Raw genomic sequence first — 72,089 nt, forward strand, 5'->3', positions numbered from 1 at the left:
AATCAGCATTCAGTGGAACTCCAAGAATCAACCACCGCCACGTTCACTGACTCCCTCGTCACTGAGCAAATCTGGCAGCAGAGGACTTCATTCGGAAAATGGGGCATTGAGTTAAAAAAGATCGACCCCCCCAAGTTACCACAGTCCTTTACACATGCCCAAACAACCAGCGGGCCTGTTAAAAGGCGCCAAAGGCCCGGACAACCAAAGTCTTTTTCCAGGCATAGACTCCACAGTAAGGTCAATCACAATCACCTTCGTTCACCCTGAAGTCAGTCAGCCCATTGGACTCAGGCAATTCAACAAGCCTGGAATTCTCCAAACCAGGGCATGAAAAAATCCTAAAGCCGCCACAAATTCATCCAAAGGCTACCAAATTTGCTCCTGTAACGTGTTCGGCCTTGGGACGGAACTAGCAGATCCTGACTTTGTGGAGTTTATTCTACAATACAAAATCCTCCTCTTCCAGGAAACCTGGTTAACAAAATCCACTCCCCTAGTAGGATACAAGGAATTCCAGAATCCGGCCTCAAAGGGGACCAATCGAGGGAGAGCAAAAGGGGGCCTTTCCACCTTTATCTCAACTGAGATTCCCGGATCCGCTGTGTCCATAGATCTTGATTCCCCCTGGCTGTTATGCGTCAAACTTGACACCCCTCCTTCCAACAGCTTATTGATCATAAACACTTATATTCACCCTGCATCGCAACAAAAACGGGCAAGCATCGATCATCTATTAGCTTCTCTTGCCACCTTAAAACTTGCTTACCCCGACGCAAATATCATTTTGTCAGGTGATTTTAACATGTCTTTATTGCAAGAAACAAATGCCACAAGGCGGCATACTCTAGCTAAATCTCGACATGACACTCTCGGCAAACAATGCGCAGCTCACTTGTATGACCTTTCTCTGAGTATGCTTAACGGGCACGGTCCATCTGACATCCCAGCGGCATACACAAGGGTCACTCAAAAGTCAGCTTCTATCATCGACTACTCCTTCATAGACCACAATCTTGTTTCTCAGATAAATAATTTCCAAATTTTGGATAGAGCAGAGAGTGACCATCAACCGCAATCCTTCACACTTCTAAGTAATAACATTAATCCAACTCCCACTAACGCAAAGTCTCAAGAACTCCAATGCTACAACCTCAAACGCCTCATCTGGAAAAAGGACAATATCAGTGACTTTATGGCTACATGCATGAGCATCTTGGAGAAACACAATCTCGAACCATCCAGCATCCGGGCCTGGGAGACATTCACCATTGAACTAAATCAAAATTGGTCCAAATTAGCTATTGGCAAAAAACAGGTAAATCGTTGGGGGCAGCATGGTTCACCAAAAGCCTGAGAATTCAAAAACAACAACTGAACAAAAACCTACGGAAATTAAGAACACAGGGCTCACCTCCGACTAAAGATCAACTGCTTTTAATCTCTAACTCTAATAAAGATCTTAAAAAAGATATTAAGGTGGCCAAGAAAGCATTTCTGGAAAATCTTTGGGCGAAACTCCACTACTCTTGCAAACAAAGAGACTCCAAGCTTTTTTGGAAAAACATCAACCAGCTAACTAATGGCAGGCATCGCCATCACAATTCGGACATCATGGAGGACACATGGAGAGCCCACATTGAATCACTATACAATGAAATCTTCTTCCCAGGCTCCACTGACAGCGGCTCCCAACTCAGCAACAGAGTCACCATAAGAGACCCAATGAAAAACAACTTCTCCTCTGATTCCGATTTTCCTTTGCGGATCCCTAAAGAACAAGTACTGAAAACAATTAAAAAACTTAGATCTGAGGGTGCCCCTGGGCCCAATGGCCTACCGAATGCCTTGTTCCGGCACAATCCATCATTCTGGGAAGATAATCTGTCCCCCTCTTTTCGGACATTCTAACCTTTATTATGATCCCTGAATCCTGGAGGGGAAGCATTCTGAGCCCAATATACAAATCGGGTTCTCGTTCCGATCCTGCAAACTATAGACTGATTGCGCTAATTGATGTGGAGGCTAAAATTTACGCATCAAACCTGCTGGTAGATCTAGAGGACTGGGTGGCGCGAACAAGCCTTATTCCCCCAACACAAACTGGTTTCAGGGCCGGGATGGGCACCTTGACAAACATTTCCGCAGTAACCCTCATGGCCAATCAAGCCCTTAGCACCTCAAGGCCACTCTACGCTTGTTTCATCGACCTCAAAGCGGCCTTTGACAAGGTCTCAAGAGTCAGGCTATGGACAAAAATGCGTAACTGGGGCGTCCCAGCAAAGTTGCTGGAGGCCATAATCAACCTGCACTTCGAAACGTGGGTCCGGATTAGGATAGGAGACGGACTCAGCATCACCAAGAAAATTCACACACTTAACGGGCTAAAACAAGGGTGCGTGTTGGCACCATGCCTTTTTAACATCTATACCGCTGATTTGGACGAGCATCTTCGGTCAATCCAATGTGATCCTCCAAAACTTGGTACAACACCTATATCCAGCCTTCAATATGCGGATGACATCGTTTTACTGGCGCAAACACCAATTGGTTTGCAACGATTAATTATTGAACTCGGAGCCTATACCACCTTGGTCCATCTGACCATCAACCACAAAAAAACTAAGGTGATGAGCTTTTAATAAACATCATAACGCTAACCGTAAATTCACCTGGATTTTGGACAAACGACCTCTGACTGAGGTAGACTCATACAAATATCTCGGCTTCCAAATTGATCGCAGACTCACTTTTAAGACCCACATGTCTCAAGGTCACACGAAATCTAAACAGCTGCAGTTCGCTTTCAAAACCTTAAAAAACAAACTTGCAGGGGGCTCCACTGGGCACTTATTAAAGGTTATCAGCAAAATTCCTGCCCTCCATCTCATATGGCACAGAAATCTTGAATGGCAAGGATGCTATAGGCTTGAATTTGGAACAGTCAATCCTCTTTAAGAAGCTGTTCGCAATTCCCCGACACATTCCGCAAGCTCAAATTCGCCTCGAGTATGGTTTAAAAAATCAGATCCCTGACAAACAAGGCACCCTAGTCAAGTATTACTGGAGGATGCGCGACGCAGAGGAAAACACACTCGCACATTACTGTTGGGCGGAAATTGAAAAGCAAGCAAGCTTCACAAATTCAATTTTCAAAGTTCTGAAGGCTTCCCTCTCAGCTCTGAAGTTGGAGGAGGCATGGCTTACAGCCTCCACCTACTCCTGCTTCAAACTATTGGTCAATAAAGCCACAAAACGGCTTTCCATATCACTAGACAAAATTGCCTTAGCAAAAAACAAACATGCCTGGGCCGTGATTCAGTCATATCAGAGGCTGCAACCCCAACCCTACTTGCAGGATCACTTCTCTGCCGAGAAAAAACATTTTCTCACTTTACTAAGGCTAGGGTCATACCCCTCAAAGGACCTGACCCCAAAATGGAAACAAGCATGGCAATCAATGGAATGTCGCCTGTGTGGAGCTTGGGATGAGTCGTTACTGCATCTACTATGCATCTGCCCTGCCCTGGCAGAAAAGCGCAAAAAGGACCTCCGGGAGATCTTTAGGACGGAACAAATAAGAACTTGTAGAGCAGCAGTGATTCACTGTCTTACGGGCTCATCCATCCCACTGTCCTGCAGAGTCATAAACTTCCTAAAAAATGCAGCAAAAGATTTGGCCAACACAGAATCCGCTAACTAACTTACGCTGTATTAGACCAACTGGTTTCAAAATCATTCGAAATTCTTGTTCAAATGTTAATTTTTTATACTTTTTATATTATTAATCACAATGTACATTCTTGAAAGTTTTATTCATGGTGGTATTCTCCACCCTTTTAAGGTTTTTATGAAATCAAATAAAAGTATATTTCTTTCTTTCTGTGGATTATGGACACTTTAAGTTTGGACACTGCTCATTGGGCAAAGAAAGAGGAAGTGCTCACGGGGCAAGACACATATATAGGGCTAGTCTCTATGGTTGTTATGGAACATTCGCTAAGCATTCTGGGAACGTTAGTTTTAATGTAAAAAAAAATCTTATTGGCTGCTGTTTGTTTTACAGTAAAGAAAGTGATAGCATAATCCTCGCCTCCGTGTTCTTAATAGAATTAAAAATTCTTGGCGCGAATGCTAGCAAATTTTTTATTCGCTCGCCTTAGGTCTCTCAGTGTTGAAAGGAGAGTTTATGTTATGGGAACTCTGACTGGAATTATGCATGGGCACGATGCTGCTTCGATGTCAGCATCAGAAGTAATTATACAAGAGCATCCCCAGCCCTTTAACACTATTAGTACCCAATCGGTTTGCCTAATTTCTTTTGCTTTCTTCTTGCAGCATGGTCAAGTCTTCTTCAAGGTTATTAATTATTTATGGGAGTTGTGATTATTTCTTATATATGGTGGTTTAGATTGTTATTTATCATTAAACTGGGATCGAGAACCTTTATCGCGAATACACGTAGCGCCAACTCGACATGAAGGGCCTGAAGCGCTTTGCATGTGCACCGTTTACATTACACGGGACACTTAGCAAGCATTCCAATAAACGTGCCTCTGCAGCCGTCTTTACTACATGTTAATCCACCACCCCCTCACCTCTACATGCAAGAAAGCTTTCAATCCGCATATACAACAGTTGTTGTTTGTGTCTTACTGGCGCAAGTAAAGCATTTTTGCTTGCCAAAATACAAAATTATTGCCGTTGTCAAGGCTTGTTTTATGGGGCCCAAAACTCCATAAGTTAACAGAAGCTATACCTGTGCCTCTGATTGAGATTTTTTATGTTTTTAATTTTATTTTATAAATTACCCAATACATCATTTAAACTTGAAAAGTCAAACGCATATAAAAAAAATTAATAAAACAATTAAAAATTTGCGAACATTCGTGACAAGAATTTTCAATTCTATTAAGGACTACGGAGGCGAGGATTATGCTTCTCAATCTTTACTAGAAGCTCACAGCAGCCAATGAAAACACAGAAATAAACCATGTGACAACCATAGAGTCTCTGCTATATAAGGTCCCTGCCAGTCCATAGAGTCCTCTTTCTTTGGAACGGTAGTTAAGTCCATGCACGACCTGCTCTCGAGGATCACCGATAGCCAGGGCCTTCTCCAACCAAGGAACTGTAAGCCCAACGGGGCCGAACTTCTTCCTGGATCCCGATCCAGACAAACTCGCACGTGAGCGGAGCACCGAACGGTAGTCATCCAGTCACCGATAAACCATAGTCCAGCTTACTTGCTGTCTGTTCCAGAAAGAAAGGAAAGGAAACACCCCATAAAAGTTGTTCCGGAGTGCTCAGTAAAGCCACATTACAGCATGAGAAAAGGGGGGGGGGAAAACAGTACACAGAGAAATGCAAATCCATAGCATAAGCAACAACATCACATGATGAAATCTAAGCATCATACCATGTGCAAAGCATGATGAATAAAAATCATTATATCAAACAATGTATATCTCTGGGTGGGATAATCCTCGCCTCCGTAGTCCTTAAAAGAATTGAAAATTCTTGTCACGAATGTTCGCAAATTTTTAATTCTATGTCAGGACCGGAGGCTCCGATTATGCTTGTTCAAAGCTGATCCACCACCATTGACGCAATATTCACAATGGGTTTATAGTAAAATGTTTTGAAGGTACTCTCATTAGACCAGTCAGCTGTATTCATGATATCTACCAGGCTGACACCTGACGAATATGCTTTCGTAGCCATGGCTCCGCGTGCAGAATGCGCTCCAAATTTGGAGATGTCAATTCCCGCTTCGCCCATGAGCCAACGCATCCATCTAGATAAAGTAGCTGGAGTCACTGGGCGAAATGGCTTCTGCAGAGCAATAAGCAACTGTCCTTGCATATTAGTACGAAATTCTTCAGTACTTACCTCGTAATCCTTAATACATTGCACTACGCACAATTTAGGATTAGTAGGAAAACTTGGATATGTGACTGAAGTGGTGTTGCATTTGGTTCTTCTGGATAGAATGAAATGCACACCGTCCTGGGTAAATCTACGCCCCGCCAAATCCAGTGCCCGTACATCAGACACCCGTTTGCAGGAAACCAAACATAGGAGCATAGTTAACTTGGCCGAAAGCTGCTTCCGAGATAAGAATCTGTTGGAAGGCCAGGCTTCAAGAAATCTAAGGACCACCGAGACATCCCAGAGATGAGAATACTTTGGGCAAGGAGGGTTCACCATCCTGACCCCTCTAAGCAATTTACATACCAGAGGGTGTTCCCCTATGGGTTTACCGTCTAAAGGTAGATGTCCCGCCGAGATCGCGGACCGGAAGTTGTTGACCGTCCTGTACGCTAAACCGGAGGAAGCCATGGAGGCTAGGAAGTTGAACACTAAAGAGACATGTGCCTTAGCGGGATCCACGTCCCGTTGAGCGCACCAATCACACCATCTCCTCCAAGATGAGGAATATCTCTTATGGGTGTTGGCCGACCAGGCCTCTTTGATGAAGTTGCTAGCTTCGCGTGAAAGGTCCGGGACACTCCATCTGTCCCTGAAACCCGCCAAGCAACGAGTGGGAGCTGGCCCGATGCCACCAAGGGATGAGGATTCTGAAGAGGGTCCAGCAATAGGTTCTGCACCCGTGGAAGAAGGATCGGAATCGCACAACTCATGGCTAACAATACTGGAAACCATGCCTGAGCCCTCCACAAAGGGGTGATCAATATGAGCTCCGCGCGAAAAGTCCTGACTCGCGCCAGGACCCTGGGGATCATGAGAAACGGAGGGAATGCATAGCACAGAGATGTCGGCCAATCCTGCAGGAAGGCATCCGTGGCTATCGCCTCTGGATCCGGCCTCCAACTGAAGAATTGGAGAACTTGCTTGTTCAGTCGAGATGCAAATAAGTCTATCAGGCAAGGACCCCAAACTTGTGTCAGGCGTCGAAACACCGTGGGTAACAACCTCCAATCGCTGGAGTCCTGCAGATGGCGGGAATTCCAATCTGCTACCTGGTTGCTTGAGCCGGGAAGGTATTCTGCAACCACCGAAATTCTGTTCTGTAGACAGAAATGCCAGAAATCTTTGGCGATCTCCGCCAACATCTTCGACTTGGTACCACCCAACTTGTTGACGTAGCGTACCGCCGATATATTGTCCATCCGGAGGAGGATGCAACAATCCGCCTTCTGCGGCGAAAGGCATCTGATCGCAAAGGAACCGGCCAATAGTTCTAGGCAATTGATATGTAAGCGCAATTCCTCCGAAGACCAGCGACCACCCGTGGTCAATGTGTCGCAACGGGCTCCCCAACCCCATCGGCTGGCATCCGATTCGATTATCACATCCGGTGCCGCTCCAAAAAGCGCTCGGCCGTTCCAGGCCTCCATGTGATTTAACCACCATTCCATCTCCAGCCTCGCCTCTTCTGAGAGAGGGATCTGTTCTGAGTAGCTGAGACCTTTTCGGAGATGTCGGATCTTGAGCCGCTGGAGGGCCCGGTAGTGAAGGGGGCCCGGGAAGATCGCTTGGATGGAGGAAGACAGTAGGCCCACCACGCGGGCCAACGATCTCAGGGAAGTTGTTTGCTTGCGAAGGACAATTCGCAGTTCCCTCTTGATTGACTTTATCTTTGCCATTGGCAGCAAGAGCTGGCATGATAGAGAAGTTATCAAGAACCCTAGAAACTCGATGGATTGCGAGGGAACCAACATCGACTTTTGTGGGTTGACGATGAACCCCAAACTCTGCAGCAGATGTATCGCCCAGTTGAGGTGTGTTTGGACTGTCTGAGGGGAGGACGCCAAAATTATTATGTCGTCCAGATATATTATGAGGCGGACTCCTCGAGCCCTGAGAGACTCCACCACCGGTCTCAGAAGCTTCGTGAAGCACCACGGTGCTGACGAGAGGCCGAATGGAAGGACTTTGTACTCGTAACAAACTGTCTCCCAGATAAACTGAAGAAACCTCCTGTGGGGGGGGAAAATGGGGATGGATAGATACGCGTCCTTGAGGTCCAACCGGACCATCCAATCTCCCTCCTGAAGGAGATCGCGTAATAGATGGATGCCTTCCATCTTGAAATGCCTGTAAACAATCCAGGAGTTGAACTCTTTGAGGTTCAGCACTAACCTGGATCCGCCTCCTTTCTTGTCCACCAGAAAAACTGTGCTCAGGAAGCCATGCGGGTGCACCACGGAAGGCGCAATCGCGCCTTTCCGTAACAAGCAGTTGATTTCTTCCGTGATGAAAGCGCGATCTTGTTGGGAAAAAGACAGCGGGGGCGGGCGGAACTCTTGCGAAGGGGAGTTGTACATCTCTAACCTGTAACCCTGTACAGTCTGCAACACCCATGCATCTTGCGAAATTTCGCGCCATTTGTCTAGAAAAGATGCCACCCTGCCCCCCAAAAGCACCTCCGAAAAAGGAACCAGGCTCACCTGAGTTTGCGGCATCATGCTGGTTGTTGGAGTTCCCTCCAAATCTGCCACCTTTGCGGAATCTATTCCTTGAACGGCGGGAAGGGTAGAAATTGGAGGTATTGGCAGAATTGTCCTGGTAACCTCCTCTTTGCTGACCACGCTGGGCGCCTTGATTGTAGCCCCGGCCGAACGAGCGCCCACGAAAGCGTCCGGCCCTGCCGAAAACCGGGCGGAAAGCCCGCTTCAAAGAACCTTGGGCCTTGTCCAGCCCACTGAAGGTGGCCACGAACTTTGTGAGTTCCTTTAAAAAAGGTTGGCCAAACAAAAGACCTTGGGCCAGCGGACCTGATTCTGATGTGGCCAATTCAGCTAACCTGGGATCTAATTTCAGGAGGATGGACCGGCGCCGCTCCGTCGATAGCGCACAATTAGCGTTGCCCAGTTGGCACACTGCCCGCTGTGCCCAGCCAATCAGCTCGTCCGGATTAATCAAGAGGGCCAACTCTTTGGCCCGAAAACCCATCTCTAAAATCTTCGTCAGGGGACCAATGACGTCCAGCAGTTTATCCTGGCAGGACCGCCAGGACCTATCTAGGCCTTTCTTGGGATCTTTAGAATATTTTTTCAAATATGTCAACATTGACGGGTCCACTTCCGGGGTAGCCGCCACTTTGTCCGCCAGGTCTGGCCTAGGGCATTCCGACCTCAGCCGAGTTCGCACATCGGTATCAAATGCCTGGCGCAAATGAGACTGGACATAGTCCGCCACTTCCTGTGACGGCAACCAGGATGTAGAGTTAGGGTGGATAATATCCGCCGGTTCAAAGGTGAGAACCTTGGGTGACGTGGACGGACCGGCATGTTTTTCCTTCCGTGCCTTCGTGGCCGGTCGAGGGGATTCTTCTTCGTCAGAAGTAGGATCCGGGGAAGTATCGTGGCCATCATCCTCCTGGGAAATTTCAGTAATCGTAGCTTCCCTAGAAGCTGAGCGCTCTTGCTCCGCCATTGACTTGGCCAATTTAGCGAAATCCGCGGCGTGTGGGTTCGCCCTTCCTTTACCCCCAGATTTAATGCGGGAGCCAGACGCCGGCAGCCAACCCTGTTGCTGTGCATAGGAGCAAAGGTGGCGTTTTAGGGGCGCAATCGCCCTCACCAAAGCCGAGTTCACTGACTGCTGGACACCCGCGTCCAATGCCTCAACGAGGTCATATTCCATCGACCCAGAGGGGTCCTCATCATAGTAATAGTATTCCTCCTCATAGTACTCAGACATGATTTCAGCACGAGTGCAGTAAATGACCCTGGAGGAAAATGAGTGACTTTATTCACCACCAATAATCAGGTAGTCCAATATGAGGTCATGCGGAGTGGTAACCCCAAGCAAGCCCTAATCAGACACCCACAGGTGACCTCTGTATAAGTTTAGAATGTGGAGGGAGGGAGGGCTTGCAACAAAACCCCACTCTAGGCAAAGCCTATGCACAATTTTACAGCCCCTGAGAATGAATACACATCAAGGGCGTCAGAGGAGCAAAAACGAGCCTTTTGGGAGTCAAAACGCTACAATCCCGGGTCAGAAGCATGGAAAAACGCTGCTCCGGCGTTCATTGAAGTCCAAATGTGGACAAATATGGCCGCCGCGCATGCGCGCTGGCCGAGGCTCGTAGAAGCTGAAAGGGGACCGCGCGTCAAACCGATGCGCATCCCCGCTCCTCAACCTCCCGCTCCACTATTACCGGCGATGCGAGGGGAAACCCCGCTGACACACACACGCGCGCGAAGGCAATATGTAAAAACAGTGAGAAAAGGATAAGCCGGTAGGCGCGTGCAGCGCGACGCGCAGAAACCGAATGACAGTCTCACTAGAGGACAACGTCCAGATCGCAGTAGCGCGTAAAGACAGCACAATGCTAACAATAACGCTTAGCAATAAAGGCAACTTGCGATCAAACAGTTATCAAGAGAAAAGTTTAAATGCACTTAACTGGCTGCGGAGCAGCAAAGAAAGAGGACTCTATGGACTGGCAGGGACCTTATATAGCAGAGACTCTATGGTTGTCACATGGTTTATTTCTGTGTTTTCATTGGCTGCTGTGAGCTTCTAGTAAAGATTGAGAAGCATAATCGGAGCCTCCGGTCCTGACATAGAATTTGGCAACACTCTTCATTTAAAATATGGCTAAACTCTTTCCCAACAAAATACATTCATTAAATTAACACACAATGAGGGAGACTAAAAATATATGAAATGAACATGAAATATGAGCATTTGTAAAGCAAGCAGCTACCTCAGGAAAGGTGTCCCGGCGCTGGGGGCCGTGGGGAAGATTAAGCGAGCTATTGCCCAGAGTCACAAGGTGCTGGCATGACCGGACTGGGAACCACAACCGGCCCTGGCAAAGTGCTCGCTCACCACCTACCCCGATAACCCCCTCCCCCCCTTTCGCCCAAAACCGGCCCCCACCCGTGCGGCACACCGGGGGCCCTGGGTGCTGGGCTAACCTGCTGCCGGCGCCGGGGATCGAAATGAAAAATATATGCACTGAATGTAGAATTGGATGAGTGACAGAGGGCAAAAACAGCCACAATCCAAATTTAAAGGAACGCTCCAGTAGACAAAATTGTATTTTGCTGTTGCACCACCAATGTATACACCAATTTACACCAGTGTACATTAAAATAGGCAGAAACCAGAAAGACCATGTCAGGTATTAGCGAAGTGGATCAGAGGAATCAACATTTTTTTATTATAACTTTTCAATATGATAGACAGCAGCCACACTGCTCTACCACATAACCTTAACACATTGGCATAGCCAATAGCTCTAGTTATACACTTAAAAGGTCCTAACGGCCAGACCTTTTGGCTACGCCAATGCTTGTTTATTTTGGGGGGAGGAAGGGTTTGGGGACAGGTTGGGGTTCAAAAGTGCCTCATAGGTACTTCTTTGAAGGAGGCCCCGCCCCTTCAAGGCCCCGCCCCCTCTCCACAGGGAAAGATTGTTCAACAGCTTGGCTAGTATGCCATAGCTGCTTGTACGGAAATAAGCAAGGTGCTCGATAATATGCATACCCACAATCCCTTGCAAATCCACAGCATACTTTTATTCATGGTATTTATTTAGAGGGACGCTACGGAGGTGTATCTAGGAGAATACCATCTAGAGAAGAAATAAGTGCGCTGTGGTAACTGATGCGAAAAATGTTTATTTTAAAGTCGCACTAATATGTTTAGGTGATTAATTCCTTATGTACGCAAGCAGATTTACAAAATTATGGATTGTATACGAGCGAGTTATTAGCTAGCTGCTTCATGTGCACCTTGTGTGGCAATGATTGGCTCAGCCTTGCTCTAATTTTTGGTGATCTTCACGATAAGTGGAGATCTTTTGCCTTGTAAAAAAAGGGTTCTGAGTATCGGAAGAATTTGCTAAATATTGAATTCTGTTTTTCATAAATGCCTATAATGTACATGTCATGTTCGCTCTCATTCTCTGGAGAGAAATGCTATCTCCATCTTATCTTGAAGTGCCTCCAGTGAGTTGATGCGCTAATTAAGATCCATAATTTGTGTTAAAATATAACGTTAATATCTGTAGATGTGTGGAAGCCTTTACGAACAATTATGGTGAAATGCAGACTACTGGACTTTTTATGGAACAGTCAGGAGACGCAGGACAGACCTGCCTGGGTAATCTGCATACCCACAATCCTACACAAAGCCCACAACATTTCTCCTTTATTGTACGTGAGGCTACAGATTATTATGTAGCAGAATACAGGGAAGACCGAAGAAACATAAGTGTACTTTGACATGTGATGTGGAAAAGTTTACTGTAGAAGTCGCTATAATAAAGCAAGGTGAGAGAGTCCTTATTAACGATGCTGATCTTATTTGACCCATTACTGACGATGCAAAATGTAATTTTAATTTAGTGGGGTGTAATGGGGTGTAGGGGGTGTAATGGGGTGTAATGGGGTGTAGGGTTGTCAGCAGCACTTCGGTTATGTTTTTTTGGTTGCTGGGTGGCTCCCTGTGAAGCTAGCTGACCTGGAATGAGAGGCAGGCCTGAACTGTCTGATTGGTCATGGGTCAGACTGGCTTAGCAGAGCCCCCCCCCCACATAGTCAACCCACCTGAATCCCAATAAATTCAGACCACACCAAATTTGTGTTTTATGGAAGAATTGAGGCTGCTGTTTATTATGCATTTTCAACTTACAAGTAAGGGTGGGTGTAGTGGGCGTAGTGGGGCTACGTAAAGCAGGACGTAGTGTGCCCAAATCTACGCACACTACGCGCTTCGCGTAGCCCCACTACGCACCACCCGCCTCCTGCCCGCCCTCCTTTTAAAAGATAACATTAATTTATAATAAAGAAAATTAAAAGGCACTTACCTGAAGCGCGGCGTCTCCGGGGCTCGCTCTTCCAGGAAGAGGGATCCCCGGAGACGCCACGCTTCAGGTAAGTGCCTTTTAATTTTCTTTATTATAAATTAATGTTATCTTTTAAAAGGAGGGCGGGCGGGAGGCGGGTGGTGGGCGGCAGGCAGCTACGCTTCGCCCAGGCGTGTGCGTAGGCGCTGCCTGCTTCGCCTACTTCGAAAAAACTGCGAAGCAGGCAGCGCTACGTACACTACGTGGGCGAAGCGTAGTTGTCAGCCCAGGGTTACTTACAAGCCATCCTTTACACACCATTAACTTATCAGGCGAGCCTATGCCTTACATTCAGTGCAGCTCTGGTGACCTATCCTCTGGGCAGTGGCTTAGCTAGGGTGGGCGGTGGGGGCGGTCCACCCCAGGCGGCACTATTTTTTGGGGAGGACAAAGGCATTCAGATAAGGCTCGACTTGCTTTCGTGGACGTTCGGGTACGGGCAGAGAAGGAATAGGACTCGGGCAATGTCCTCTTCTTTTTAGTGCTGGCAGCTGTCCCCCCCTCTCTTCCTATTATTCCCTCTCTTTCTGTCTTGCTCCTCACTTACTGAAAACCGTGACTTGAAGAAACGGTTCACAACCTCTCTTTCCTTCTTTCATTTAGTTGCTTCCCTGTGAAATGGATCCAAAAAAGAAAAACACTCTTGCGAGAAATGCTCTTTTTTCTGACATTTTTCTATTCCAAAGTGCAGCGGGATGGAGAAAAATAGAAGGTTTTAAATATGAAAAATAAATACATAACTAAATAAAGCAAGACAGAGGGGTTGCAAAGTGGCCAGATTGGTTTTATACACATCCAAATACATCAGCATAACTTTACAGGGTTTGCCAGGGAAGAGATACTTTTGTTTTCTTGTCTTTCTTTGAACTGCATTGTTGTTCCCAGGTGGGAAAGTGTACCATTCCTGGAGGTACTGCAATACCTGGTTGATGGGTGGATGGAAAACACAATGTGTACCATGGCTCTGTGTTTATGGATGTGGTCTTTTTAAACCATACTGCTTACGTTTTGTAAGGATCTAAGCAATGGACATTGAAACGGTTCCCTTCAGGGCCCTCTAGTCATGTCCATAACTTTTCAGGTAAAACCACTCGCTGATTTCTGAATAGTGAGTGAGAGATCGTTAAGGTAACCATGTTGTTTCTGCTTACATTTCACATGCTTTACTTACTCATTCCCTATGAGTGGTTGCTTTTGCTTTTTTTTTTAGGCAGCATATTACTCTTATCAAGTGCATACTTTGAATTGAGCCGCATCCAAGTGTTTATAGGGGGCACAATTAGGTTATACCTGAAGGCAGTGCGAGTTTCTCTCAGTGGGGAAGTATGGTGTGCAGTGGGGGAGAGGATGTGGCACTATGGCCAGAGCTGTCGAATTTGGAACTGGGGAACCGGGTTCAGCCTTCATGACCAGTCCACCAGACCACTCTACTGATGGACCACATTCCCATGCTGGACCTTAGAAGGCCCCACTAGACCTTAGAAGGCTTGATGTCTTAGCACAAGCAGGTGTACCCTAGTGGTGTCAATTGTGGGTTTACCTTGAAGGCCTGTCCACCACAATCCATACTGAAGTTCATCTCCAGTCTTGCGGGCAGGCCTACGAAGCAGCACACCCTAGAGCAACAGTGATCCAGTCGCTGTGACTCTGTCACTGAGGTCACATAAACCTTGAGTAGGTTAGGGCGATGTGAACGGTGTGACCGCACTGGGTACCTATTTCGGGTGGGTGCGTAGTGTTTACAAGTATATTATGGTTTGAAAAAAACTTGCTGCCTCCTTCCCGGCCTCCAGCAATTTTCAGAAACAATAAAAATGTCATGATAACTGTTAGAAATGGGGGTCTCTAGTTGGCACAGGTATACACTTGTGACAAGCAGGGACTCTCAATTCTAAGTCAGGATAAGGGGATCACCCTTTCAAATAACCCCTGCTCACCCTTTAGGTAGTGTGGCGCAAGCAGTCAAGACTATTCTCAGGGCGCGATAGGTTAAGCATTTATGAACACATACAGTAATACAATGACACACCACAAATGGACACCAGTCAAGGTTGTATCAAAAATAGTTCTCTTTATTTAAGGCTTAGCACAAGACCAGAATAACGTTTAGAAATGACCACAGTATTATTTCAAAGTTCAATGTTCTTGCAAAAAGGCTTAAAATGCAAAAATAGGCTTCTTTTACTCAATTCTGCATTAAAAACAAAGAAAGTACGAGTCAAACAATCGGTGCGGACTCCGGGGTCCGGGACATGCACACTGCGGTGCGAACAGGACAAAGTACCTTAAGTTCGAGGGGTCCGCGACGGACAGTGCGGGACAAGTTGATGGGTCCGGGTCGTAGTTCGGCAGCGTACTCGGTCTGGTCCGGTCGCGGCGTCGGGACGCGGCATTGGTACGGGACCTTCAGGGGTACGGGCGGATGATCCGGATCAGCTTGCAGAGTCCGTGGCATCGGCGTTCGGGCCGTACGTTCGGTGCGGATCGGCGGCGACACTTCTCGGCGCCATACAGCGTATGGGGAGGATCAGCGTACTGCGGCTTCTCGGCTCTGAGTACGGCACGGTGCAGTACGTTGGCAGCGTACGGACCGTACCTGCGGGACAGCGAAGCTTGAGTCCAGCGTACAGGGTTCGGCAGCCAGGGATGTACGTCTCGAATCGGCGGGGAAGGTTAGGTGCAATGCACCAGGGAGGGATACGGTGCGTACTAACGCTTTTTGGTTCAGCGTAGACACACGGTGCCGGGCGGCAAAGACACGGCTTCGCGGCGGATGTAGTACGAGGCGTACTGGGGCCAAATCCAGCGGGAAACAAGCAAGAATTGTCCAGGCAACTCAGTTTTTGAAGGCAGATGAGTCCAATGGTCCTGGGACTCAGTTCAGGGGGCAAGCTCTCTTCCAAGCCCTTGGAGATAGATGAAAAACAAAGTGCAAAGTCTCTTTCAGTCTTTTCCTCTCCTTTCTCAGCAAGGCACCAACTGCAGGCCAATCCCCCAGGTCAGGGAAAGTTACTCCTCCTTCAGCTTCTTCCAGGTCCTTCTGGTCAGGCAGAGTTTCTTCGTGGTTCAATCAGGATCTGATTTCTTAGGAGCAGGGCTCCTACATTTATACTCAGTTTCTTTTGTCTTTACAGGCCAGGGGGGCCTTTGCATAATCCCAGTCCAGTTCTTTTCAGTGAGGAGCACTTTGTTGTGGAGACTCTGGCTTCTTCTTTCAGCAGGCAGGGCAGAGACATCAGACGCTCCCCAGGGGGTGGAGCCAGCATTGTGGAGGCAGAGCACTGTCCCATTCAGAGTCAAGGTGCACTCCTCCCACCCATCCTGGTGTAATCTTTCTATTCACCACCTGGCAGCCCCAGCCTGTCTCCTGGAACTTCCCAGCCCTGTCACTCAAGCTACACACAAAGAGGATAGCCCTCCCCTCCAGAGGCGGACTGAAAGGGTTAAGCAAGCAAATGCTAACTTTCTAAAAGTAGCATTTGCAAACACAGGATATTAAAATAAACTTTACTAAAAGATGTATTTTATTATTCTGAGTTCAGGCATACTAAACACAAATTTCTACCATGCTTCCTGAGCCTTCTAGGATTATAGAGTGTTATAATCTAGCAGCCCATTCTGGCCTATGGAGAGCAGGTAGCCTTACAATAGTGAAAAACGAAAATGGCTGTAATTCACTATTAGGACATGCCACACACCTCAGGGCATGTCCTACCTTATCCTTACAATGCACCCTGCCCTAGGGCCTACCATAGGGGTGACTAATATGAAGGTAAGGGAAGGTTTAGGGACTGGCAAGTGGGGACACTTGCCCAGTCAGCATGACAGTACCAGACTGCATGCAGGTTCTGCAATGGCAGACCTTAGACACATTTTACCCGGCTACTTCTGTGGGTGGCACAACCAGTGCTGCAAGCCCACTAGCAGCATTTGGATATACAAGCCCTTGGCACCCCTGGTGCACTCTACTAGGGACTGATAGTAAACCAAATAGCCAAACATGGAAGTCAATTCACATAATAAATTTTACCATAGGGAGAGCATATGCACCTTAGCACTGGTTAGCCGTGGTGAGGTGCCCAGAGTCATAAAACAGCCAACACCAGGTCAGAAAAAATACAGGAGGAAGGCAAAAAGTTTAGGGATGACCCTGCAAGAAGGGCCAAGTCCAACACATCCCCCTTCCAGCCAAAACGCAGGGTAGACCAATCACCACCGTGATGGTCTTCCCTGCTTGGGGCGATAGAACAAGGACCTGGCCCACAAACTGCAGGGGCAGACTCCCATTCTACGCCAATCTAAACCTATTGGACTCCCTCTGTCCATACTCTCAGGGCCCACCAAGCCAATCCATGGGGACCCCTTCTCCTCACCTGTGGACACCACCTGTGCAACTCCTAACCTTAACTGGCCCACAGGTGTGTCCCAACAGACAGACAGCAAAAGGCTACCGTGGCCACTGACAGTAGTCAGGGATGAGACCCAGGCCGTATGCCTCTTAGGGCTCTCAAACCTCTGTGGCGCCAGGGAGCGGGGGGCAGTAGCCCCAGGTGCTTGGCACCCTTTGTCCCTTCTCCTCCTTGTCAGGTCAGGTATGACATCCTGGCACTGACCCACCAGCCCCAGGACTGTACCCGGCAGCTGGAATAAAGACTGGGGTGGCCTCTCCCACACCCGGTCCTCCCTCTTGGGGCTCTGTACCCTCCCACCTGGAGTGGTACCCCCTTCCAGAATTGCCAGGGCACCTGGGGCAGGTGTCCTGCGCAATTCACCCACCAGTTCAGGGGTTCTATCCTGCAACTGGTCGTCCAGGTCAGGGGGGACACCCTGATCCTGGCCCTCCAACCTAGGGTCTAAACCCTTCAGTTGAGCCGGGGTCAGAGGCGAGGACTACCTCCCTCTGCACCCCCTTCCAGAGTACTGCCCACTCCCAACTGGCGTGGTACCCCTAGAAGCAACATGGGTCAGGACACTGCTTACAGTGGTCCTACCCTCCAGGTCAGACAACACCTGAACCTTGCTTCCCAACCCTAGGTCCAACCCATGTGGTTGAACGCTCGCATGGCGCACCAGGACTTACCGGGGAGCACTCATGCCCCCCCTGAGGGTGACACATAACTTATGTGTCGTGTGACAGTCTGCCTGGCGCTGATCTCCCGACCCCTGTCCATCTGACAGTGCCTGAAGATCCCCCAGGACAGAAGTGGTGTCACCATGGTCATTCACTGGTGACGCAGCCCTTCTGGCTGGCCCCTGACCCACTGGTTCTTCCACTGGGGACTCTTTCCCCCTCTCACCCCTCACTCTGGACTTCTGCACCCTCCCAACTGGAGCGGTACTGCCAGACACCAGAACCGAGGGAGGCCTGCTTACAGACACTCCCCGTCCACTAGACTCTAGGGAATCCCCCTCAACGGGCGGACCATCAGGACAGCCTAGGCTCCCCGCCTGGTGTTCCCTTAAAGAACCATGCAGGCTCTGAGACTGGGTTTCGGGCACCTGGGGGCACGCAGCCCCACACTCACTCCTTCTCCACTGAGACAGGACGTGAGCCCCTACACCCCTCCCACTACCAGGGGACCTAGCTGGGCTACTCTGCACCACTTCCACCACTCTGGGTTGGAAGATACCCGAGCCACTCCCCACGGGGTCACTCCCCAATGCCTCTCCAGACCCTCTGAAATCCACCAAAAGGTCTGCCTTCAATGTGGGCTCTCTGCGGTCAGAGAACTCACCCTCACACAGGTGTTGGCATAGCTCTGGAAAACAGGGACTTACAATATGCTCTCCCACAATTGGATCACACAGCCCCCTAGCAGGGTTAACCAAACTATCCTTCACCTTACCATCCAGTGCCTCACACACGTACTCCACACCACTCTCCTGAGACTGGCTAGACAGTATCTGACGGTCTCTGTCACACAACCCACACTCTTCTGGGCAGTCTTCACACTCACCCACCAGGACTTCAATTTTGGGGGAACCCCTCTCCCTGTACCTCTCAGCTAGAGTCAGTAGAGTGTCCCTCCCTCCACTAGGACTATGAACCCCTGCGCCAGTTACCCTATTCCCTTCAGGGATACTGCGCACTACTGGAGCTACCTCATGCCCTTGAACCTCCTGGTGTATGTTAACCCCCTCCTTCAAATCAGGCGCCACATCTATGGGTGGGCGTACTACTCTCTCAGCACTATAAAATTCAATATTGCTGCCACAAGAGGGAAAGTTGTCTAAACTCTTGGCCTCGAGATCCAACTCCCTCATTCTTACTTCATGCTCCATGGCCAGCCTTTGTCTTTCCAGTTCCATTCGCAGTTTTGCTATCTCCACTTCATGTGCTCTTGCAGCCCTCCTGTCGGCCATCTCCTCTGGCGACAGGCCTCTGCCAGGCTTAGAAGCACCTTCTGGGGGTGTCACCTCCAGCACATTCTCTGGGAACTTGGATTCGTACCAGGCCCTCAGCGCCTTTGTATACTGCTCCTTGTTTTTCAATCCAGTTGGGTTAATTCTGCACTTGGAGAGGTATCCTTTCAAGACTTTATTTGTGCACTTCAGCAGTGCCCTCTCCTCCCAATCTATGTCATCAACTACAGAGAATATAGAGGACGCCCCGCCTCCATTGACTGAGCTAGGCATGGTTTCTTAAAGTGGAGATTCTTCAGCAAAATAAAAATCAATACTGTGTGGCTGCGTTATCGGTCTGAACTCACTACGTGGCGTTCACTCAATCACTGTACATGAATTACAAATGCAAATTCAAATCCTCACCGCTGACCACCAATGTTAGAAATGGGGGTCTCTAGTTGGCACAGGTATACACTTGTGACAAGCAGGGACTCTCAATTCTAAGTCAGGATAAGGGGATCACCCTTTCAAATAACCCCTGCTCACCCTTTAGGTAGTGTGGCGCAAGCAGTCAAGACTATTCTCAGGGCGCGATAGGTTAAGCATTTGTGAACACATACAGTAATACAATGACACACCACAAATGGACACCAGTCAAGGTTGTATCAAAAATAGTTCTCTTTATATAAGGCTTAGCACAAGACCAGAATAACGTTTAGAAATGACCACAGTATTATTTCAAAGTTCAATGTTCTTGCAAAAAGGCTTAAAATGCAAAAATATGCTTCTTTTACTCAATTCTGGCTTTGTACGGTTCGTACCTGGGTGTACGACTCGTCTGCATTAAAAACAAAGAAAGTACGAGTCAAACAATCGGTGCGGACTCCGGGGTCCGGGACATGCACACTGCGGTGCGAACAGGACAAAGTACCTTAAGTTCGTGGGGTCCGCGACGGACAGTGCGGGACAAGTTGATGGGTCCGGGTCGTAGTTCGGCAGCGTACTCGGTCTGGTCCGTTCGCGGCGTCGGGACGCGGCGTTGGTACGGGACCTTCAGGGGTATGGGCGGATGATCCGGATCAGCTTGCAGAGTCCGTGGTGTCGGCGTTCGGGCCGTACCTTCGGTGAGGATCGGCGGCGACACTTCTCGGCGGCGTACAGCGTACGGGGAGGATCAGCGTACTGTGGCTTCTCGGCTCTGAGTACGGCACGGTGCAGTACGTTGGCAGCGGTGCGTACTAACGCATTTTGGTTCAGCGTAGACACACGGTGCCGGGCGGCAAAGACACAGCTTCGCGGCGGATGTAGTACGAGGCGTACTGGGGACAAATCCAGCGGGAAACAAGCAAGAATTGTTCGGGCAACTCAGTTTTTGTAGGCAGATGAGTCCAATGGTCCTGGGACTCAGTTCAGGGGGCCAGCTCTCTTCCAAGCCCTTGGAGATAGATGAAAAACAAAGTGCAAAGTCTCTTTCAGTCTTTTCCTCTCCTTTCTCAGCAAGGCACCAACTGCAGGCCAATCCCCCAGGTCAGGGAAAGTTACTCCTCCTTCAGCTTCTTCCAGGTCCTTCTGGTCAGGCAGAGTTCCTTCGTGGTTCAATCAGGATCTGATTTCTTAGGAGCAGGGCTCCTACATTTATACTCAGTTTCTTTTGTCTTTACAGGCCAGGGGGGCCTTTGCATAATCCCAGTCCAGTTCTTTTCAGTGAGGAGCACTTTGTTGTGGAGACTCTGGCTTCTTCTTTCAGCAGGCAGGGCAGAGACATCAGACGCTCCCCAGGGGGTGGAGCCAGCATTGTGGAGGCAGAGCACTGTCCTATTCAGAGTCAAGGTGCACTCCTCCCACCCATCCTGGTGTAATTTTTCTATTCACCACCTGGCAGCCCCAGCCTGTCTCCTGGAACTTCCCAGCCCTGTCACTCAAGCTACACACAAAGAGGATAGCCCTCCCCTCCAGAGGCGGACTGAAAGGGTTAAGCAAGCAAATGCTAACTTTCTAAAAGTAGCATTTGCAAACACAGGATATTAAAATAAACTTTACTAAAAGATGTATTTTATTATTCTGAGTTCAGGCATACTAAACACGAATTTCTACCATGCTTCCTGAGCCTGCTAGGATTATAGAGTGTTATAATCTAGCAGCCCATTCTGGCCTATGGAGAGCAGGTAGCCTTACAATAGTGAAAAACGAAAATGGCTGTAATTCACTATTAGGACATGCCACACACCTCAGGGCATGTCCTACCTTATCCTTACAATGCACCCTGCCCTAGGGCCTACCATAGGGGTGACTAATATGAAGGTAAGGGAAGGTTTAGGGACCTGCAAGTGGGGACACTTGCCCAGTCAGCATGACAGTACCAGACTGCATGCAGGTTCTGCAATGGCAGAGTTTAGACACATTTTACCCGGCTGCTTCTGTGGGTGGCACAACCAGTGCTGCAAGCCCACTAGCAGCATTTGGATATACAAGCCCTTGGCACCCCTGGTGCACTCTACTAGGGACTGATAGTAAACCAAATAGCCAAACATGGAAGTCAATTCACATAATGCATTTTACCATAGGGAGAGCATATGCACCTTAGCACTGGTTAGCAGTGGTAAGGTGCCCAGAGTCATAAAACAGCCAACACCAGGTCAGAAAAAATACAGGAGGGAGGCAAAAAGTTTAGGGATGACCCTGCAAGAAGGGCCAGGTCCAACAATAACTTTGGGGATGAATGTTCTTCCTAGAGAGAGATCGGAGTTTTGTCTAGTGGAAGGGTTGACTCCTGGAAAGGTAGCACAGAGAGTTAATGTGCCTGCTGCAAATAACATGTACCATGCAGATCACAAAGTGCACTGCTTTAATGGGGGGACCATGATGAATGGTCATTTAATGTCAGCTGTAGATGATGGATCCCTGAACAGTGTCATGTATGTGCATGTTTGCATTGTGCTGAGGGGATTACCAGGTAATTATTCATGCAGCTCTCTGATGGATGTCACATGTGGTTTTTCTGAGTCCCCAGATAGATCATGCAGTCTGTGTGTTCTCTTTTGTACTGCCAGTCACCAGTGTATTCAACTGTGTAGCCTTGGACCTTGTCATGTATGTGCATGTAACTTGCATGATTGAGGTAACTATTAGCGGCGATACTACGTGTCTCTCGGATCTCTTTCAGGTGCTCGCCATCCTTTTCCACCAGCAACCCCCCCTCCCCAGGGGCGGCTATCTGAGAGATAGCCCCGGGCGCCACGAACTCTAGCTACGCCTCTGCACCTGGGGACGCAACCCTTCCCTTTCACTCCGGACAAGCTTCTGCTTCCAGTCCGACCGGGTAACCTTTTACTTCCGGTTGCCACACACTCCCTTGGGTAAGAGTCTGCTTCCAACCCAACCGGATGACCCTTTCACTTCCGGTGTCCACACATTTCCTTCCAGGTAAGCGTTCACTCCCACCCAACCAGCTGGTTCACTGAAGACTCCAGACCTCCAAGTAAACCTGCCGAAAGCTAGAGAAGAACTGGCACCGTGAACAAACACCCGACAGCTACGCAGCCCACAAGAACGCCACCCGCAGACACCATCACCTTATCAGATCCGCCAAAAGGGCCTCCTTCAAAGACCGCCTAGACAACAACGCACACAACAGCAAAGAGCTCTTCAACATCGTGAAGGAACTCTCCAACCCCAGCTCCAACACCAACGACATCCCACCTTCGCAAGACCTGTGCGACTCGCTTGCCACCTTCTTCCATCGCAGGGTCGCAGACATCCACGACAGCTTCAACGCCACGACCCCCCCGACAACCACTGAGACCGCCGCCTCCACGACCATCATCCTCACCGACTGCCTGCTCTCCTGGACCAACATAAACGACGACGACACCATCAAAATCATGAACACCATCCACTCCGGATCCCCGTCAGACCAATGCCCAGACCACATCTTCAACAAAGCCAGCACCACCATCGTACCCCATATCCGGAAAGCCATCAACATTTCCTTTGAGACAGCAACCTTCCCGAAAAGCTGGAAGCATGCCGAGATCAACGCCTTACTCAAGAAACCCAAGGCGGACCCAAAGGACCTCAAGAACTTCCGGCCCATCTCCCTGCTCCCGTTCCCGGCGAAGGTCATCGAGAAGACAGTCAACAAACAACTGACCCGCTACCTTGAGGAGAACAGCATCCTGGACCTGTCCCAGTCCGGGTTCCGCAGTAACCACAGCACTGAAACTGCCCTCATCTCCGCTATTGATGACATCAGTGCCCTGCTAGACAACGGAGAAACAGCGGCCCTCATCCTCCTGGACCTGTCAGCCGCCTTTGACACGATCTGCCACCGCACACTACGCAAATGCCTCCACGACACCGGGATCCAAGAGAAGGCCCTGGACTGGACCACCTCCTTTCTCTCCGGCAGAACTCAGAGCGTCTGCCTCCCCCCTTTCCGCTCTGAAGCCACCGAGATCATCTGCCGCGTACCCCAGGGCTCATCCCTCAGCCCAACGCTGTTTAACATCTACATGCCACCGCTCGCCCACGTCGCCCGACTGCACGACCTCAACATCATCTCCTACGCCGATGACACCCAGCTGATCCTCTCCCTCACCAAGGACCCCCACACCGCCAAAACCAACCTCCACAAAGGAATAAAAGCCGTCGCCGAGTAGATGAAGAGCAGCCGACTGAAGCTGAACTCGGACAAGACGGAAGTCCTGATCATCGGATCCACCCCCTCTGCCTGAGACGATTCCTGGTGGCCGACCGCACTGGGAACAGCTCCAGCACCCACAGACCACGCAGGCAACCTAGGAGTCATCCTCGACTCCACCCTCTCCATGACAAAGCAGGTCAACGCCGTCTCTTGCTCCCGCTTCAACACCCTCCGCATGTTCCGCAAGATCTACAAGTGGATCCCCACCGAGACGAGAAGAACGGTCAACAAGGCCCTCGTCAGCAGCAGGTTGGACTACGGAAACGCCCTCTACGCAGGAGCCTCAGCCAAACTCCTGAAACGACTTCAACGCATTCAGAACGCCTCTGCATGCCTGATCCTCGACATCCCTCGCCGCAGCCACATCACATCCCACCTGAGAGACCTGCACTGGCTCCCCGTGAAAAAGAGGATAACCATCAAGCTCCTCAACCATGCACACAAGGCACTCCACAATACCGGACCAGCATACCTCAACAGACGACTCAGCTTCTACACCCCCACCCGCCAGCTTCGCTCCGCCAACCTCGCCCTCGCCACAGTCCCCCGCATCTGAAGAGCGACCTCCGGCGGCAGATCGTTCTCCCACCTCGCCGCCAAGACCTGGAACACCCTCCCCATCCACCTACGGCAGACCGAAGACCTGCTGAGCTTCAGAAGTCGCCTCAAGACCTGGCTTTTTGAGCAGTAGCATCATTCCCCCCAAGCTCCTTGAGACCCTCACGGGTAAGTAGTGCGCTTTACAAATGCTATGATTGATTGATTGACTATTCACTTCCGGTGTGTCTAAACTTTTTTGTTACCTGGGCAAGCCTACGTGCTTCCCGTCCGCCAGACCGTGGTGGACTGTTCCTCCACCCATCTCTGTGAAGGTGACCCGGTAACTGGTACCCAACTTCTTCCATGCCACAGGCTCTGCCCTTATTTGGGTAATTAATTGTTTGCTTCCAGTTCATGTGAACAAAGGCCCTTGGGGAGCTTGCCTTTACCCCCTGGATCCTGACTGTCCCGTTTGCGGTCAGTGCGCCGCTTGGCAACCTGTTTTATTCCTGTTGGATCGCTTTGTAAGTACCGCCATGCCTCGATGGGAGCTATCGCTGCCAGTGAGGCCACCCGCCATACCTGCGGCCCCAATTCTTAGAACTACCAACAGCCCCTTGCATTCAATGCTGCTAGCATATTCCGTAGCAGGACATCTATTCCAGTATCCGATAGGTACACTCCATCTGCACTGTAATAGTGTGGCTGCCGCAAGTTAATCAGGGTGTGTCTGATGCCGCCTAAACCTACCCCCCATAGAAATTTGGCCATGAGGCTGTTTAGCCTCCTCCTTGACAACTCTATCCCCGTTTGGGAGCGTGCACCAGCCCATACCCTTCTGGGAATGATCTCGGACCATACAACTTCCATGTTATCTGGGTAAATTGGTGAGATCCTACTTTAACATGTGAAGTAGCTTACCCCGCCTCATCACTGGAAGATCATTTCCCCCTAGATGAATTACTAAAACGTCCGGGTCCTTTGAGTAGGTGCAGAACTCTTCAATGACGCGCCCCAATTCTCTCCAGTGCAACCCTGGCTTTCCAAACCATCGCACCCTTCTACGTTGAAACGGGAGTGCCGCATTCCACCCAATGTTGCGGGCTCTGTCAGCAGCCATGGAAACGTAAGAGTGCCAGATGACCCACATAGTTTTACACTCTGTGGAGTAGAACAGAAGCACATAAAGGTTGAGTATGAGTCTTCAATAAGCCTTTTATTATACATGTAACTTGGTGTACATAAGTGTAATAATGACCCCTACAACAAAATCCCCACCAAACCTGCCTCTTAATCGTTTATCTGTTGAGTGTTTGGGCGAATGTAAACCCGAAACCTGTCTGATTCCCATCTTCCTATTCGTTTTATTGCATTTGCCGACATTACCTCCTGGAAGGCTGTGGGAGCTGCCCCAATGCGAAAGGAATGTGTGATATAGTGATGCCCTTGGAGCCCTGCTATTTGCACAGTTGCCGCTAACACCCTTTTAAACTGATAAAGTGTTACCGGGGTCGTATCTTTGTGGGTGAGAAGGTAGTTGTCGCCATTGACCCCTTCCCGTTCCTGGATGTACCCTGCCAGCAGCTTAACTGGGCAATATGGGCTGTGCCCCTCCATCAGATTCAGTGTAATGTAGCGTCCCCTTCGCACTTGATCTGTCTTAGAGTGTCTCACCCATAATGATACATTGTGTGTCCCAAGGCATATGTCCTTAACCAACAGGGTCCTGCTGCTTTTATCCCCTTTTGCTCTGGCTACCAGTTCGCTAATGCGAAAGATCCCAAAGAAGGCCAGGGAAACGGTTACCCAAAACAGCGTACTTTCGAATTTGGAGTAGCAAACCAAATGGAGGTGGTCCATTAGAATTTTGTGTGTTAAAATCTATTGGGAACCTGTGATCCTGTTTTTTGCTTTCTCCTTTGGCCCAACCTTTCAAGGCTTCCCTTAGAACAAAGGGGTATATCATCAATGTGACGCAATAAAATTATTGCCGCTTTTGCGTCCGTTTTCGGCCAAAAAGCGGCAATAATTTTATCGCCTTATCAGCAAGGTCACGCTACCACGTGAATCCTTGCCTTAGCGCCCTTTCCATTAACGCCCAGCTTTGCATTTTTAATAAGATGCAAAGTGGGCGTACCTTGCCAAACTTACGTGGAGAAGGTCACTAAACGACATTTCTCCAATTAACAAGGAAATCGGTAACCTGCTTAGCGATAATAAAAGAAGCGCTAACCGCGCTTAACGCAGGTTTCTCTACGCTTGCTTTTAATCTGATTTAGCCATGTAATCCAATGGGAGGTGGATTACATGGCTAAGTAAACCCTGCCCTATCAGCAAGATATCGCCTGTCGCAGTGCGATTATCACTGGTTTTCCAGGGATAATCGCACTGTTTTGTATCTAACGCTTGGATTTCTATGGCTTTGGAGATATGCGTTGCTGATAGCACGCTATCTCCGCGATAGAATCCAGCGATAGCCGGCGATAATTATCCTAGCGCTGAGTGCGCTTAGCGATAATTATCGCCGGTTGTTGCTGATATGCCCCAAAACCTTTAGTGGGATCCTCAAAACCCTTTAGCTTTGAATGATATGCTGTTGCCGATAGGTGCTCTATCACCCATGACCTAGATTTACCGGCTCCCCTGGCCCACACCACAAACTGTTTGACCCGCATCACCAGTTGCTGAAAATTGTCTGGAAGCTCGGAAACATCAGCTGTAAAGTTCCGAAAAGTGTCCACACAACGCCGGTACCGTTGCCTTGTTCCCACAGCTAAAGCCTTTTCAGCCATATTTTGTAGTTGACCTTCTAATGCATTAGTTTCCAATATTCCTCTTTGAAGGGCGTCATTTCCTGCTGCACCTCCCGCCATTCCGCCCGGAACCTTTCCCACTGCAAGCGAGAAAGCGCATCAGCTGCCTTGTTCTGAACCCCTTGCACATGCTTTGCTGCTATCTGGATATTATACTGGAGAAACATGCTCACCATATGCCTTAATAAGCCTATTACTATGGGACATGACGCCACCTGATTATTAATTGCATGGACAGCTGCCATATTGTCTGACCGGATGACCAATTTCTTGTTAGCCAAGGTATCCGACCAGAGTGTCAATGCCACTAGAATGGGAAAGAGTTCTAATGCTGTGATATTGTTTGTGAGGCCACATTGCCGCCAAGCAGGTGGCCACTGTTTGGCACACCACACGGAACCCAATATTGCCCCAAAACCCCCTTCCCTGGAGGCATCTGTGTACAGTTGCGACCTCTCATTTGCTGTCTATAGCGATGGCCATATTCTAACTCCATTGAGATCTTTTACAAAATACAACCACATCTGCAAGTCTTGTTTTAGCCCCCTATTCAACCTTACAAAGTGATGTTTCTGAATAATGCCCGCTGTAGCCCCTGCCAGCCTTCTTGAAAAAACTCGCCCCACCCGAATGACCCTGGATGAAAAATTTAGCTTACCCATTAACTCTTGGATATCCTTTAATGTTGTCTTCTGTTATGCCAATACCTTTTCAATAGCTGCTGCAAAGTTCTGTACCTTTTCCACTGGGAGGCGTGACACTCCTTCCATGGAATCCAACTCTGGGGCATATCAACAAGGGCTTTATCTCTGCTTTTTTGGCTTTAAAAGCCAAAAAAGGAGAGATAAAACTAGCGCCCTATCAACAACAGGGTGCTAACATGCAAATTTGCATGTTAGCACCCTTTTACTCTGCGCTTCCCCTTGCATCTCTAATGAGATGCAAAGGGGGCGTTCCAGAGTAAAATAATAGGAGAAATGTCGCTAAGCGACATTTCTCCTATTATCAAGAATGTGGCTAACCCTGTTGGAGACAAAAAAAGCAGCGCTAACCGCGGTTAACGCTGCTTTTTTACATCTGGTATTTTTCTGACTTAGCCATGATATCCTATGGAAGGAGGATATCATGGCTAAGTTTGCCTGTCCCTATCAACAAGGTAACGTGAGATTATCGCTGGGTTTCCAGCGATAATCTCACGTTAGCCTGTTAGCGTGAGGATTTTTATCGCTATTGAGATAAGCGTTGCTAATAGCACGCTATCTCAGCGATAAAAATTCACGCTAGCCGGCGATAATTATCCTAGCGCTAAGTGCGCTTAGAGATAATTATCGCCGGTTGTTGTTGATATGCCCCCAAATTCCCAAAAAAGTTAGCTTAGTTGTGGGGCCTTCCGTTTTTTCTGCTGCCAATGGTACTCCCAAGCCCTGCTACCAATGCCTAGGCACACTCATGGGAGTTTGCCTTGCCTACAAACAAGATGTCATCCAGATAATGGAGCTTGCCACCTACTGGCTGTACCTTGTTTGTTGCCACTCCAAAAAGGAACTAAATGCCTCTAAGTAAGCACATGAAACTGAACATCCCATGGGCATGAATCTGTCGTAGTACAGCTTTCCTCTGAATTGGAACCCCAGCAAATGAAAGCTGACGGGATGCACTGGTAACAGTCTGAAAGCTGATTCAACATTCGCTTTCGCCATGAGGGCTCCTATCCCCGCCTGCCTGACTAACTCGATGGCTTCATCAAATGTAGCATAGGAGACTGTACAAATATCCTGGCTTAGCCAGTCATTTACTGAGTTGCCTTTGGGATAAGAGGGGTGGTGGATCATTCGGTATTTGCCTGATTCTTACTTAGGAACAATACAGAGTGGTGAGATAATAAAATTGCTTAAGGGGGGTGTCAAATGGGCCTGCTATTCTTCCTAGCTGCAGCTCTTTTTTGTATCTTTTCTGCAACTGTTTCTGGAAGTTCCTCCGCTGAGCAAAGGTTCCTAGATGACCTGCCTGCTAACGGACCCCTGTAAGGTATTTTAAACCCCCAAAAAGTAGTTCCCTCTCCTCTTCCTTTGGGTAATGATTCAAAAGTGTTGCTAGCAGTTCAAAGTTTATTAGGGATGGGCCTTTTGTTACCAGGCCCCGACTAAGGCTGACCCACAAAAGTGGCTCCCGGTGTAATTCTAGCGTGGGCTTTGCATGAAAAAATTGGATGGTCTCCACTGCACCGTGAGCACCCATGCCGAAATTTGCATTGCACCCCCCAGGTGCTGTTGCCTGCATTGAACAGGCGACAGGTATTATCCCTCAGTTTACGCTGCAGCAGCTGCTTGAATCCGTATGTCACTTTTTGTGCTCGAAATGCCTGCAGCTGCTCATGGAGCAGCTGCTGAGGACTCCCCATGATCTGTCCTTGGCCTGGAACTGATCCTGGGGTAGTTTGGGTTGTCACCATGCCACCCTGACCTTGCTCCCCTTGCTGCCCTGATGTAATCTGGACCAAGCCCGCTGGGAACCCCACTGCCGTCAAGGGCTGATGCCCCCCGCTGAATTGTGAACTTGATAGCCCATTGCTGCCCTGTGGTAGCTGCCCCCCAGCCTACACGGCGTAAATTGGAAAAACAGTGCCCGACTGCTGGCTATGCCCCACCTGTGTGAACTGTGTTCCTGCCATTCCCAATTGCTGTTGTAGTGGCTGTCCTCCACTTGTCTGTTGCTGCATGGGACCAAACCAAGTATGGTACTGCTCCCCACCCCCCAAAGTGGACTGCTGACCCGGCCCAATTTCTGCTCCTTGATGCTGGGACCCCCCCACCATTCCATTCCCTGCAAAGGTGATCCCGGGTTGAATCGGCACCTGTCCCACCTGCTATTGTGGGAAGCTTGCCAATAGTTGCTGACCCACTCCGGATTGAGCATTTGCCAAAGAATGTGTCTGTGTGTTGTTTGCCTCCCAACCCTGCCCTGATAGCGTTGTGCTCCACTGCTGTACACCACCACCTACCCCAGCTAACCCTAAACTGTAACCTGCTTTGGACCCCATCTGTTCCATCCATTCATTCGACTCTCTTTGATCCCAAGACATCAAGGGTGACTCCTCCATGCGTTGGCGAAAGCCAATATGGCCGACCCCTACCCCTATGGTCACTACAAGAGGCAGGCCGGCCCATCCCCAAAGCCTGTTTTTTGGTCATTGTTAAATGGTAGCGGCAGTTTCAGTCGATAACCTTTCAAGTATTTGCCCGGCGGTAATCGCCTCTTATACCACTCGATAATTTACCAATGAAAGAGGCAGGCGCCGGAGACTGGAAGTCAGGAAACAAAGTTTTATTCCGTCGGAGCAGAACACATCAGATCAGACAGCAAGGTATCGTCACGAGGTGCTCTAACCGCATCTCTGAGACCTGGTCTCTTATACACCGGTTTATTGCTTTATTACATATAGTACATTCTTGAGATTCTCTTGATGCCTGAAAGAACATCCCCTGAAGCCCCGGCTCAGATCCGATCCCACACATAGTTACAGTAGAGGTTCCCACCCTACCCGCAGTGGGAGATGGCTATCGCGCAGCAGGGAATTCCGCTAATTCCCGGGGGTGTGTGCAACCGGCCGGGTCTCAGGGGGTAGGGGCTTTGATCTACTGTAATCCCTTTGATGCGGGGTGTTTCCCTTACAGTAGGGGCAATAAACTGCATCCGCAGGGCTAGGTGATGGCCTGGGACCAGTTCGGACAATGGGGCGCAGAGGAAGGGGGTTATCAAAGGAGAGGCATGACCATGTATGGGATGTCGGTCGGATGTGGTTCCGTAGCAGGGTCGCGCAGAAGGAGAGGGTTTATGGCCTGTATGAGAGAGCGGGGGTGGCCGGCGCGCGGGGGATGCTCGCAGCGCTAGGGGAAAGCGTTGGTGATCGAAAATGAGCGGGGAGAGAGTGGGGTGCCTAAAATGGCGGCCGTGCATTCGCGGTGCGTGGTGCTGGGGAGAGGCAAGATGGCGCAGATAATGTTCAGTTTGCACGCTAAATTTCCACAGTCCTCCCTTTTAACATGTCTCGCCAGCTTGCCTGGCCGTCATTTATTCTTCGTTAACCTTCAGCTATAATATCGTTAATGTCTTTCGTACATTCCTTAAAGATACAGAGTTTTTAGGGCATGCAGGAGTAATCTGACATATTTGCTTATAGTTATTTACAGGTGATAAAGTAGGCGGGGAGGTAATACATACAGAGTTACAGTGTAGTCGTGTACATGGCTGGTGTTGTATGGATGTTACTATACAAAGTTACATTTCCTTAACCTCTCAGTGTACAGTCGGAAGTGATTGATGCAACACCATAAAAACTTGATAAGAAGATAGTTAGTATAAAAAGGTGGTTGGGAGAGGATTTTCGACTTTGACATGGGTTCTTCTTTCCAGTGTCCTTTTTATGAAGAGCTATCACTGGTAAGCTCTCATTGTTGTTCTTCTTTCGTTGGCACTGTTGAGCACCGGCGGTGGAGCTAAGGTCCAGCTCAAATCCAATTTCTCACGTTGCAGGGTGTGATCATTCATTGTTCTCCGATCACAGCCCTGTTCATTAACACAGTTCACCATAGGTACTTTGAGACAGGGTACCTGCCTTTTGTTCTTCTGTGGGTAGGTCAGATTCATAATCCATATAAAAGATGGTGAGAGAGAGAAGGGTGTGACGTGCTTCGGGACGCCGAGGGAAGAGGGGGTGGAGTGGGATCAGATCAAAAATGTGGACCAAGGGGAGCAGAATCTTCCAGCACTGGGCCCACCAATCGGGCCCGACGGGTTGAGACTTCAGGCACGCTGGTCGGTGAACAGGGGGTCTCGATGTAGCCCCTCGCGCTTATCATCCTGAAAATGGTGTCTCGTCCCACGCCCTTTTTGCTTCGTAGCCTCCCCCTTGGTCGATGTCATAGATGTTCCAAGGTCTGCAGCCAGGCTGTGCGTCACGTCCGACCCCTCCCTTCCGATGGCAGCACGTTATCTTTAAATGGGTACAAGAAACAAAAGTCTTAGAGAGTTGGCAGGGAAGACATTTACATACTTCATCCTCTCTCCCAACCACCGAGTAGTTGCGGACATGTTTTTATCGGTTGCTGCATGATTGGTGTCTTTTAACTCTGATGTTAGTGTGTGCGTTACTAATCTATTAATCATTGCTGTGGTGCAAGTTTCTGTGGGTGTCTCTGTCCATCGTCTAGCCCCCTAGGTGCCGATTCCTGCGCCCGATACTGGTTGCAGGAAGCCTGACATCTGTCAACCTTCTAGTCTATTAAAAATTCGAACCGGCTTCTCCGGCAGAGGCTTGTTCGTCCCAACACAAGTTTTGTTAATATATATATCCTTTCGAGGACTGCTAAGTTTATGAAAAGAAAGTGCGAGGTGCTACTGTCACGGGTTCACGAGTATCCATTTCGGGGAGGGACATAGGCTAAGCATTATCTTTGCTGGCGACAATAGGTAACCCTTTAACAGTTTAGGCGATGTATTATTAGTGAGGCGGCTAATATAGGGCTGGGGTTATCTTGGGAGGGCGGGGTGCTTTAGACGTTCTATTTCGGGGTAATTGGGCGGGGGTAATTCTGGGCGGTGGAGATGGTGTCCCTTAAAAAAAACAAAAACCACTGACATATAGTCCCCGTGTTGAGGGTCAGATTGGGGGACATCAGTCGTCTTACCTGTCCTTTCTTTCTCAGCCGATTAGGCTCAACATTTGCAAAAAGGAGAGGTAGTAACGTGGTAAAGTATGGTCGTTTTGTTTCTGTCAATTTGTTCGAACACCACCGTGTTCAGGCCAATTATACACTTACCGAAAAGGTATGTGTCGTTAATTTATTCAAACAGAAAAGAGGGTAAGAAGGCTTTTTAGTGAGGGAGGGAGTGGGAGAGAGAGAGAGAGAGAGAGAGATAGAGAGAGAGAGAGAGAGAGAGAGAGAGAGAGAGAGAGAGAGAGAGAGAGAGAGAGAGAGAGAGAGAGAGAGAGAGAGAGGGAGAGAGGGAGAGAGAGAGAGAGAGAGGGAGAGAGAGAGAGAGAGATGTGCATCAAGTAGGCTATTTGGCATACATACGACACAAAACGAGAGAGAGACATGGGTAAGAAAATAGGCCACTTGGTGCACACACAACATGGAGTAGCATGGGTCTGTTCCATGTAAGAAAACACAAGCGGGGAAAAGACATAAGTTCGGTGATCACGTACACACAAATGCCGGACAGGGTGTGACAGTACATGCATCAAGTGCAGAAACTTAAGATGGAGACTCAGGGCTACGTTGAGCATCGGGACCTCTCCTTTCCTGTCCTCTTTTTCTATGCTGCGTACTTTCAGTATTTTGTAGTTTATCCTAGGGGGTGTCGGACCCTTTATTCTCCTCCCTTTGATCGGTGGACGAGTGCTTCAATCATACAGTGACGCTCTCTTCAAGTGACCCAAATATAAAACGCATACACATTCATGCCGTATAATCGTAGGACACACGCACAATCATATCATACACTTTTTCATGTTCCTAATGGTGGTCTGTAATTTTACGCACTATCTCACAACGTTTGTCTATGTTTTTTTTTCTTTTTTCCTGATATTGAACTCTGTGCGGTCCATGTCCATTCCACTCTTCAGTCGGAACTTTGTCGTGACCTATAGAGGGGAAAAAAGCGGGGAGGGGATGTGCAGTATTCAAAGTACCCCAGCGCGCGCAGACACGAAAAAGTTCTACTTACCACGTACCAGGCTAGTCGCAGGAATGGGTGATACCACAGACCTATTATTCTCTTTGTCCGAGACAAAGATGCTCTAATTTATTTCATTTCCTAAATTCGGGTTCCCTTGTCATATATGCATTTCTCAATCGGTCGTGTATTAGGATGCAAGATACCATACCTTGCGTTCGGCATATACCCTGAGCTATGGTTGACCATGGTTTAACAACTCTTGGAAAAGATAGGTGTGATGGGTACAAATTCCGTTAATCAAAAAGATTCAGGCAAATGGGGACTGCATTATCTGTTTTCTATTGCTTGGGGGTAACAATCATTTATTCAAATGAAGAGATTTCTATCAACCTATGTGATTAGTCATGGCACTGATTCCGTAATTCTTTCAAGAGACCCTTTATTTAAAACAATGTCAGCATACAAGATACGGGCCTACAACCGTTCAGGCCGGCCACGTGGTGGGGAGGCGTCGAGCGTCATGAGCAACGCTACTACGGCATAAAATCGGTTCCCTTGCCGCCCCTCCCCGACCATCATGTGTGGAAGCATCGCATATATATATATATATATATCTGTTTAACACAAATGTCACGTGACTGGGACGCCACAAGGGTGTGTAGGCCTCTCCTACATCGGCGCCATCTTGGGGCGAAGTCGGGCCAGAGTACAGTCTAAGTCTTTCCATGAATTTGCTGTTGGACCAGAATCCCTTTCAGTAGTTCGAGAACTTTCGTTAGCGTCAATTTTGCGTCAGCATGGCGTCACTGCGACCCCGTAGAAATGCCATGGTTCGTTCTTGGGGCGGGGCAGGAGGCGGGTTCTTCCGCCAACGCTTCGAACCAGTCTTTCTCACTGCACTAAGCGGAGGCAAGGTGGCTGCCGTCCGGGGCAAAGAGCAATGGCGGCGGTTTGTCCTTACCGGAAGTCCGCGGGAGTCGAGTGTCAAATGACTCCAGCCGATTCTGCAAGGCTGAGGGGAGCATCTTGTCAAGGGTGGGGCCCATGCCCAAGCAGACAAGCTTTCGAGTCCAGAATTGTCTCACGGTGGGCTTTAGGCCTGGATCCGGAGGAGTCGACCGCCGGAGTTCAAGGGCAGCAGTAGCAGCAGCTCTTCGGTACAGTCACCGGAGAGGAGCCAGCAGCAGTAACAGCGGCAGTTCGGATGGTACCGCTACCGGGGTGATTCCAGTAGCAGCGACGACAGCAGTTTGGATGGAATCACCACCGGGGTGGGTCCCCGATTACCTTGCTGCGGGGGCCCACTCCTCACGTCGGGTGCTAGCGGCAGTCCTGGTGAACCCGGTGCTTGGGTGGTTGCCTGGCGGCCGCGTGCAGGGGCGCCGGCTCAGCCGAACGGCGAATGAAGTGGCAGGGCGCAACTCAGCTGGCTGACGTGTGAAAGATGCGGTTGGGGTGCCCTCGTCTGCTGGCGAGCCTCCACCTGGGGAGGTGGGGGAAGCCCGTCCGCGTCGCTTCCCCCGGCCAGGGCACCCCTCCGTTATTGAAGGAAGAAGAAAAGAATGGGAGGATCCACTCGACGTGGCAGGGTGCGATCCAGCAGACCGATGAAAAAGATGGTTGGGTGCAGCTTAGCTGGCCGGCGAGTCAAAGACGGTTGGGTGCAGCTTAGCTGGCCGGTGAGTCAAAGACGGTTGGGGTGCCCTCATCTGCTGGCGAGCCTCCACCTGGGGAGGTGGGGGAGGTCCGTCCGCGTCGCTTCCCCCCGCCAGGGCACCAGCCCTCATTAAAGAAAGAAGAGAAAGCGGAAAGGCCCGCACAGCGTGGCGGGCTCCGCCTTGGGGTTGCCAGAACTTCGGCGCTTCGTATAGCCTCCGGCCTATTCGCACAGTCGTCCGCCTCTGAGGTCAATGGATTTTTGCATGGCTTTTATAGCCCAAAGCCGACTAAAAGAACCGCCCAAAACAGGCCAATGTTGCAATTTCGAGGAAGGAGAGGCGAGGACGGTGTCACGTGGACGTTAAGGCTTTGGGATGGAGGTTGCAGCAGACTGTCATGTAAATAGTTGTTTTAAAACGTGTTTTAACCTGTTTACCCTGTTGGCGTGTTTGTTATATCCTATAAGTTATTAAAATGTTATAACTATACTACTTCGTTGGAGTGTTTGTACATATTTGCAATCTGATGACGAGCACAAGGAGGTTACTGTGCAATCGGAAAAATAACATAGCCCAATTGTGCGCGATCTAGCCCTAGTTTGGTGACGTCGATGGTGGGTGTCAGCAGGCTTCCGTTTGTGCGGGATTTTGTCATGCTTATTGGGCGGGGTGGGCAGTAGGGCAGACATGTTTAGGTAGCGAGAGTAATGGAGTCAGGCTACCTCGTGGTCGTCTCGACCGTGAGCTTGACTCCTTCCCTTGGTTTCATATGTCCCACAAAGGGCTAACTCCTAGCGTTATTTTAGTTTTTGTAAGGTCAAAAAGGATCCTACCAGTGCCTTTACTATCTTGTCGATTCCTGTTCGTTCATCCTTCGCTAGCCGATTCATTCTGGTGGACTCTTTCTTTCTCATCTCTGGGTCGTCTAACGTTATAGCCGACGTTGTGTCCAGCACAGGAGGCTCGGCCGGCGCGGAGGCCGTGAGGACCGAGGCCTCTGTACTGCTTTCGCTCGTGTTCGGGGGTTGTAGATGTTGCACTACTGACTGGGAGGGTGCATATGGAGGGGGCATGTAAATGATCGGGGGACCTAACAGTAATTCATCATTCGTTCGCTGCTTGGAGGACAACTCAGGGTAGAGCAAAGAAGGGGTCCTAACAGCATACTGGCCTGAGGTTTCGGGCTCCTGTCTTAGTTTAGTTTCCCTTCTCTCCTTTATGTCTTCTTCTAACCTTCTAGCGGCAAGGTGAGCTGCCTTTCGTAATTCCTTTTCTGCTTTTACTTCTTCCCTCTTTTTCCGTTGCGTTGCTTCTTTGCGCCACATGCCGATACTGTCAAGCATAGTAGGCGTCGTCTTATTGCTACGCAGAGCTATTTCTAGCGTTTCTATCTTATGGTCGTCGAAGGATCCCATCAGTGGCCACTGACTCTCGGGGTCCTTCTTTGTATATTTATGCCATAGCTTGGTATAAGCTACGGCGACTAGTCCATATTTAGTGAACATGTCCTTATTAGGGGTGCCCTCCAGTGGAGCCGGATGGTTCACCTCTAATAAGCGGTCCGGGCAGAACCAACTACCAATCAGTGGGGAGAAGATAGGCATGACGGGTTTCAACGGGGACAAAAGTCAGCACTACCTATCTTTTCACTGCTTGCAAAGACTAGACAGAATATCTCTATTCCTCGTTATTTGTAAGCAGAGAATACCTCCAAAGAACCAATATCGAACAACTAGTGTTCGGACAATCAATCAATCAATCAATGGGAGATAAAGATAGGCATGACGGGTTTCAACGGGGACAAAAGTCAGCATTACCTACCCTTCACTATTTGCAAAGACTAGACAGAATATTCCTATTCTACGTTATTTGCAAACAGAGAATATCTCAAAAAGCACTATTCTCCAAAACAATCAATGTTCGGACAATCAATCAATGGGGAGATAAAGATAGGCACGACGGGTTTCAACGGGGACAAAAGTCTGCGTTACCTACCCTTCACTATCTGCAAAGGGAGAGAGAGAGAGTATTTCTACTCCTCCCCGTTTGTAGACAGCGAATATCTCAAAGAGAACAATCAATGAGCACAATCAATGAGCAATACTAGTATTTCCAAAGCTTTAAACAATCAATCAATTATTTCGCATTTTGTCGTGTATCACGACCTTACCCGGACCGCGTGGACAGTTTCTCGTCTTCCGCCTCCAGCGCCCGATCGTCCTCTACTCTCCGTATTTGCCGCGGCACTCCTGATGGTTCCCAGTCAGGACCGTAGATCACTCGAGAGAGGTCTGCTCGGAACCAGTGAAGTTCGGATGATCGGCTGCCAGACGAGGGTCTATTGGGCAGGAGCTCTCCCGATCGTTGCAGTCGTTCACTCTGTCGTCGGGACCTCTCCCACTGGATCCACGTGTCGCTGATGGGCCCCACGTTTGGGACGCCAATTGTTAAATGGTAGCGGCAGTTTTAGTCGATAACCTTTCAAGTATTTGCCCGGCGGTAATCGCCTCTTATACCACTCGATAATTTACCAATGAAAGAGGCAGGCGCCGGAGACTGGAAGGCAGGAAACAAAGTTTTATTCCGTCGGAGCAGAACACATCAGATCAGACAGCAAGGTATCGTCACGAGGTGCTCTAACCGCATCTCTGAGACCTGGTCTCTTATACACCGGTTTATTGCTTTATTACATATAGTACATTCTTGAGATTCTCTTGATGCCTGAAAGAACATCCCCTGAAGCCCCGGCTCAGATCCGATCCCACACATAGTTACAGTAGAGGTTCCCACCCTACCCGCAGTGGGAGATGGCTATCGCGCAGCAGGGAATTCCGCTAATTCCCGGGGGTGTGTGCAACCGGCCGGGTCTCAGGGGGTAGGGGCTTTGATCTACTGTAATCCCTTTGATGCGGGGTGTTTCCCTTACAGTAGGGGCAATAAACTGCATCCGCAGGGCTAGGTGATGGCCTGGGACCAGTTCGGACAATGGGGCGCAGAGGAAGGGGGTTATCAAAGGAGAGGCATGACCATGTATGGGATGTCGGTCGGATGTGGTTCCGTAGCAGGGTCGCGCAGAAGGAGAGGGTTTATGGCCTGTATGAGAGAGCGGGGGTGGCCGGCGCGTGGGGGGATGCTCACAGCGCTAGGGGAAAGCGTTGGTGATCGAAAATGAGCGGGGAGAGAGTGGGGTGCCTAAAATGGCGGCCGTGCATTCGCGGTGCGTGGTGCTGGGGAGAGGCAAGATGGCGCAGATAATGTTCAGTTTGCACGCTAAATTTCCACATCTGCACACGTCTCTCCAGAGCGCATCAGGTAAGTGGTGCCTGCTGTAGCAGGTACGTGGGTCTCGGGTTGGAGGTCCTGCTCTAGCGGACCCTAGGGGCTTGGACTCTGTTTCCCCCTGCGTATGTTTGCTAGGCGTTTTGTTAAGGTTCCCCTTGGTACCGCCTTCGAGCCGGTTAGGCTCTGCTTTAGTGAGCCGTGGGTTTTTCAGGGGGGGGGCGGGCTTATTGTATGTTTCCCTGGACGCTATGTGCAGGGTCAGGAGTTGCGGGATGTTCTTCTTCACATAAAGCAGAACTTGGCTTTTCCGGCTCCGGCGGCTTCGGACCTTTCGGAGGACTTTTTCTTACAGTATCAGCGTAAGGAACCGGAGTCTCTGCCTCTTCATTCCTCCGTGAAAAGGGTGTTGGAGGGGGAATGGATGGAGGTTGACAAACAGGCCTTCCCGATGTACCTGGCAAAGCGCTATACCATCCAGGACTTTGCCAAGGAGTACCCTTCCTCTGTCAAGGTGGACTCTCTGATGGCGGGGCTTTCCTCACAGGGTTCCATCATTTCCAAGGATGCCTCGCCCCCGGACCCTGTTGACACGCGGGTGGAGGCCGCGTACAAGCGTGCTTATTCGGCCGCCAATTTTTCCATTCGTGCCTCTGCCTACCTGTCTTACACGGTGCAGTCCTTGTTGAAGGATTTCCAGTCCTTGGCGGAACTGCTGGACCAGGGGGCGGATGTGGTGCCTACCCTGGCGCTTATGGAACAGCAGACTCGACTCCTGTCTGACATTTCTTTCGACACCTTGGGGGCTTCTGCTGCTGCTGGAGGCGCTGCTATTCAGGCCAGGCGCCAGATTTGGTTGCGCAACTGGAAGGCTGAGGCTGCCCAGAAGGCCTTGCTGATGAGGATTCCCTTTTCCGGACCGAAGCTTTTCGGGTCTTCCCTGGAGGACATGGTCAAAAAGTCGGCTGAGGACCGGAAGCTGCTGGCTCCCCTTCGATCTTCCAGGGCCCGCTTTCCGGGTCCAAAGAGGGCGTTTTCCACCTCATCCGTGCCCAGGGGGAGTGCGCCCTTTCATGGTAGGGGTCGTGGCCGGGGTGCTCCCTTCTTCTCCAAATCCCGGTCTCAGCCTGCTGCTTCCACCTCCGCTCCCAAGTCCTGACTATCTTCTGGCCCCGCCGGGTGGGCTCCCGGTGGGCGGCCGTCTCCGCCACTTCCTTCCAGCTTGGGAGTCCTCTGTCACGGACCTTTGGGTTCTTCGGATCGTGAGGGAGGGTCTCTCCATCTCCTTCAGTTCTCCTCCTCCGGGCGCCTTCCGCGCTACCCCGCTGCCTTCCTCTCCGGTCAAACGGGCGGCCTTGCTCGCTGGCATCCAGGACCTGCTTGTGAAGGGGGCCATCCGTCCTGTTCCGCCGTCTCAGCGGGGCCTCGGCGTTTACTCCATTCTGTTCCTGGTAAGGAAGGTGTCTGGGGATTTTCGGCCTGTTTTGGACTTGAAACGGGTGAATTCATTCATTCCTCACGCTAGGTTCAAAATGCTTTCTCTGCAGGAGATTTTGCCGCTGCTGGTCCAGGGGGAGGGGGTGGCTTCTCTAGACCTGTTGGATGCCTACCTCCATGTGCCGGTTCACCTGTCTTCTCAGCCCTTCCTCCGATTCTGCGTGGGTTCCTGCCACTACCAGTTCCAGGTACTCCCTTTTGGTTTGTCTTCTGCCCCGAGGGTGTTCACCAAGATTCTAGTGCCCTTGGTGGGCGTTCTTCCTCTGGAGGGTATCAGGGTCTTTCCCTACCTAGATGACTGGTTAATCTCTGCTTCTTCTTTTTCGAAGGGGAGGCTTCATGTCCTGAGGGTCTGCGAGGTCCTTTCTGCCCACGGATTCCTGATCAACCTGCGGAAGTCCCACCTCGTTCCCACCCAGGACTTGATCTTCATTGGGGGCCGGTTGGACATGCTTCAGGGGAAAGTGTTCTTGCCCCTCGATCGACGCAATGTCTTGTGGCGGGACCTGGGGGCTCTTCTGGGGCGGGAGTCTGCTCCTGTGAGTCTGTGGTTGAGGGTTCAGGGGTTAGGGGTGGAGAGGTGTGGCTCACTGGTTAGAGGTGGCAGACCCGTAAGCAGAGAATTGGCCAGGGACCAGGGTTCAATTCCCGACGCGGCAGGGTTGTGGACCAGGGTCAAAACGGACTCGATAATTCTCGCCTCGGTACCTACTCTAACCAGGAACACACTCGGCAACTCTGGGCATTAAGCTTGCCTCATCTCTACAACGGCCCCCCACAGACGCCGGGGATGCCTGGTTTCACCTTGGAGATACCCAGAAAGGGACCATCTCACAGGGATAGCCAGGACGGGTTCCCCAGCGGTCTACAGCGCCGGGACGCCCCGTTGCTGGGGCAGCTGTGCGCTTTACAAGTCTACAACATTTAACATTTATTTAATGTCTGCCACCATCAATGTTCTCCCCTGGGCTCGCCTTCATCTGTACCCCTTGGTCAATCACCTGCTGTCTCTTTGGGACCCCCGCTCGGAGGATTACGAGGTCCCGGTTCCCGTTTCTCCCCAGATCCCGTCCGACCTGGGCTGGTGGCTTGTGGCGTCCCATCTCTCAGAAGGTCTTCCCTTTCTGGTCTCCCCGTCCCGGGTGGTCACGACCGATGCCAGTCACTTGGGCTGGGGGGCGACCTTGGGGTCCTGGTCGGTTCAGGGTCGGTGGGGTCCTCTTCTGTCCCGCTGCTCCTCCAACTACCGTGAGTTGATGGCGGTCCTGCTGGCTTGCCGGGACTTTGCTCCCTCTCTCCGGGGTCATCATGCTCTGGTTCGGACGGACAACCAGGTGGTGAAGTGTTACATCAACCACCAGGGGGGTTGCCGGGTGCGCTCCCTGTGGTTGCTGTCCCGGGAGCTGTTGTCCTGGGCGGAGGGTGCGGTCTTGTCTCTCAGAGCTGTCTATCTCCCGGGGTCGGAGAATGTGGTGGCGGACCGTCTCAGTCTGGTGTTCACGCCATTGGGTGCCCTCTCCCTGTCGCCTACGGTTTTTCGGCTTCTGGTGGGCCTGTTTGGCCTTCCCCTGGTGGACTTGTTCGCGGAGTCCAGACAATGCCCTCCCACCCTGCTTCTGCGCTCTCCATCCGTGTCCGGGGGTCTGGAGGGTGGATGCTCTGTCCTTCCCGTGGCCTCAGGGTCTCCTTTATGCCTTCCCTCCTTTTCCCTTGATTCCTTGGGTCCTTTGCAAGATCCGTTTGGACCGGGCCCTGGTGCTCTTGGTGGTTCCCGGTTGGGTGCGCCGCTCCTGGTATCCTCTCCTGGGCGAACTGGCGATTCGGTCTTGCTGGCCGATTCCGGATCACCCGTTCCCCTTGCGGGCCCTCCTCTGCCCGGGGCGGTGTTACGCCGGCTCCATCTGCAGGCTTGGCTGTTGAGAGGGTGACCTTGTTGGCCCAGGGGTGTTCCCCGGGGTGGTTGCTTTATTGCAGGGGTCCCGAAGGTCTTCGACCTTGATGTCCTATTCTCGTCACTGGTCCTCTTTTTCCCGTTGGTGCAACCTGCTGGGTTCTGACCCGGTGTCGGTGGATCCCATGAGGGTTCTGGATTTCTTGGCGGAGGGTTTTTGCCTCGGGTGGCTACCTCCACTCTGAGGGCTCAGTGGGCTGCGCTGCGGGTCTTCCGCAGTCCGGCCCTGGACCTCCTGGATTTTTTGGTGGCCCGCTTGCTGCGCAGCTTTGCTCTGCAGTGGCCTCGAGCTGTTTGCCTTTTATCCGCCTTGGGACCTGCCTTTGGTACTGCGGGCTCTGCAGGGTCCCCCCTTTGAGCCTCTTCTGTCGGTGGATCCAAAATCAATCAATCAGTGACACTTGTAAAGCGCGCTACATACCCGTAGGGTCTCAAGGCGCTGGGGGGGGGGGGGGGGGGGGAGCCGCTACTGCTCGAACAGCCAGGTCTTCAGCTTCTTCCTGAAGGAGAGGTGGTCTTGGGTCAGGCGCAGGTCGGGAGGGAGGGAGTTCCAGGTCTTGGCGGCCAGGTAGGAGAAGGACCTTCCTCCTGTAGTCGCTTTTCGGATGCGGGGGACGGCGGCGAGGGCGTGGTTGGCTGATCGGAGGTGGCGTTTGGGAGCGTAGAAGTTGACTAGGCTGTTGAGGTAGCTCGGGCCTTGGTCGTGTAGGGCTTTGTGTGCGTGGGTGAGGAGGCGGAAGGTGATTCTTTTGTTGACGGGGAGCCAGTGAAGGTCTCTCAGATGTCCGGAGATGTGGCTGGTTCGTGGGATGTCGAGGATGAGTCTGGCTGAGGCGTTCTGGATCCGCTGGAGTCTTTTCTGGAGCTTGGCGGTGGTACCGGCATAGAGGGCGTTGCCGTAGTCCAGTCGGCTGGTGACGAGGGCCTGGGTGACGGTCTTCCTGGTCTCGGTGGGGATCCACCAGAAGATCTTCCGTAGCATGCGTAGGATGTTGAAGCATGCCGAGGAGACGTTGTTGACTTGCCTGGTCATGGAGAGGGAGGAGTCCAGGATGAAGCCCAGGTTGCGTGCATGGTCTGTCGGTTTGGGTGCGGTGCCCAGGGCGGGGGGCCACCAGGAGTCGTCCCAGGCGGAGGGAGAGGAGCCCAGGATGAGGACCTCCGTCTTGTCCGAGTTCAGTTTCAGGCGGCTGGTCGTCATCCACTCGGCTACCTCTTACATCCCTTCGTGCAGGTTGGCTCTGGCGGCGGCGGGGTCGTTGGTCAGGGAGAGGATCAGCTGGGTGTCGTCGGCGTAGGAGATAATGCTGAGGTTGTGTTTGCGTACGATGGCCGCGAGGGGGCTCATGTAGACGTTGAAGAGGGTGGGGCTCAGAGATGATCCTTGGGGGACGCCGCAGATGACTCCGGAGGCCTCTGACTTGTACGGTGGTAGGCGGACTCTCTGTGTTCTTCCGTCGAGGAAGGAGATGATCCATTCCAGCGCCTTGTCCTGGATTCCGATGTTGCTGAGGCGCCGTACTAGGGTGCGGTGGCAGACCGTGTCGAATGCCGCGGAGAGGTCTAGGAGGATGAGGGCCGCTGTTTCTCCATTGTCCATCAGGGCTCGGATGTCATCGGTGGCGGCGATGAGGGCGGTCTCGGTGCTGTGGTTGGCTCGGAAGCCGGACTGTGAGGGGTCGAGGGATCCGTTCGTCTCGAGGAAAGCGGCCATCTGCTTGTTGACGGTCTTCTCGATGACTTTGGCTGGAAACGGGAGGAGCGAGATGGGGCGGTAATTCTTGAGGTCGGTGGGGTCCGCTGTTGGTTTCTTGAGTAGAGCGCTGAGTTCGGCGTGTTTCCAGCTCTCAGGGAAGATGGTGGTGTCGAAGGATGTGTTGATGATGTCTCGCAGGTGGGGTGCGATGACAGCGTCGGCCATGTTGAAGACGTGGTGAGGGCAGGGGTCGGTCGGTGATCCGGAGTGGATGGAGTTCATCGTGCGGATGGTGTCTTCGGTGCTGATCGGGGTCCAGGCGTGTAGGGTGGTGGTGGGGGGTGGTTGCTCGGTCATGGTGTGCGTCGGTTGGTTGTTGAAGCTGTTGTGTATGTCCGCGATCTTGTTGTGGAAGTATGAAGCGAAATTCCTCACCTTCAAGGTGGTTTTCTTGGTCGCCATTGTCTCGGCTGGCTGCATGGGTGAACTGGGGTCTTTTCTTCGGTCTCCCCCCTTCTTGAGGGTACTGCCGGACCGGCTGGTCCTGCGCATGATCCCCGCTTTCTGCGTAAAATTCCCTCCCTGGCTATCCGCTCTCGTGAGGTGTCCTTACCTTCCTTTTCCCCTTCGGTGGGTGTTCCCCTGTCCTTATTGGATGTCCGCCGTGCGGTGGAGATTTACTTGGATCGCACCTCCTCTTTTTGTCAGTGTGACAGCTTGTTTGTGACCTTTGGACCGGTGCGTTCGGGGCACAAACCGTCGGTTTCTACTCTCAGTCGTTGGCTGAAGCAGGCTATCCTGCTGGCTTACGACTCCCAGGGGTCTGTCCTTCCGGGGTCTGTCCAGGGGCGTTCCACCCGAGGTGTCTCGTGTCTTGGGCCTCGTTTAAGGGTGTGTCCACTGAGGAGATTTGCCGGGCGGCTACGTGGTCCTCTCCCCACGTGTTCATGGAGCATTACCGGGTGGTCCTGGGTGGCTCTCCTCCTGGGGATTTTGCGGGGGCTGTTCTGAGTGCGGGTTCTATCGCCCCTTGATTTCTCCTTTGTTGGAATGTGTTTCTTCTGTGGTTTTCATTGCACGTTGGATTAAAGTGTTTTGTTACCCTTTTGTCGCCTTGGTGGTGTTTTGTTTTCATGCCATGAAGCCGTCTGGCTTGGGTATGTGCTCACTTCGTTAGTCATGTGGCGAGGATGACTAACGAGGAGGTAATGCCCCGATTACTTACCGGTAATCTTCATTGCTCCGAGTTAGTCTTCCTCGCCACATGAGTTCCCGTCCCTCACTCCCTGTCTGGCTATCGGCTTCATGTTTGGCTTGGTAGTTTCAGGCTTTGGGGATGGGCCGGCCCGCCTCTTGTAGTGACCATAGGGGTAGGGGTCGGCCATATTGGGAAGGGATGGGAGGCATGGGAGGCTAACTTTTGCTTTGGAGGGTTCTGTTGTGGAGCTGAAGCTCACTTCGTTAGTCATGTGGCGAAGAAGACAAACTCGGAGTAGTGAAGATTACCGGTAAGTAATTGGGGCATTAACTCCAAAATCCTCTAACCACCATTGCGTCAGACCCAGAACCAACACCTCAGAGCTTCATACCTGCCCCCTATCGTCCTGTGCAAGTGAAGGCACTCTGAGCCATCCATTACACTTTTATCGCCCAACTGTACCCGGACCCCGCCAGCATTCCCGTGAGAGCCCTGCAGGGGTCAGTGCGAGCCGTCCGCGGTGCAAGGTCACACAGCTGATCTGCTGTGCACACGTCTCCGAAGCGGCATCTCCAATTCCTCACAGATAGCCACCCGCTAGTGGGCAGAGCTCAGCACCCACCTCCATCCTCTCTGAATGGCGCCCTAATTGCCATCTCCCAGCACCCGCGCATACCTGACTGGCATAAACAACCCACCCTTAACCCCCAAAGCCATCCGACTGTGCCCACAACGGGCGCCCGCAGGCACCACGGCTGACAATGAACTGCCACTGATCAACCGGCCTCAGAAGGACGAAAGACCGAGGGCATGAAGACTAGCCTCGAACCGCAAACCAATGACACCAGCTGCTCCCCGAATCCTCCGAAACACCCCCTCTGCTGTTGGTAGTCAGCTGATAGTGCAGGGAGTGACATATATACGAATTTGGGGGCATATTATCAAGCCAGGCGCTAAAACGGCGATAATGCGCTTGATAATATGCTCTATGGAATTCCAATTGAAGCCCATGTTAGATGTCCTTCACATTTAACATGGGCTTCAATTGGAAACCCATAGAGCATATTATCAAGCCCATTATCGCTGTTTTAGTGGAAGATTTCTGCCGCTAAAGCGGCGATAATTTTATCGCCTGGCTTGATAATATGCCCCTTGATTTCCTTTCTGCAGTAGCCCTGCTTTGGTATACCATACGGCGCTTGTGGTGTATGCCCCCACCCACTCTTTTACCATTTGCTGTGTTTATGTACTTGGGGGCATATTATCAAGCCAGACAATACAATTATCGCCGCTTTAGCGGCAGAAAACTGCCGCTAAAACGGCGATAATGGGCTTGATAATATGCTCCATGGAATTCCAATTGAAGCCCATGTTAGATGTGAAGGACGTCTAACATGGGCTTCAATTGGAATTCCATAGAGCATATTATCAAGCCCATTATCGCCGTTTTAGCGGCGATAATTTTATCGCCTGGCTTGATAATATGCCCCATGGATTGCCCACTCTGCACACGTCCTGTTCATCTGTTTCTTCATTTGATCAGTCACAGAGAAAGGACATGTGCTGATCCCAAGCAAAACCCTCTCCGTGCGCCGCAATCTACGCACTACCGGCTCCCAGCAACATAACCCGCCAGCTGCCCCGCGCATTTCCCCAACCTTTTCTCTCCTTTATCTACCGCACTTCAGCCCACCCAATGCCCACCCCCTCACCTCACATTCTTTCGCTGCAGCACCTCTTCTCTTCACAAAATTCCCAAGAGAAAGAGGGCCCTGTGCCAGACGCTCACCTCTCTGCCGAATTCCTCAACCTAGATTTACGGCTGAGTTGGCCGAGCACTATTGTCTGCTGGTCCAGCTCCTTCCCTGTCTCCCTTCCCTTATCTCCACCCAATCGTGTACATTGGCACTCGGGCTCTGCTCCCTGGGGGTGGCCTCCACTAAGACCTCCGGGCCAGCAACTATCCCACTCCTTCTGGGGAGTGGGGGGCCGAACCAAGGGGCATAAGGCTGACTTGCTAATGGCTGACTGCGGATTTTGGATCTTTGGGTATCTCTTTTAATATGTGTGTACTGTTTTTATTATATGTGTATAATTTTATGACTCCTCTTTGGATTCGAAATAAAGTTATTTGATGATGATGACTGCGGAGTGGTTCCCGCAGTTCGGCTGGGCTAGTTCGCTGCCGGGTGGAGGGCCGAGCTGGACAGGTGGGATGTCCGAAAGGTTAAGCCTGCTTAATACCCCCTGCTGATCTGCTGGGAGAGTTGGCCAGGATGGAAGGCTAGGCTGGCTGATGTGGCAGACTGGCTTGACCGGCTGGCAGAGGGCTTGACGGATAGATAGATTAAAAAAAAAAAAAAAGCTATTATTTGATTCCACACTCCATGTTTTCACGTCATACTTCTTCATTATTTTCATTAGAACAATTTAGAGCAAAGGCTGTGCAAAATTCTAGCCCCCCACGACTGCCTCCTCCGTTCCTCTCGGTCACCAATAGTGCACGTGGCGTCCCAGCTCCTCCGGTGTGCAGTTCCTCGTGTTCTCTCGGTCCCCAATAGTGCCCGCGGCGTCCCAGCTCATCCGGTGTGCAGTTCCTCATGTTTTCCTCTCCGTGCACGCGGCGGCTCAGCTCCTCTGGTGTGCAGTTCCTCGTGTTTTCCTCTCGGTCCCTAATACTGCACGCGGCCGCCCTGCTCCTCCAGTGTGCAGATCGTCGTGTATTCCTCTCGGTCCCCAATAATGTACGCGGCCGCCTAGCTCCTCCGGTGTGCAGTTCCTCGTGTTTTCCTCTTGGTCCCCAATAGTGCACACGGCCGCCCAGCTCCTCCGGTGTGCAGTTCGTGTTTTCCTCTCCGTCCCCACTCCCCAATACTGCACGGCCGTCCAGCTCTTACCGTGTGCAGTTCTTCGTGTTTTCCTCTCCGTCCCCAATAGTGCACGCGGCTGCCCTGCTCCTCCAGTGTGCAGATCGTCGTGTATTCCTCTCGGTCCCCAATAATGCACGCGGCCGCCTAGCTCCTCCGGTGTGCAGTTCCTCGTGTTTTCCTCTTGGTCCCCAATAGTGCACACGGCCGCCCAGCTCCTCCGGTGTGCAGTTCCTCGTGTTTTCCTCTCCGTCCCCACTCCCCAATACTGCACGGCCGTCCAGCTCTTACCGTGTGCAGTTCTTCGTGTTTTCCTCTCCGTCCCCAATAGTGCACGCGGCTGCCCTGCTCCTCCGGTGTGCAGTTCCTCGTGCTTTCCTCTCCGTCCCCAATAGTGCACGCGGCTGCCCTGCTCCTCTGGTGTGCCGTTCCTCGTGTTTTCCTCTCCGTCCCCAATAGTGCACGTGGCCGCCCAGCTCCTCTGGTTTGCAGTTCCTCGTGTTTTCCTCTCTGTCACCAATAGTGCAGACACACTGCATTGGGCTGTGTGAGTGTGTGCAGTATTTGTGATGAAGAAGCCCTCTGCCCTCAGGTGTGTTGACACACTGGTTCCGGCGGTGTGAGTGTGTGCAGAATTTGTAACAGAAGAGCTCCCTGCCCCTTAGGTGTGCAGACACACTGCATTGGGTTGTGGGAGTATATGCAGTATTTGTGATAGAGAAGCCCCCTGCCCTCAGGCGTGCCCCCACACTGCATTGGGCTGTGGGGGTGTGTGCAGTATTTGTAACAGAGGAGCTCCCTGCCCCTCAGGTGGCAGACACACTGCATTGGGTTGTGGGAGTATATGCAGTATTTGTGATAGAGAAGCCCCTTGCCCTCAGGCATGCCCCCACACTGCATTGGGCTGTGGGGGTGTGTGCAGTATTTGTGACAGAGGAGTTCCCTGCCCCTCAGGTGGCAGACACACTGCATTGGGTTGTGGGGAGTATATGCAGTATTTGTGATAGAGAAGCCCCTTGCCCTCAGGCATGCCCCCACACTGCATTGGGCTGTGGGGGTGTGTGCAGTATTTGTGACAGAGGAGTTCCCTGCCCCTCAGGTGGCAGACACACTGCATTGGGTTGTGGGCAGTATATGCAGTATTTGTGATAGAGAAGCCCCTTGCCCTCAGGCATGCCCCCACACTGCATTGGGCTGCGAGAATGTGGGCAGTATTTGTGACAGAGGAGCTCCCTGCCCTCAGGCGTGCCGACACACTGCATTGGGCTGTGGGGTGTGTGCATTATTTGTGACCAAGGAGTTCCCTGCCCCTCAGGTGGCAGACACACTGCATTGGGCTGCAAGAATGTGGGCAGTATTTGTGACAGAGAAGCTTCCAGCCTTATTTGTGACAGAGAAGCCCCCTACTTCACAGGTGTACAGACACACTGCATTGGGCTACAGGGGTGTATGCAGTGTTTGTGTTAGAGAAGCCTCCTGCCCTCAGGTGTGCAGACACACTGCATTGGGCTACAGGGGTGTATGCAGTGTTTGTGTTAGAGAAGCCTCCTGCCCTCAGGTGTGCAGACACACTGCATTGGGCTACAGGGGTGTATGAAGTGTTTGTGTTGAAGAAGCTCCCTGCCCTCAGGTCTACTGATGCACTGAATTGAACTGTGTGAGTGTGTGCCCTATTGGTGGCAGAGAAGCTCTCTTTTGTCCTGTGTGCAGACACACTCACTGCACTGCTCTTCGATGCTGGAAAGAGATAAGCTCCCCGCCTCTCAGATGTGCAGACACACTACACGCAGCTCATCGACAGAGGGGCAGTAAACCCTCAGGTATGCAGCCTAAGAGGGGCTCCTCTGGGGCCAATGGGATGAAGTGTTCACTTCAACATTATTTAGATGTGTATCTGCCTGCAGGTCTGTAGAAAATATCCTTAAATAATGCTATCAGGCGGCAGTCTCTTCACTACCTTCATCTTACAGCTCACAGATCAGATAATTCTGTGAGGGATCAGAGGCTCAGATCATGCTTCTCTTCCTTTTTGAACCTTTAGATCAGCCAATCTATAACACTTTATAACAAGCATTTGCATTGCAAATTGGTTTCGCATTTCTGAGAGTTAGAGGTATTGGTGATGTAAATGACAATGTCTTTTACCCATGTGGTTTGGATTGGAGTGTAGTGGATGCATGTAGTGTGGAGTTTAATTATGTGTGCTGTATTGGAATTGTGTGTGGGGAAAATGTGTAGAGTGGATTTGTGTAATGAAATTATGTGGCATGGAGTACAGTGGGAATTTGTGGACAGGAATCATGTGGTAGTGAGTGTAATAGAATTATTTGGAGTGGGATTGTGTGTTATAGAGTGGAATTATGTGGAATGGCATTTTGTGTTGTGGAGTTTAACTATGTGGTGTTGAATTTTGTTGCATGATGTGTAATTCTGTGGTGTGGATTGGATGTATGTGGTGTGTTGTGTAATTGTTTTTTTTAAGTTGAAATGTGTGGTTTGTAATCGAACTATGTGGTGTGGAATGGAAATGTAGAGTTGAATTGTGTGGCTTGGAAGTGTGCTGCATTGAGTGAAATTATGCAGACTGAAATTATGTGGCATGCCCAAACTGAGGTAGCATGGTGGCAAAAAGAACAACAGATTGAAATACTATCCCAGGCAATTGACATTGGTTAGACTTATTGCAAGCAGACCTCTTATCACATTTTGCATGTTTGAAATCTTTTCTGTGGCCCATGTTTACATTTGCCGCAATCAGTGGCACCTCACACAATAAACCTTAGCAAAGAAAGCCATGATATATAACTTCTACTATGCAACCTCGAACTTACTACTTTTTTTGGTCAGTAAATCTAATGATTTTGGTACTGAAGCACATAGCATACTACAGCAAATGTCTACCGAATTTGTTTTCTGTGCACACAGGACTTATCTTGTTTTTTTCCCTTTCACCATACCCATGCTCTCCTATCTGTCCTACCCCCATTCTTCCCGTCTCTCCTCAGCTTTTACTTGAATCCCTGGGTGCTCAACCGCTGATACTCTGTCTGTCACCTCTTCCCGTAGCGTTTTTTTCTGCATTTTGTATCTTCAATTTCATTTTTGGGGGTCCCAGCTCCTGTAATATGCGGAAGGGGGATCCTTTCTAAAGAAGGCACTTTGGCACATTTTTTATAGTTTTTAAATTTACCGCTGCAAGATGTGGTTCCAACGTCTTGAAACAGCAAGTTTTTTTAAAAGCTGCCGTACCGGCATAACATATAGGGGCGCATGTCCATATGTGATTTAGCATGTGTGATGGTCTGATGTATGCCTGCATATACATTGTCCTGCTGCTTTTTTTGCTGATGCAGTTTAGCATCAACAATAACCATTTTATTTTTTATTCCATGATGACTGGTTTGCTTCCGTACCATACAGCGTGAAAACAGTACATGGGTGACAAAAGGGACAGGAAATATGTTACCCGTGAACCTGAGAGCACTAAACTCATGGCGAAGCACAATAAAACACACGGATATCTTTGCAACTGTTTTGAAACTTTGCCCTTTTAAAGCGTGGACCAGTGGAGTTTTAGCTTAATCGCCAGATCCGAAAGATGTCTGGGCCTGCAGGTGAAGTGTCATACTGCAATAGTGAAATGTGCAGGGGCTACAGTGAGAGCAGCATGTCCTTGGAGTGTCCTTTGCAAGCAGTGATGGTAGTTGGTGCTGTGTGGCTGCACTTTCCTAAACTCTTCCTAGCTCACAGTATGATATTGTAATTGGAAAGCTTGCACCCCCACAACGTGGGGAAATCATGCATCACTGTCCTGCGGCCAGAGTGATGGGGCTTTAACTTCCTGTGTGAAATACAATTGGTGAAATGTGTGCGAAGTGAGCTTGCAGCAGTTGTGTGTGCAGTGTATGCATCTTGGATGCAATTACCCGAAATATACCAGCTGTGCAATGTTTGGGGCATTTACAGTGTCTTGCAACTCTGGTGTGAATTTCTTGTGCCTAGTAGAAATGAACAGTGATTGCACACTGGGTATAGTGTGAATAGGCTAACGCTGCAGTGGGTGCTATGACAGGAGTTACTGCAGTGTAATTCAACTTGGAGTTAAGTGTGCAGTGTGCACATTGCGGGGCATTCAGCTGAAATGCTACTACACGTTGTGCAATGGATGAAGTGTAGAAACTGTTGGAAACACTGTATGGAACTTGAGGTGTGCAGTATTTGCCTGGTGCACTTTTGACCTCATGGCAATTGTGGGCATATCTACAAGGCCAGGCTATAATTATCGCTCAGCGCTCTTAGCGCGAGGATAAATATCGCCGGCCAACGCTGAATTTTATCGCGGAGATAGCATGCTATCATTAACGCTTATCTCCATAGCGATAAAATTCAACCCGCAAGCTACCAACTGTGCGATTATCGCTGGAAATGCAGCGATAATCACACAACGTTTGGCGAAGCTTGCTGATAGGGCAAGGCAGACGTAGCCATAATATCCACCTTCCATAGGATATCATGGCTAAGTCAGTTGAAAAGCAGGCGTAGGAAAGTAGCGATAACCGAGGTTATCGCTACTTTTCTTATCGCTATGCTTGTTAGCAATTCCCTTGATAATTGGAGAAATGTCGGTTAGCGACATTTTTCCAGTTATTTCAGGAAGGAACGCCCACTTTGCATCTCATTAGAGATGCAAAGCTGGGCGTTCAGAAACCAGGAGCTAAGGCAAGGATTCACGCGATAGCGTGACCTTGCTGATATAGCGATAAAATTATCACCGCTTTTCGGCCAAAAAAACGGCCGCAAAAGCGGCAATAATTTTTTATCATTATCGCCTTCCTTGTAGATATGCCCCTTGGTGTGGTAGCAAGCCGTGTGAGTGTGTATCGGTCCCATTTCATCATAGCCTGCTTTGCCCCGCAGTGAATGCAGTGCGGGAGCATGCAGTGTAGAGGTGTGCCGGATCCTTACCAGTGGCGTAACGAAAGTTCAAGGGTCCCCCCTGCAATATACACGGAGGGGGCCCCGCTCCGGATTTATTCCGGAGTGCTCATGCATAAGTACTGTGCCGAGGGGGCCCCCTGCAGCTCGGGGGCCCCTGCACCGCGGGGATGCGGGGCCTGTTTTACGCCCCTGCCGACCAGAAGCCCTTCAACCAGGTGTATGTAGTAAGTGCCTCTTGATCTACGGGCCGTCCTATCTCTGGGGTGTCCATATCTGGTGGGAAAGGAGTATCACTGGCAGCTAGTAGCCACCTCTGGTATCTGCTGGCCTCGCCTTGCCATCCAGCAATCCCACATCATATGCTGGGCATTCTTTACATTGGCCTTCCAAGTCTAGACCTTGCATGGTAAACTAGGAGTGTGCAAAACAGCAACTTGATGACTTATCTGAAAGCGCTCTAGTCTGTGTCCAAGGAGCCTGCTGTACTCTGGGAGAGGCTAGAAATATTTTGTTGATGTGAGTAGCGGGGTGTCTTTCTCATAAGGCGGACTCACTTCCAGAATGCATTAAACCTGGGACGAGAGACACTGGACCGTAGTAATTAAATCAGAGACCGCACACTGACAAACACAAACACACACAAACATTTGTATCACAGAATACCAACAAACACACGGTCACAAACCTCCATACCCCACACACACACAAACAGACATACCCACGCACAATCAGACATATCCACGTGGACACACATACACACATGCACAGACTTCATTTTATTAGTACAATCCCTTTATCACGTATACACGTAGCGCCAACTCGAAAGGAAGGGCCTCCAGCGCTTTGCATGAGCAGCGTTTACATTACACGGGACACTTAGCAAGCATTCCATAAAAAGGGCATCTGCAGCCATCTTTACTACATGCTAACCCACCACCCCCTCACCTCTGCATGCAAGGAAAGCTTTACATTCGCATATACAACAGTTGTTGTTTGTGTCTTACTGGAGCAAGTAAAACATTTTCTCTTGCCAAAATAATAAGGGGCAGATTCACAAGCCCCTTGCGCCTCTTTTACACCTCCGTTGCGTCACTTTTGTGACGCAGCGGCGGCGCAAAGCCAGCGCCATGGTGCGGGGTACTTACAACGTGACGCATCTGGGAGATGCGACACGTTGTAAAGCGCTGCGCCACATGTAGGCATTCCGGCGCAGGAACACCTCCTAAAAGTGGCTGAGTGAAATCTACAAGATTTCACTCAGTCACTTTTAAGGCCATGCTGCGTCAAAACCCTGCACCTGCTTGAAGCAGGTGTAAGGATTGACGCAGCATTTTAAAGATAGGGCACCCCTGAGCCTTGCTGGAGCGGCGTCGCGCTTGCGACGCAACTCCAGCAATGCGCCGCCTTTACGGCAGCAGATGCGTCACGCATCTGTCCATTTTTGGCCTATGGTGCGCCGCATTGTAAATGCGGCGCATCCATAGTGGCTGAGCCGTGACGCACCCCTGGCGCATCCCTGCTGCTATGCAGGGATGCGCCAGTTATTGTAAATCTGCCCCAAAATGATAACCTTTGTCAAGGCTTGTTTTATGGGGCCCACAACTCAATAAGTTAACAGAAGTTGCCTCTGATTGAGATTTTTTATGGATTAAAGGTTTTTTTTAAATAAATGACCCAATACATCATTTAAACTTGAAAAGTCAAACGCATATAAAAAAAATTAATAAAACAATTTGGCAACACTCTTCATTTAAAATATAGCTAAACTCTTTCCCAATAAAATACATCAATTAAATTAACAAACAATGAGGGAGACAAAAAATATATGAAATGAACATGAAATACGAGCATTTGTAAAGCACGCAGCTACCTCAGGAGAGGTGTCCCGGCGCTGAGGGCCGCGGGGAAGATTAAGCGAGCTATTGCCCAGAGTCACAAGGTGCTGGGCTAACCTGCTGCCGGCGCCGGGATCGTAATGAAAAATATATGCACTGGATTTAGAATTGGATGACTGACAGAAGGGCAAAAACAGCCACAATACAATTTTAAAGGAGCGCTCCAGTAGACAAAATTTCATTTTGCTGTTGCACCACCAATGTTTACACCAATTTACACCAGTGGACATTAAAATAAGCAGAAGCCAGAAGGACAATGTCAGGGAATCCACTAGCGAAGTGGATCAGGGGAACCAAATTTTTTTAATTATGGGGCATATTATCAAGTACGGGCGATAACTATCGCCAACGCAAGTTATCGGCAGTTATGTTATTGCCGCCCAACCCTGAAATTTATCGCCATGTTAGTGCCGTATTAGCAAGCCGACGCTACATGGAGATAGTCCCAGGATTAGGCGGTGAAAACTCCTGATAACACATGCGGGATGGCAATAGAGAATCCTGCGTTAGCCAGCGAAACCTGGTGATCTGCACATTAGCGCAAGAAAAGTCCCATCTTCAATCACGGCGATATTGCCTTGTGAATGCCCGTAAATTGGTTGAATTGATTGCTGGCATGGTTTCACTCTACCACTGGCATACCAGGGGCAAGTTACACCCGGTCCGTAATAACAGGCTGTTCTGGGGAGAGGACAGTGGCAATCAAGGTATGGAACCATCCTTTTGTGCCCTGGGCACTAATGGGCAAGATTAAGGGGCATATTTGCAACAGGCAGCGATAATTATCGCTGACCTTGTATACCACATTTTTTTCTATTGCTGGAATATTTCGCCAGGCTAGCGTTGTATTAACAGCGCTTAGCGCCATGGCGATGTATATTCCAGCAATAGCGCCCCTTTCAATGGAACATCGCTGGTTTCCCAGCGATGTTCCATGTAAAACGGCGATATGCTTGATGATACGACCCTGTGGTCGTATAACACGAAGGAATCCACCTCCCATGTTAGGTATGCCTTAGTCAGGAATTTAACAGACGTTAAATTCCTGCGTTAAGGCATACTTAGCACAATTGAAATAATCGTTTCCCCGCATTGTAAATATCGCGAAGCTGCCTTCACGATATTTACCCATGTTGTTTCCACAGCCACGCCTACTTTGCATCTCATTAGCGATGCGCAGTTAGGCGTGCTGGAAACAGGAGCAAAATCAGCAAAACACGCGATAGCGTGTCTTTGCTGATAAGACGATAAAATTATATCCGCTTTTCGTCCGAAAACGGCCGCAAAAGCGGCGATAATTTTTTTATCGCCGCATTGTTAATATGCCCCTGACTTCTTGTCCCTTCACGTTATTGAAAATATCCATTCCCCTCTGCCACTTCTGTTTGTGCAGCCTTGGCAATTGTGTCATATTACATTAAAGTCAGTGGGACAGCCTGGGACATAAAGCCATGGCGACGTAGCAAGCTAAAGTTCAATAGGAACTCCGGTCATAATAAAAGATGCCATGCCGAGACCGGCTCGAGCTATCCCCCAGGGAGGCAAACGCACGAAGGGACATGTGTGAGAGCCAACTGTCCACAGACAGGGGGGCAGTGTTGCCAGATTTTTAGACCCGTCCCAAGCCCAAAGCCGCTCAAATACAAGCCCAAAACAAGCCCAATCAGACCAGTTCCAGCCCAAATTAGCAAGTCTCCAATTATGCACAAATTGTCATCTGAAACAATTTTAACGACAAATATACATTCTATTCAATATACAGATGGTGGGAGGGTGTTAACTGGGCACCTGCCTTAATGCTATTAATTTTTAAGACCAGTTCTCACTGCGACTTCTAAGAGCCCCTGCAGCTCCACTCTGCCTATTGCTTAAAGATTCAGCCCCCCCCCCCCGAAATCAGCTCCAGTTTGAGCGGCAAACAGTTTGCGTCAGAGCGCGACTTGGCATCAGCAACGTGGTGAAGCACGGAGTGTCAGATCCATGCCAGGACAGTGGTAAACAGACGCATGCGGTGCTGCCAGCAGGTGCGTGCGAGGTTGGGTGGCCCCTGCACGACTGTTTTCGAAGCTGGGCTGGCCTACGAACAACCGATGTGGTCAGTTTTGGTTTGGGTGTTAAAACACTCTTTACCTACGTCAACTTCCTGGCATCTATTAATATTCATCACTTCCTACAACTGGCAACTGGCATGGGTGGAAATTCAGGACGGGGAGTGTAAAAATTCAGGACAAAGGGTCAAAATTCAGGACACAAATTCAGGACGGGAGGTCAAAATTCAGGACAAAACTTCGGGACAAAAGGTACGTTTTACAGACACATCAAAGGTGGTCGCGTAATAGTGTATAAGTAATTCCATCTATATCCAAACATTAATCCACTTGAAAACGTACGTATCTTTCCATCCATCATTCTTTCCATCCATCATTTCACTCATCCATTCATCCACCCTTTCACCCTATCCATCTGTACACTCATCCATCCACTCTTCCACCCAACCATCTACTCATCCATCCAGCCATTTATCCACTCACCCATCCAGCCATCCTTTCACTTACTCATCCATCCACCCAGTTACTCATCCTACCACCCAGTCCCCTTTTCAGTCATCCATTCATCCTCCCTTTCTCTCTTCTTTGACCCTTTCACTTAGCCATCCTTCCTTTCTTCGATCCACCCATACTTCAACTCATCCACTCATGAATCCATCCATTGACCCTATCACTCATCCATCCATTCACTCATCCATCCACCCATTCACTCACCGTTCAGCCACCCTTTCACTCATCCATCCATTCACCTGTCCAGATAAGTCTGCGGGGAGGGCTCAGGGTGCACCGCACTGCTGGGGTTTTACCTGCCAGCGTTGTGATATGCATAAAACATAGGCATGGGCTGCTCTAATATGTAGTACGGCCTCCTGTAGGTGCACGCACAGGACCCTGGATGTACTTGTAAAAGTACTTATTTACAAGTGACGGCTGATGCCTGGTAGCGCAGGTCTGCCAAAGTCATTCAATGCCCTGGCATACATGCCAACCCTCCCGATTCAGGCAGGAGACTACCGATTTCAAGGCTGGTCTCCCGCCTCCCGATTCAAGCATCCAGAAGCCCGATTCCTCGGGGTTCCAGCTGACAGGGCTTGGTATTGTGTAACGTGCTAATTCTTCCAGCAATAGTTAGAGTGGCGATGCAGGGGCTCTAGTAGGGGTGAAAAACCAACAAAGCCTCATTCACATGCAAATGGTCTTTTAAAGACCTGTGAAGTACTGGGGTGCGGTGCGGCTGTGTGGTAACGGGGAAGCTATTTCAGCCCGGGCTGCCCCACACACGGTCACAGAGGCATGAAAAACATAAGATGAACGATCATGAAAGTTAGCATCACATTATTTAAACATTTTAAAAGGGAGCAGATGCAGATGCGATAGCAGGCATCAGTCAAACAAGCATTGATAGAATGAAGTTAGCATCACATTATTAATAAGGAAGCAGATGCAAATGCGATACAAGACATCAATCAAAGAGCAATAATAGTCAGCCCCGATCCCCACACTTGACACCGCCGCACAGACACGCAGACTCAGTGGCGTCACTAGGGGGGTGCGGACCGCACCGGGTGACACCATCGCATGGGGGTGACACCGACAGACGGTGCCCTGTGTGACACAAGGCTTCGGCACTCATCACGTGTTCTCTCGAGCCGGTGAGAACCGTGTGACACAAAGCACTATTTCCTCGTTCTCCCTACTGTCACACAGTGGAAATGATGTCAAAGTTGACAGGCTCGCACCTCTTTTCACCCACACGATGTGCTGGCTCAGGCCTGTGCCACCTTCGTGGGCACCGGAACTCCAAATAGCGAGTACCTGCACTTCTATATTTCTTTTTAAAGCACTGCACAACTACTCACCGCTCCACAAACCACGGAGCTATACACATTCTCTCAAAGGAAGCCATGCTTCACAGCTGCAAACCTCTGACAGGTGGGAAACCCCGAAGACTGACTGCGTGCGGGCACATCCTGGAGGGGGTTCGCAAACTGCCATGGAGAGTGCACCTTTCTTCTCAAAGCACACTGCCTGTTAGTGCATTGCTGGGATTAGATATAACACGGCAGCTTTCCAGGTTCCAATTCCAAATGTAGGGCCTAATGTGGAGAATGGAGGGCGGGATATACGGGGTCAAACATGGTAATATCCCAGATCCGCCGTACTGTAAGTGCCGAAGTCTATAAAGCAAAACTCCAAATAAGGCCCTTCGTTCTTTATGAAAGCGGACGGCATTTCTGTCGTTAAGGTCACATTATAAGTGTGACCAAAAGTCCCTGTCTGCAGATCTCCCAAGTAACACGCAGTGCGCACTCACTCCTTCAGTCATCAGTTTCACCTAATTTATCAATAAATAACTCGACCGTGAAAGCGTCCCTCCCCTACCTGAGACGATGTAGACAGACGCGAGGACAGCCTCCTCAGCCGCCCTGGCATCTTGGCCAGCATGTCGACCACGGCGTTCGTCTCCAGCCCAGGGACACATTAGCCCAGAAGCGTGGGCGCTTCTCACCTTACACCAGATCGCTCCATACGGGGAAACAGAAGAGCCGAAGAAGCCCCATGAGGGGTATGGTAAAAGTTAGGTGGTGGCAGGGGGGGGGGGGGGCTCTTCTCCGTGTGTGACGTCACATCCGTAGTGTGTGTGCACTGTGCTGCTATGCAGCAGCAGAACACAACACTCAGACACTTAAGTTGGTGTGGTACGTGACGCAGCCTCAGGCTCAGGCCCGGCAGCACCAGCAACAATGTAACAATAGTAGTCATTAGTCAACTTCTACTTAGCCAATGGCAATGGCACCTGCAACATTGACCAATGACTGTTGTGTTGCCTGGGCCCTGGCTTGGTTCGTGTGTTTCAAGTTCTTCTGAGTTGCTATGCTACCTGCTCACGTCTGCCTCGGCTCGGCCTAGGGGGGGTGTGGGGTCGTCGGTTTCACTGGGCTTGGCTAATGCTGACTGCTGGCCTGGCCTGGCTGGTGAGGCTGGGCCGCGGCGCTGGGCGGGGCTAACTTTGATTGACCGGTCCGCGCCGCGCGGCGCAGCGTTTAGGCAAGGGTCGGCAGAGGCATGCAATGAATGATGCTGCAACGCGCAGGTGCTTAATAGTAGTGTTACTGTTACTGCTTAGCTTACAGTGCTTGTGCGCGATCGGATCATCTCACATGCTGCATAGATAGTGGTAATGGTACTGGGGTCTGTCCTTCCGGGGTCTGTCCAGGGGCGTTCCACCCGAGGTGTCTCGTGTCTTGGGCCTCGTTTAAGGGTGTGTCCACTGAGGAGATTTGCCGGGCGGCTACGTGGTCCTCTCCCCACGTGTTCATGGAGCATTACCGGGTGGTCGGATAGATAGATTAAAAAAAAAAAAAAAGCTATTATTTGATTCCACACTCCATGTTTTCACGTCATACTTCTTCATTATTTTCATTAGAACAATTTAGAGCAAAGGCTGTGCAAAATTCTAGCCCCCCACGACTGCCTCCTCCGTTCCTCTCGGTCACCAATAGTGCACGTGGCGTCCCAGCTCCTCCGGTGTGCAGTTCCTCGTGTTCTCTCGGTCCCCAATAGTGCCCGCGGCGTCCCAGCTCATCCGGTGTGCAGTTCCTCATGTTTTCCTCTCCGTGCACGCGGCGGCTCAGCTCCTCTGGTGTGCAGTTCCTCGTGTTTTCCTCTCGGTCCCTAATACTGCACGCGGCCGCCCTGCTCCTCCAGTGTGCAGATCGTCGTGTATTCCTCTCGGTCCCCAATAATGTACGCGGCCGCCTAGCTCCTCCGGTGTGCAGTTCCTCGTGTTTTCCTCTTGGTCCCCAATAGTGCACACGGCCGCCCAGCTCCTCCGGTGTGCAGTTCGTGTTTTCCTCTCCGTCCCCACTCCCCAATAGTGCACGGCCGTCCAGCTCTTACCGTGTGCAGTTCTTCGTGTTTTCCTCTCCGTCCCCAATAGTGCACGCGGCTGCCCTGCTCCTCCAGTGTGCAGATCGTCGTGTATTCCTCTCGGTCCCCAATAATGCACGCGGCCGCCTAGCTCCTCCGGTGTGCAGTTCCTCGTGTTTTCCTCTTGGTCCCCAATAGTGCACACGGCCGCCCAGCTCCTCCGGTGTGCAGTTCCTCGTGTTTTCCTCTCCGTCCCCACTCCCCAATACTGCACGGCCGTCCAGCTCTTACCGTGTGCAGTTCTTCGTGTTTTCCTCTCCGTCCCCAATAGTGCACGCGGCTGCCCTGCTCCTCCGGTGTGCAGTTCCTCGTGCTTTCCTCTCCGTCCCCAATAGTGCACGCGGCTGCCCTGCTCCTCTGGTGTGCCGTTCCTCGTGTTTTCCTCTCCGTCCCCAATAGTGCACGTGGCCGCCCAGCTCCTCTGGTTTGCAGTTCCTCGTGTTTTCCTCTCTGTCACCAATAGTGCAGACACACTGCATTGGGCTGTGTGAGTGTGTGCAGTATTTGTGATGAAGAAGCCCTCTGCCCTCAGGTGTGTTGACACACTGGTTCCGGCGGTGTGAGTGTGTGCAGAATTTGTAACAGAAGAGCTCCCTGCCCCTTAGGTGTGCAGACACACTGCATTGGGTTGTGGGAGTATATGCAGTATTTGTGATAGAGAAGCCCCCTGCCCTCAGGCGTGCCCCCACACTGCATTGGGCTGTGGGGGTGTGTGCAGTATTTGTAACAGAGGAGCTCCCTGCCCCTCAGGTGGCAGACACACTGCATTGGGTTGTGGGAGTATATGCAGTATTTGTGATAGAGAAGCCCCTTGCCCTCAGGCATGCCCCCACACTGCATTGGGCTGTGGGGGTGTGTGCAGTATTTGTGACAGAGGAGTTCCCTGCCCCTCAGGTGGCAGACACACTGCATTGGGTTGTGGGGAGTATATGCAGTATTTGTGATAGAGAAGCCCCTTGCCCTCAGGCATGCCCCCACACTGCATTGGGCTGTGGGGGTGTGTGCAGTATTTGTGACAGAGGAGTTCCCTGCCCCTCAGGTGGCAGACACACTGCATTGGGTTGTGGGCAGTATATGCAGTATTTGTGATAGAGAAGCCCCTTGCCCTCAGGCATGCCCCCACACTGCATTGGGCTGCGAGAATGTGGGCAGTATTTGTGACAGAGGAGCTCCCTGCCCTCAGGCGTGCCGACACACTGCATTGGGCTGTGGGGTGTGTGCATTATTTGTGACCAAGGAGTTCCCTGCCCCTCAGGTGGCAGACACACTGCATTGGGCTGCAAGAATGTGGGCAGTATTTGTGACAGAGAAGCTTCCAGCCTTATTTGTGACAGAGAAGCCCCCTACTTCACAGGTGTACAGACACACTGCATTGGGCTACAGGGGTGTATGCAGTGTTTGTGTTAGAGAAGCCTCCTGCCCTCAGGTGTGCAGACACACTGCATTGGGCTACAGGGGTGTATGCAGTGTTTGTGTTAGAGAAGCCTCCTGCCCTCAGGTGTGCAGACACACTGCATTGGGCTACAGGGGTGTATGAAGTGTTTGTGTTGAAGAAGCTCCCTGCCCTCAGGTCTACTGATGCACTGAATTGAACTGTGTGAGTGTGTGCCCTATTGGTGGCAGAGAAGCTCTCTTTTGTCCTGTGTGCAGACACACTCACTGCACTGCTCTTCGATGCTGGAAAGAGATAAGCTCCCCGCCTCTCAGATGTGCAGACACACTACACGCAGCTCATCGACAGAGGGGCAGTAAACCCTCAGGTATGCAGCCTAAGAGGGGCTCCTCTGGGGCCAATGGGATGAAGTGTTCACTTCAACATTATTTAGATGTGTATCTGCCTGCAGGTCTGTAGAAAATATCCTTAAATAATGCTATCAGGCGGCAGTCTCTTCACTACCTTCATCTTACAGCTCACAGATCAGATAATTCTGTGAGGGATCAGAGGCTCAGATCATGCTTCTCTTCCTTTTTGAACCTTTAGATCAGCCAATCTATAACACTTTATAACAAGCATTTGCATTGCAAATTGGTTTCGCATTTCTGAGAGTTAGAGGTATTGGTGATGTAAATGACAATGTCTTTTACCCATGTGGTTTGGATTGGAGTGTAGTGGATGCATGTAGTGTGGAGTTTAATTATGTGTGCTGTATTGGAATTGTGTGTGGGGAAAATGTGTAGAGTGGATTTGTGTAATGAAATTATGTGGCATGGAGTACAGTGGGAATTTGTGGACAGGAATCATGTGGTAGTGAGTGTAATAGAATTATTTGGAGTGGGATTGTGTGTTATAGAGTGGAATTATGTGGAATGGCATTTTGTGTTGTGGAGTTTAACTATGTGGTGTTGAATTTTGTTGCATGATGTGTAATTCTGTGGTGTGGATTGGATGTATGTGGTGTGTTGTGTAATTGTTTTTTTTAAGTTGAAATGTGTGGTTTGTAATCGAACTATGTGGTGTGGAATGGAAATGTAGAGTTGAATTGTGTGGCTTGGAAGTGTGCTGCATTGAGTGAAATTATGCAGACTGAAATTATGTGGCATGCCCAAACTGAGGTAGCATGGTGGCAAAAAGAACAACAGATTGAAATACTATCCCAGGCAATTGACATTGGTTAGACTTATTGCAAGCAGACCTCTTATCACATTTTGCATGTTTGAAATCTTTTCTGTGGCCCATGTTTACATTTGCCGCAATCAGTGGCACCTCACACAATAAACCTTAGCAAAGAAAGCCATGATATATAACTTCTACTATGCAACCTCGAACTTACTACTTTTTTTGGTCAGTAAATCTAATGATTTTGGTACTGAAGCACATAGCACACTACAGCAAATGTCTACCGAATTTGTTTTCTGTGCACACAGGACTTATCTTGTTTTTTTCCCTTTCACCATACCCATGCTCTCCTATCTGTCCTACCCCCATTCTTCCCGTCTCTCCTCAGCTTTTACTTGAACCCCTGGGTGCTCAACCGCTGATACTCTGTCTGTCACCTCTTCCCGTAGCGTTTTTTTCTGCATTTTGTATCTTCAATTTCATTTTTGGGGGTCCCAGCTCCTGTAATATGCGGAAGGGGGATCCTTTCTAAAGAAGGCACTTTGGCACATTTTTTATAGTTTTTAAATTTACCGCTGCAAGATGTGGTTCCAACGTCTTGAAACAGCAAGTTTTTTTAAAAGCTGCCGTACCGGCATAACATATAGGGGCGCATGTCCATATGTGATTTAGCATGTGTGATGGTCTGATGTATGCCTGCATATACATTGTCCTGCTGCTTTTTTTGCTGATGCAGTTTAGCATCAACAATAACCATTTTATTTTTTATTCCATGATGACTGGTTTGCTTCCGTACCATACAGCGTGAAAACAGTACATGGGTGACAAAAGGGACAGGAAATATGTTACCCGTGAACCTGAGAGCACTAAACTCATGGCGAAGCACAATAAAACACACGGATATCTTTGCAACTGTTTTGAAACTTTGCCCTTTTAAAGCGTGGACCAGTGGAGTTTTAGCTTAATCGCCAGATCCGAAAGATGTCTGGGCCTGCAGGTGAAGTGTCATACTGCAATAGTGAAATGTGCAGGGGCTACAGTGAGAGCAGCATGTCCTTGGAGTGTCCTTTGCAAGCAGTGATGGTAGTTGGTGCTGTGTGGCTGCACTTTCCTAAACTCTTCCTAGCTCACAGTATGATATTGTAATTGGAAAGCTTGCACCCCCACAACGTGGGGAAATCATGCATCACTGTCCTGCGGCCAGAGTGATGGGGCTTTAACTTCCTGTGTGAAATACAATTGGTGAAATGTGTGCGAAGTGAGCTTGCAGCAGTTGTGTGTGCAGTGTATGCATCTTGGATGCAATTACCCGAAATATACCAGCTGTGCAATGTTTGGGGCATTTACAGTGTCTTGCAACTCTGGTGTGAATTTCTTGTGCCTAGTAGAAATGAACAGTGATTGCACACTGGGTATAGTGTGAATAGGCTAACGCTGCAGTGGGTGCTATGACAGGAGTTACTGCAGTGTAATTCAACTTGGAGTTAAGTGTGCAGTGTGCACATTGCGGGGCATTCAGCTGAAATGCTACTACACGTTGTGCAATGGATGAAGTGTAGAAACTGTTGGAAACACTGTATGGAACTTGAGGTGTGCAGTATTTGCCTGGTGCACTTTTGACCTCATGGCAATTGTGGGCATATCTACAAGGCCAGGCTATAATTATCGCTCAGCGCTCTTAGCGCGAGGATAAATATCGCCGGCCAACGCTGAATTTTATCGCGGAGATAGCATGCTATCATTAACGCTTATCTCCATAGCGATAAAATTCAACCCGCAAGCTACCAACTGTGCGATTATCGCTGGAAATGCAGCGATAATCACACAACGTTTGGCGAAGCTTGCTGATAGGGCAAGGCAGACGTAGCCATAATATCCACCTTCCATAGGATATCATGGCTAAGTCAGTTGAAAAGCAGGCGTAGGAAAGTAGCGATAACCGAGGTTATCGCTACTTTTCTTATCGCTATGCTTGTTAGCAATTCCCTTGATAATTGGAGAAATGTCGGTTAGCGACATTTTTCCAGTTATTTCAGGAAGGAACGCCCACTTTGCATCTCATTAGAGATGCAAAGCTGGGTGTTCAGAAACCAGGAGCTAAGGCAAGGATTCACGCGATAGCGTGACCTTGCTGATATAGCGATAAAATTATCACCGCTTTTCGGCCAAAAAAACGGCCGCAAAAGCGGCAATAATTTTTTATCATTATCGCCTTCCTTGTAGATATGCCCCTTGGTGTGGTAGCAAGCCGTGTGAGTGTGTATCGGTCCCATTTCATCATAGCCTGCTTTGCCCCGCAGTGAATGCAGTGCGGGAGCATGCAGTGTAGAGGTGTGCCGGATCCTTACCAGTGGCGTAACGAAAGTTCAAGGGTCCCCCCTGCAATATACACGGAGGGGGCCCCGCTCCGGATTTATTCCGGAGTGCTCATGCATAAGTACTGTGCCGAGGGGGCCCCCTGCAGCTCGGGGGCCCCTGCACCGCGGGGATGCGGGGCCTGTTTTACGCCCCTGCCGACCAGAAGCCCTTCAACCAGGTGTATGTAGTAAGTGCCTCTTGATCTACGGGCCGTCCTATCTCTGGGGTGTCCATATCTGGTGGGAAAGGAGTATCACTGGCAGCTAGTAGCCACCTCTGGTATCTGCTGGCCTCGCCTTGCCATCCAGCAATCCCACATCATATGCTGGGCATTCTTTACATTGGCCTTCCAAGTCTAGACCTTGCATGGTAAACTAGGAGTGTGCAAAACAGCAACTTGATGACTTATCTGAAAGCGCTCTAGTCTGTGTCCAAGGAGCCTGCTGTACTCTGGGAGAGGCTAGAAATATTTTGTTGATGTGAGTAGCGGGGTGTCTTTCTCATAAGGCGGACTCACTTCCAGAATGCATTAAACCTGGGACGAGAGACACTGGACCGTAGTAATTAAATCAGAGACCGCACACTGACAAACACACACAAACATTTGTATCACAGAATACCAACAAACACACGGTCACAAACCTCCATACCCCACACACACACAAACAGACATACCCACGCACAATCAGACATATCCACGTGGACACACATACACACATGCACAGACTTCATTTTATTAGTACAATCCCTTTATCACGTATACACGTAGCGCCAACTCGAAAGGAAGGGCCTCCAGCGCTTTGCATGAGCAGCGTTTACATTACACGGGACACTTAGCAAGCATTCCATAAAAAGTGCATCTGCAGCCATCTTTACTACATGCTAACCCACCACCCCCTCACCTCTGCATGCAAGGAAAGCTTTACATTCGCATATACAACAGTTGTTGTTTGTGTCTTACTGGAGCAAGTAAAACATTTTCTCTTGCCAAAATAATAAGGGGCAGATTCACAAGCCCCTTGCGCCTCTTTTACACCTCCGTTGCGTCACTTTTGTGACGCAGCGGCGGCGCAAAGCCAGCGCCATGGTGCGGGGCACTTACAACGTGACGCATCTGGGAGATGCGACACGTTGTAAAGCGCTGCGCCACATGTAGGCATTCCGGCGCAGGAACACCTCCTAAAAGTGGCTGAGTGAAATCTACAAGATTTCACTCAGTCACTTTTAAGGCCATGCTGCGTCAAAACCCTGCACCTGCTTGAAGCAGGTGTAAGGATTGACGCAGCATTTTAAAGATAGGGCACCCCTGAGCCTTGCTGGAGCGGCGTCGCGCTTGCGACGCAACTCCAGCAATGCGCCGCCTTTACGGCAGCAGATGCGTCACGCATCTGTCCATTTTTGGCCTATGGTGCGCCGCATTGTAAATGCGGCGCATCCATAGTGGCTGAGCCGTGACGCACCCCTGGCGCATCCCTGCTGCTATGCAGGGATGCGCCAGTTATTGTAAATCTGCCCCAAAATGATAACCTTTGTCAAGGCTTGTTTTATGGGGCCCACAACTCAATAAGTTAACAGAAGTTGCCTCTGATTGAGATTTTTTATGGATTAAAGGTTTTTTTTAAATAAATGACCCAATACATCATTTAAACTTGAAAAGTCAAACGCATATAAAAAAAATTAATAAAACAATTTGGCAACACTCTTCATTTAAAATATAGCTAAACTCTTTCCCAATAAAATACATCAATTAAATTAACAAACAATGAGGGAGACAAAAAATATATGAAATGAACATGAAATACGAGCATTTGTAAAGCACGCAGCTACCTCAGGAGAGGTGTCCCGGCGCTGAGGGCCGCGGGGAAGATTAAGCGAGCTATTGCCCAGAGTCACAAGGTGCTGGGCTAACCTGCTGCCGGCGCCGGGATCGTAATGAAAAATATATGCACTGGATTTAGAATTGGATGACTGACAGAAGGGCAAAAACAGCCACAATACAATTTTAAAGGAGCGCTCCAGTAGACAAAATTTCATTTTGCTGTTGCACCACCAATGTTTACACCAATTTACACCAGTGTACATTAAAATAAGCAGAAGCCAGAAGGACAATGTCAGGGAATCCACTAGCGAAGTGGATCAGGGGAACCAAATTTTTTTAATTATGGGGCATATTATCAAGTACGGGCGATAACTATCGCCAACGCAAGTTATCGGCAGTTATGTTATTGCCGCCCAACCCTGAAATTTATCGCCATGTTAGTGCCGTATTAGCAAGCCGACGCTACATGGAGATAGTCCCAGGATTAGGCGGTGAAAACTCCTGATAACACATGCGGGATGGCAATAGAGAATCCTGCGTTAGCCAGCGAAACCTGGTGATCTGCACATTAGCGCAAGAAAAGTCCCATCTTCAATCACGGTGATATTGCCTTGTGAATGCCCGTAAATTGGTTGAATTGATTGCTGGCATGGTTTCACTCTACCACTGGCATACCAGGGGCAAGTTACACCCTGTCCGTAATAACAGGCTGTTCTGGGGAGAGGACAGTGGCAATCAAGGTATGGAACCATCCTTTTGTGCCCTGGGCACTAATGGGCAAGATTAAGGGGCATATTTGCAACAGGCAGCGATAATTATCGCTGACCTTGTATACCACATTTTTTTCTATTGCTGGAATATTTCGCCAGGCTAGCGTTGTATTAACAGCGCTTAGCGCCATGGCGATGTATATTCCAGCAATAGCGCCCCTTTCAATGGAACATCGCTGGTTTCCCAGCGATGTTCCATGTAAAACGGCGATATGCTTGATGATACGACCCTGTGGTCGTATAACACGAAGGAATCCACCTCCCATGTTAGGTATGCCTTAGTCAGGAATTTAACAGACGTTAAATTCCTGCGTTAAGGCATACTTAGCACAATTGAAATAATCGTTTCCCCGCATTGTAAATATCGCGAAGCTGCCTTCACGATATTTACCCATGTTGTTTCCACAGCCACGCCTACTTTGCATCTCATTAGCGATGCGCAGTTAGGCGTGCTGGAAACAGGAGCAAAATCAGCAAAACACGCGATAGCGTGTCTTTGCTGATAAGACGATAAAATTATATCCGCTTTTCGTCCGAAAACGGCCGCAAAAGCGGCGATAATTTTTTTATCGCCGCATTGTTAATATGCCCCTGACTTCTTGTCCCTTCACGTTATTGAAAATATCCATTCCCCTCTGCCACTTCTGTTTGTGCAGCCTTGGCAATTGTGTCATATTACATTAAAGTCAGTGGGACAGCCTGGGACATAAAGCCATGGCGACGTAGCAAGCTAAAGTTCAATAGGAACTCCGGTCATAATAAAAGATGCCATGCCGAGACCGGCTCGAGCTATCCCCCAGGGAGGCAAACGCACGAAGGGACATGTGTGCGAGCCAACTGTCCACAGACAGGGGGGCAGTGTTGCCAGATTTTTAGACCCGTCCCAAGCCCAAAGCCGCTCAAATACAAGCCCAAAACAAGCCCAATCAGACCAGTTCCAGCCCAAATTAGCAAGTCTCCAATTATGCACAAATTGTCATCTGAAACAATTTTAACGACAAATATACATTCTATTCAATATACAGATGGTGGGAGGGTGTTAACTGGGCACCTGCCTTAATGCTATTAATTTTTAAGACCAGTTCTCACTGCGACTTCTAAGAGCCCCTGCAGCTCCACTCTGCCTATTGCTTAAAGATTCAGCCCCCCCCCCCCCCCGAAATCAGCTCCAGTTTGAGCGGCAAACAGTTTGCGTCAGAGCGCGACTTGGCATCAGCAACGTGGTGAAGCACGGAGTGTCAGATCCATGCCAGGACAGTGGTAAACAGACGCATGCGGTGCTGCCAGCAGGTGCGTGCGAGGTTGGGTGGCCCCTGCACGACTGTTTTCGAAGCTGGGCTGGCCTACGAACAACCGATGTGGTCAGTTTTGGTTTGGGTGTTAAAACACTCTTTACCTACGTCAACTTCCTGGCATCTATTAATATTCATCACTTCCTACAACTGGCAACTGGCATGGGTGGAAATTCAGGACGGGGAGTGTAAAAATTCAGGACAAAGGGTCAAAATTCAGGACACAAATTCAGGACGGGAGGTCAAAATTCAGGACAAAACTTCGGGACAAAAGGTACGTTTTACAGACACATCAAAGGTGGTCGCGTAATAGTGTATAAGTAATTCCATCTATATCCAAACATTAATCCACTTGAAAACGTACGTATCTTTCCATCCATCATTCTTTCCATCCATCATTTCACTCATCCATTCATCCACCCTTTCACCCTATCCATCTGTACACTCATCCATCCACTCTTCCACCCAACCATCTACTCATCCATCCAGCCATTTATCCACTCACCCATCCAGCCATCCTTTCACTTACTCATCCATCCACCCAGTTACTCATCCTACCACCCAGTCCCCTTTTCAGTCATCCATTCATCCTCCCTTTCTCTCTTCTTTGACCCTTTCACTTAGCCATCCTTCCTTTCTTCGATCCACCCATACTTCAACTCATCCACTCATGAATCCATCCATTGACCCTATCACTCATCCATCCATTCACTCATCCATCCACCCATTCACTCACCGTTCAGCCACCCTTTCACTCATCCATCCATTCACCTGTCCAGATAAGTCTGCGGGGAGGGCTCAGGGTGCACCGCACTGCTGGGGTTTTACCTGCCAGCGTTGTGATATGCATAAAACATAGGCATGGGCTGCTCTAATATGTAGTACGGCCTCCTGTAGGTGCACGCACAGGACCCTGGATGTACTTGTAAAAGTACTTATTTACAAGTGACGGCTGATGCCTGGTAGCGCAGGTCTGCCAAAGTCATTCAATGCCATGGCATACATGCCAACCCTCCCGATTCAGGCAGGAGACTACCGATTTCAAGGCTGGTCTCCCGCCTCCCGATTCAAGCATCCAGAAGCCCGATTCCTCGGGGTTCCAGCTGACAGGGCTTGGTATTGTGTAACGTGCTAATTCTTCCAGCAATAGTTAGAGTGGCGATGCAGGGGCTCTAGTAGGGGTGAAAAACCAACAAAGCCTCATTCACATGCAAATGGTCTTTTAAAGACCTGTGAAGTACTGGGGTGCGGTGCGGCTGTGTGGTAACGGGGAAGCTATTTCAGCCCGGGCTGCCCCACACACGGTCACAGAGGCATGAAAAACATAAGATGAACGATCATGAAAGTTAGCATCACATTATTTAAACATTTTAAAAGGGAGCAGATGCAGATGCGATAGCAGGCATCAGTCAAACAAGCATTGATAGAATGAAGTTAGCATCACATTATTAATAAGGAAGCAGATGCAAATGCGATACAAGACATCAATCAAAGAGCAATAATAGTCAGCCCCGATCCCCACACTTGACACCGCCGCACAGACACGCAGACTCAGTGGCGTCACTAGGGGGGTGCGGACCGCACCGGGTGACACCATCGCATGGGGGTGACACCGACAGACGGTGCCCTGTGTGACACAAGGCTTCGGCACTCATCACGTGTTCTCTCGAGCCGGTGAGAACCGTGTGACACAAAGCACTATTTCCTCGTTCTCCCTACTGTCACACAGTGGAAATGATGTCAAAGTTGACAGGCTCGCACCTCTTTTCACCCACACGATGTGCTGGCTCAGGCCTGTGCCACCTTCGTGGGCACCGGAACTCCAAATAGCGAGTACCTGCACTTCTATATTTCTTTTTAAAGCACTGCACAACTACTCACCGCTCCACAAACCACGGAGCTATACACATTCTCTCAAAGGAAGCCATGCTTCACAGCTGCAAACCTCTGACAGGTGGGAAACCCCGAAGACTGACTGCGTGCGGGCACATCCTGGAGGGGGTTCGCAAACTGCCATGGAGAGTGCACCTTTCTTCTCAAAGCACACTGCCTGTTAGTGCATTGCTGGGATTAGATATAACACGGCAGCTTTCCAGGTTCCAATTCCAAATGTAGGGCCTAATGTGGAGAATGGAGGGCGGGATATACGGGGTCAAACATGGTAATATCCCAGATCCGCCGTACTGTAAGTGCCGAAGTCTATAAAGCAAAACTCCAAATAAGGCCCTTCGTTCTTTATGAAAGCGGACGGCATTTCTGTCGTTAAGGTCACATTATAAGTGTGACCAAAAGTCCCTGTCTGCAGATCTCCCAAGTAACACGCAGTGCGCACTCACTCCTTCAGTCATCAGTTTCACCTAATTTATCAATAAATAACTCGACCGTGAAAGCGTCCCTCCCCTACCTGAGACGATGTAGACAGA

This window comes from Triturus cristatus, chromosome 4_2 (assembly GCF_964204655.1).
Source record: "Triturus cristatus chromosome 4_2, aTriCri1.1, whole genome shotgun sequence".
NCBI classification, from domain to species: domain Eukaryota; kingdom Metazoa; phylum Chordata; class Amphibia; order Caudata; family Salamandridae; genus Triturus; species Triturus cristatus.